Source organism: Arachis stenosperma, chromosome 5 (genome assembly GCF_014773155.1).
Source record: "Arachis stenosperma cultivar V10309 chromosome 5, arast.V10309.gnm1.PFL2, whole genome shotgun sequence".
Taxonomy (NCBI): Eukaryota; Viridiplantae; Streptophyta; class Magnoliopsida; order Fabales; family Fabaceae; genus Arachis; species Arachis stenosperma.
The window spans coordinates 75,943,975-76,016,063 of NC_080381.1; the positions used below are offsets into that span (position 1 = coordinate 75,943,975).

Below are 72,089 nucleotides of genomic sequence, written 5' to 3' on the forward strand. Positions count from 1 at the left end.
TTTTTGTGCGTCATTTAAAACATGGCTGGCATAGTAAATGACGTGCAGAAGCTTGTCGTGCCTTTGTCCCAACACTGCACCAATAGAATGGTCACTGGCATCACACATTAATTCAAATGGTAATGTCCAGTCTGGTGCAGAGATGATTGGTGCTGTAACCAATTTAGCTTTCAGAGTCTCAAATGCTTGCAGACACTCTTTATCAAAGATAAATGGCGTGTCAGCAGCTAGCAGGTTGCTCAGAGGTTTGGCGATTTTCGAAAAATCCTTTATAAACCTCCTGTAGAATCCTGCATGCCCCAGAAAGCTTCTGATTGCCTTAACATTGGCAGGTGGTGGTAATTTTTCAATTACCTCTACCTTAGCTTGATCCACCTCTATCCCCTTGTTCGAGATTTTGTGCCCAAGGACAATTCCTTCAGTCACCATAAAGTGACACTTCTCCCAGTTTAAAACCAGGTTAATCTCTTGGCATCTCTTTAGAGCAAGTGCTAAATGGTTAAGGCAGGAGCTGAATGAGTCTCCAAACACTGAAAAGTCATCCATGAAGACTTCCAAAAATTTTTCCACCATATCAGAGAAAATTGAGAGCATGCACCTCTGAAAGGTTGCAGGTGCATTGCACAGGCCAAATGGCATCCTTCTGTATGCAAATACTCCAGATGGACATGTGAATGCCGTTTTCTCTTGATCTTTTGGATCTACTGCAATTTGATTATAACCTGAATATCTATCCAGGAAGCAGTAGTATTCATGACCTGCCAGTCTTTCCAGCATCTGGTCTATGAATGGTAAAGGAAAATGATCCTTTCTGGTAGCTGTATTGAGCCTTCTGTAATCAATACACATACGCCACCCAGTAACTGTTCTTGTAGGAACCAGTTCATTTTTTTCATTATGAACCACTGTCATGCCACCTTTTTTATGGACAACTTGGACAGGGCTCACCCAGGGGCTATCAGAAATAGGATAAATAATCCCAGCCTCTAGTAGCTTAGTGACCTCTTTCTGTACTACTTCCTTCATGGCTGGGTTCAGCCGCCTTTGTGGTTGGACCACAGGCTTGGCGTCACCCTCCAATAGGATCTTGTGCATGCATCTGGCTGGGCTAATGCCCTTAAGATCACTGATGGACCACCCAAGAGCTGTCTTATGTGTCCTTAGCACTTGAATTAGTGCTTCCTCTTCCTGTGGCTCTAAGGTAGAGCTTATAATTATAGGAAAGGTATCACCTTCTCCCAAAAATGCATATTTTAGGGATGGTGGTAATGGTTTGGGCTCGGGTTTTGGGGGTTTCTCCTCTTCCTGAGGGACTTTCAGAGGTTCTACTATTCTCTCTGATTCCTCCAAGTCAGGCTGAACATCTTTAAAGATGTCCTCTAGCTCTGATTCGAGACTCTCAGCCATATTGACCTCTCTTACCAGAGAGTCAATAATATCAACACTCATGCAGTCATTTGGGGTGTCTGGATGTTGCATGGCTTTGACAACATTCAACTTGAACTCCTCCTCATTGACTCTCAAGGTTACTTCCCCTTTTTGGACGTCAATGAGGGTTCGGCCAGTAGCTAGGAAAGGTCTTCCTAGAATGAGAGTTGCACTCTTGTGCTCCTCCATTTCCAGCACCACAAAGTCAGTAGGAAAGGCAAATGGCCCAACCTTGACAATCATGTCCTCAGTCACGCCTGATGGGTATTTAATGGAGCCATCAGCAAGTTGAAGACATATCCTGGTTGGTTTGATTTCTTCAGTTAAACCAAGCTTTCTGATAGTAGATGCAGGTATTAGGTTGATACTTGCCCCAAGATCACATAAAGCTTGCTTGGTGCTAGTGCCCTCTAATGTGCATGGTATCATAAAGCTCCCAGGATCTTTAAGCTTCTCAGGTAAGCTTTTCAGAATGACTGTACTGCATTCTTCAGTGAGGTAAACTTTTTCAGTTTCCCTCTAATCCTTCTTATGACTTAAGATCTCTTTCATGAACTTAGCATAAGATGGTATTTGCTCAAGTGCTTCTGCAAACGGAATCTTTATTTCAAGAGTCCTGAGATAGTCTACAAAGCGGGCAAATTGCTTATCCTGTTCCGCTTGGCGGAGTTTTTGAGGATAAGGCATTTTGGCTTTGTATTCCTCAACCTTAGTTGCTGCAGGTTTATTACCTACAGAAGTGGGTTGGGAAGCCTTTTCGGAAGGGTTGTCATCAGCACTTGTATGTGACTGATCCCCCACTGGCATTTGAATGCCAGGGGTGGAAGCTGGAGTGGCGTTAGACGCCACCTCCTTGTTTGTTACTGGCGTTTGAACGCCAGAACCATGCTCCCTTTGGGCGTTCAACGCCGGATTCATGCTTGTTTCTGGCGTTGAACGCCAGGAATGAGCATGGTCTGGGCGTTCAGCGCCAGCTTTATTCCTCTCTGGGCTCTGACTGTCTTCAAAGGGATTTTGAGTAACCAATTGTTCATTTCTTGGTTTCCTGCTGCTTTGAAGTGAGGTATTTAATGTTTTCCCACTTCTTAATTGAACTGCTTGGCATTCTTCTGCTATTTGTTTTGACAGTTGCTTTTCTGTCTGCTTTAATTGCACTTCCATATTCCTGTTAGCCATTCTTGTTTCCTGTAATATTTCCTTGAATTTGGCTAGCTGCTGAGTTAGAAAGTCTAATTGCTGATTGAATTCATTAGCCTGATCCACCGGACTGAGTTCAGCAGTTACTGTTTTAGCTTCTTCTTTCATGGAAGATTCACTGCTTAGGTACAAATGTTGATTTCTGGCAACTGTATCAATAAGCTCTTGAGCTTCTTCAATTGTTTTTCTCATATGTATAGATCCACCAGCTGAGTAGTCTAGAGAAATCTGAGCTTTTTTTGTAAGCCCATAGTAGAAGATGTCTAATTGCACCCATTCTGAAAACATTTCAGAGGGGCATTTTCTTAGCATCTCTCTGTATCTCTCCCAAGCATCATAAAGAGATTCATTATCTCCTTGTTTGAAGCCTTGGATGCTTAGCCTTAGCTGTGTCATCCATTTTGGAGGGAAATAGTGATTCAGGAATTTTTCTGACAGCTGCTTCCATATTTTTATGCTGTTCTTAGGCTGGTTATTTAACCACCTCTTAGCTTGATCTTTTACAGCAAATGGAAACAGTAATAATCTGTAGACATCCTGATCCACTTCCTTATCATGTACTGTGTCAGCAATTTGCAAAAATTGTGCCAGAAACTCTGTAGGTTCTTCATGTGGAAGACCAGAATACTGACAGTTTTGCTGCACCATGATAATGAGCTGAGGATTCAACTCAAAGCTACTAACTCCAATGGAGGGTATACAAATACTACTCCCATATGAAGCAGTAGTGGGGTTAGCATATGACCCCAAAGTCCTCCTGGACTGTTCATTCCCACTTAGTTCCATGATGGAATAAAAGAGATGGTATATATGTTGATATTATTTTATTTTATAAAAATTAATGTTTATAAAATAAAATAAAAACGAAATAAATAAAAGAAATTGGAAATATTTTGAAATTGAAAATTGAATTTTTATATAGAATTTTCGAGAAATGTAGTTCAAAATTAGTTAGAAAGTATATATTTTTTTTTACTTTTGAATTTTATGATGAAAGAGAAAAATATGCCAAAGACGCAAGATTTAAAATTTTTAGATCCAGTGTTCCTTATTTTCGAAAATTTTGGAGGGAAAACACCAAGGAACACCAAACTTAAAAATTTTAAGATCAAAACACAAGAAAAACTCAAGAACACCTTGAAGATTCACAAGAACACCAAGAACAAAAGGAAGAACACCAAACTTAAAATTTTTAGAAAACTTTAATAAAATTTTCGAAAATTTTGAAAAGATTAACAAGAAAACACCAAACTTAAAGTTTGGCACAAGATTAAATCAAGAAAAATTATTTTTGAAAAAGGATTTTAAAAAGAAAGTGCCCAATTGTTAAGAACATAAACCCCCGCTATAACCAACTGAGCTAAAAATGCAACGTATTTTAAAGATGTGTTATTTTTATGGATAAAAGTATAATTTTTGAAAGTTAATGTTTTGAAAAAGCACAAGAAAAACAAGAAAAGACACAAAACAAGAAAAACTCAAGATCAAACAAGAAAAATAAACAAGAACAACTTGAAGATCAATGAAGAACAAAGAACACAAGTTCGAAAATTTAAAGAAAATTGTAAAATATGCAATTAACACCAAACTTAGAATAAGACACTAAAACTCACGAAAATTAGCAATCAATTAAGAAGAATAATAAATTTTGAAAAGAAATTTTTGAAAAGAAATTTTTGAAAAGAAACTATCCTATCAAGATTTAATGACTCTATAACAATAAAAATAAATTATTCCTAATCTAAGAAATAAAATAAACCTTTAGTTGTTCAAACTCGAATAATCCCCAGCAACGGCGCCAAAAACTTGGTGCACGAATTTGTGATCCGCACAACTTACCAGCAAGTGCACTGGGTCGTCCAAGTAATACCTTACGTGAGTAAGGGTCGATCCCACGGAGATTATTGGTTTGAAGCAAGCTATATTTATTTTATTAATCTTAGTCAGGAGGCCAATAAGATTATTTGGATTTAATTGTAAGAAGTCAAAGTGTTTAAAATTATTAGAAAAATAAAAGAGAATCAAATTGTTACTTGGTGTGCAGTAATGAGAAACATGTTGGAGTTTTGGAGATGCTTTGTCCTTGGAATTTCTACTTTTCCTTGAAATCCTTTTCCCACACGCAAAGTCCCTTCCATGGCAAGCTCTATGTAGGGTGTCACCATTGTCAATGGCTACCTCCCATCCTCTCAGTGAAAACGTTCCTATGCTCTGTCACAGCACGGCTAATCATCTGTCGGTCCTCAATCAGGTTGGAATAGAATCCATTGATTCTTTTGCGTCTGTCACTAACGCCCAGCCTTCAGGAGTTTGAAGCTCGTCACAGTCATTCAATCCCAGAATCCTACTCGGAATACCACAGACAAGGTTTAGACTTTCCGGATTCTCATGAATGCCGCCATCAATCCGGCTTATACCACGAAGATTCTGATTAAGGAATCTAAGAGATACTCATTCAATCTGATGTAGAACGGAGGTGGTTGTCAGACACACGTTCATGGATTGAGGAAGGTGATGAGTGTCACGGATCGTCACCTTCTTCATAATTAAGCGCGAATGAACATCTTAGATAAGAACAAGCGTGTTTGAATGGAAAATAAAGGAATTGTATTAATTCATCGAGACACTGCAGAGCTCCTCACCCCCAACAATGGAGTTTAGAGACTCATGCCGTCAAAAAGTATGTAATTCAGATCTAAAAATGTCATGAGATACAAAATAATTCTCTAAAAGTTGTTTAAATAGTAAACTAGTAACCTAGGTTTACAGAATATGAGTAAACTAAGATAATTGGTGCAGAAATCCACTTCTGGGGCCCACTTGGTGTGTGCTTGGGCTGAGACTAAAGCTATCCACGAGTAGAGGTTTTTCTTGGAGTTGAACTCCAAGTTATGACGTGTTTTGGGCGTTCAACTCCGGATCATGACGTTTTTCTGGCGTTTAACTCCAGACAGCAGCGTGTACTTTGTGTTCAACGCCAAGTTACGTCGTCTATCTTCGCGCAAAGTATGAACTATTATATATTGCTGGAAAGCCCTGGATGTCTACTTTCCAACGCCGTTGAGAGCGCGCCAATTGGACTCCTGTAGCTCTAGAAAATCCATTTCGAGTGCAGGGAGGTCAGGATCCAACAGCATCAGTAGTCCTTTTTCAGCCTAAGTCAGATTTTTGCTCAGCTCCCTTAATTTCAGCCAGAAAATACCTGAAATCACAGAAAGATACACACACTCATAGTAAAGTCAAGAAATATGATTTTTGCCTAAAAACTAATAATATTTAACTAAAAACTAATTAAAACATGCTAAAATCTACATGAAATTACCCCCAAAAAGCGTATAAAATATCCGCTCATCAGTAAACATTTTCCTTCTTGGCCCTGGACATCTAGCTATTTCTTGGTTGTGCCTCTCATCCTAAAAAGTCCACATTCATGCCCTGTGAATGGTGTTATTTAGCAATTAGCAGGGAAACAAAATAAAAAGTGTCATAGGAAAATCTGTAATAATTTTCAGTGTCTATGGAATATTTTTGCAAGAAAAAATTTAGTAACTAATAAATAATTAATTAAAACCTGTAGTGCAGACTTCCCTTGAAGATCCTCACTTGCTATTAACTCATGTGAAAGCAAATCTTCCTCATCGACTAGATCAAAATCAAGGTCCGAAAAGAAATTGTAATCCTCATCAATTTCCTGTTAAAGTTTAACAAATTAAATCAGATATATACCACTATGAGTAATTGTTAAATTATATATATATATATATATATATATATATATATATATATATATATATATATATATATATATATTTGTTAAACTTCAAAGAAATTGTAATCCTTTACTATCTGTCCAAATTCGCTAACTTTTGAGTAATTGTTAAAGTGTTTTAGTTTTTGGACTACTATTAATTAATATATATAAACTGAGTATGAGTTTCTAAGGGTATATTATTATCAATAATGTAGCTAGTATCACATCAATGGTTTTGTAAACATAAAATAAAGAAAATAAAAAATGTTTACTAAAACTTGAATCATCACAAACTAATCATTCAGTGCATGTTAGTCAATTTTTAGTGTACTTGTATATATATGTTATTTCAATTGACCACTTTTTCTTAACATTTAAAAATTAATATACAAATTATAGTTAAACACATGTTGATGCTGATTTTACATTGATTCTTGCAGTAAACCCCCAATTGAAGAGCTACACCAGATTTTAGAATTTCAGTTGCCAAAGCTATATGTGAACCCATTAGGTAAACATTTTTCTTCTTGGCCCTGGACATCTAGCTATTTCTTTGGTTGTTGTTATCTGCTTAATCCATGCGAAGATTTTCAGTAAGAATTGAATTCATGCACTTTAACTTGTCAATACTTTATAGTAGCATTTAATGATGCATTATTAAGCAAAGTTGCTCTTAGTCTCTATGAATTTGATTGTTTTCCTCCACCTTAAATTGAGAAAGGAGAAAACACTGAATAATAATAATTTTTTTATCATGCTGAAAGTTAAAACATATTGCCTTTTTAACATCTCTATTCATAGTGTTCCTTTTCTACCTAATATTTCTGCGAACCTGCAGTTTTTTTGCGAGCCTGCAATTTATCATGGTCTTCCTTTTAACCTGCATCTTGCCTTTTCAAACTAATATTTCTGCGAGTCTACAATTTTTTTCTATCTATATTCATGGTTATCCTTTTGAAATAAACTTTTTTATAGTCAATAGAACGACTTATGTCACTCTTTTTTCAGTGATCAAAGCCCTGTAAGTACTTAATTTTGCTTAGAAATCTATGTCTTCACAAAAAAAGATTAATTTTCGTAAACAGATGAGTTAACTAGTTCATATAGAATTGATTATTATTTTTCAATTGATTATTCTATTTGCCACTTTGATTGAGTTAAATTGTTTATAAAAAATACTGTAAATTTGATACTTTACTTTGTTATAGAGAAAGATTGCTTCAAAGGACTTTAAGAAACATTGGTGGACATTCGAGAACTTGAAGATTGTAATACGTTGAGCCATGACTCCGTAAGTCATTTTTCTCTTGCATATACTGATGCCAGGGCATTTTGGCCTGTTTCACTGACCTTTTCTTCACTGTTTTTAAGGTAGTTTCATGCATTTTCTTAGGAAATAAGCTAGTTTTGGGTAGAATTTCACTTACTTCTTGATTCAAGTATACATTGTGCACTTTACATGATTTCATGAGGATTTTGCATGAATTATATGATAAATTGGATGATGCATGATCCCATGATTAAGAGCAAGACATTGATGCACTCTGTTTGTTTGATTTCAGGCAAAAAGAAGCAGAGAAGAGACACGTTAGTGGCTACGTTAGTTACACTAACGTGGGCACTAACGTGGAAGGAAAGAAAGTTGGAACGTTAGTGGCATTAACTTTGAAGAAAGGAAATGGAGCCAACGTTAGTGACACTTAACATTATCACTAACGTTGGACCAAGCTCATAAGTGGCCATGTTAGAGTCCGCGTTAGCTTAGTTAACGTGGCCTCTAACGTTAAAAGGGGGAAGGAAGCCAACGTTAGTGACATTCATCATTGTCACTAACGTTGGCCTAAGTGCAAAATGCAATGTTAACTCCCACGTTAACTTGGTTAACGTGGGAGCTAACGTAAGAGGCAAGGGTGGTCGACAACGTTAGTGACACCCAACATTTTCACTAACTTTGAAAGCAACCACACAACCCCCAAGGAAGCGACGTTAACTTCCACGTTAACTTTGTTAACGTGGAAGCTAACGTGGATGAAAGAAGGTGATGGCCAATGTTAGTGACACTCAACATTGTCACTAACATTGGAAGGAGCCACACAAGCCACAATGAGCCACGTTAACTCCCACGTTAACTCAGTTAACGTGGAAGTTAACGTGGGCAAAAGTCCCACCTGGCAGTCTGACCATGCCTTCTTCAAACATGCATAACTTGAGCCACAAAGCTCCAAATGAGGTAATTCCAGTGGCATTGGAAAGTAGGATTCCAGAGCTTTCCAAGCATATATGGCACTACATGGTTGACACTAAAGTTGAGGGAGAAAACCTGCCTCGAAAGTGCAATGATGAACATGGTATCAACCTATATTAAGGCCTACTGACCTCTTCACCTTCCAAGAAGTATAACTCGAGTTGTAGACCTCCAAATGATGCGCTTCCAAAAGCATTGGAAAGTAGACATCCAGGGCTTTCCAACAATATATAATAGTATGGAGTGGACACTAAGTTTGAGCTTTAAAAACGGGAAATTGCTGGCATTATTGAGACTCAACATTTTCAGTAACGTTGGCATATATGCCAGCGACCATGTCTACGTCAAAGGAGCATAACTTGAGCTACAGAGGTCCAATTGAGGTGATTCCAGTTGCGTTAGAAAGCTGACATTCAGAGCTTTCCAACGATGTATAATACTTTATAGTGGGCATGAAATTGAAGCACAAACAAGAGGCATCTTTTAAGCCCCAAAAACACCAACTGGGCAGCAAGTGCAACGTTAGCCACAATAACTTTAGCACTAACGCCACACTTGTAGCGTTAGAGTGGCTAACTTTAGCACTAACTTTAGCACCTGGACCTCAACTTGACTCGCTTCTCTCTCAAGTTCACTTCAAAGCCCAAGCAAGCAAGCCCACAATTGTCAACCAATCAAGACCACAAGAAGCATCTAGAATAGGAATTTTCATTTAATTGTAATTTGCTTTTAATTTCATTTTGTAATTTAGGAGAGCCTATATAAAGGCCTTAGTCTTTACATTGAAGGCATCCTGGAATGGAGGGGTCTTCGGACTCCCTCCCCTCACACACTTTTCTTTCTTTTCTTGTACTTTTCATTTTATGAATTTTGAAGTTTCAATTTCAGTTTTAATCTTCATATCTACTTTTATGCACTTTCTTTCTTTTCTATTTTGTTAGAGCAATGACCAACTAACTATTTTCATTGGGTTACAGAGCTCTATTGTGATTTAATGGATTAAGTGTAGTTCTTCTTCTTCTTCTTCTTCTTTCTTTTCTCTTGATGTTACTAGAGAGCTTTCGATCTTCATCCAATTGGGTAGTTATCTTGGAAAAGAAACTATTCATACTTGGATCTCTTCTGAACCTTGAAAGAGGAATGAAGAGATCATGCTAGCAATGCTTTCTCATGCTGGACCAAATTGGGTGTGGATGGATATGTGACTATAATCCTTCCAACACTTGATTTGGGAAATGCATGTGGTATAATCAGTGACCATGCTTCATCTTTTCTCATGAGCAATTGACCAAGGAATTGGCTATTGATCAAGATTTGAGAGATTGAATTACAAGTAATTGTAATTCGATCACTTAAGATTGCCAATGAGATCAATGAATGATTGAGGAAGAGATGAGAATGAACTTGATCCGGAGGATTGCAATATCTCTTGATCCCAATGTTCATTTTATTTTTAGTTCTTACATTTACTTTTCTTGCCATTTTACTTTTCTGCACTTTATTGCTTTCTTTACTTTTCTGTCAATTTACAATTCCTGCTGCTCCTCATCCAAATCTGAATCGTCTAACTAGGATAATCAATTAACCAGTGATTGCTTAATCCGTTAATCTCTGTGGGATTCGACCTCACTCTATTGTGAGTTTTTACTTGACGACAAATTCGGTACACTTGCCGAATGGGAATTTGTTGAGAGACAAGTTTTACCCCGATCATATACTTGTAGGTTTTCATATGTATATTATGACCTTTGTGCAGTTTTTTGTTTTTCATGTTGAATGTCTTTTGATATTTAGTTTACTTTTAGATAAGAAATATAATTGTTTCTTAATTTTAATTATAATATTGTTGTGTGCCTTTTTGATGGATTTATGTACTCAATATGCATGAACATTATTATTTGCATGCTTGGTTAAATAGTAATAACAATATATTAATAATTAGGTTTTTCCAAGACTTAGAAAAAGATTGGATGAGTTTATCGAGAGATAAAGTTGAGTTTAGTAACGGTGTCAATGACTTCTTAGACTTTGCTTACTCTATCGGAAGCCCGCAAGGAGAGGAAATCTTATGCCCTTGTGCAAAGTGTTGTAATTTCTTGTGGCACAAAAGACAAACAATTTATATCCATTTGATTAGCTTTGGATTTGTTAATGGTTATACGAGATGCATTCATCATGGGGAAAGTGTAGTCGGCATGGATGTTGATAGCGATAGTGATAGTGATATTGATAGTGAGAGTGAGACTAACTCGTATGACAACATGGACGCCTTGTTGAATGATAGATTTAGGCATGTGGCACAAGCGGAAGGGATAAAAGAAGGTATGAATGAAGATGCAAAGAAATTCTATGATTTGGTTGAAGAGGCTAGCAAAGAACTGTATCCCGGTTGCAAGGGATTTTCTACGTTGTCTTTCACCATCCGACTATACTTGTTAAAGTGTCAACATGGGTGGAGTAATGCCTCTTTTACTTCTCTCTTGGAGTTGCTAAAAGAGGTTGTTCCTAACGTAAATATTCCTACTTCTTTCAATAAAGCCAAGACTATGGTGAGAGACTTAGGTCTTGACTATAAGAAGATTGACGCATGCCCGAACGATTGCATGCTATATTGGAAAGAGTACGAGAAGGACACATCTTGTCATAAATGTGGCGCTTCTCGTTGGATTGTACATCCTGTAGTTGAAGCAGATGTTTTGCCTTCAAACAAATCTCACAATATTCCTGTGAAGACATTGCGACACTTTCCCCTAATTCCCAGGCTTCAAAGACTATTCATGTGCTCAGCAACAGCTAAAAGCATGAGGTGGCATGATGAGGAACGCAGAAAAGATGACAAGTTAAGGCATCCCGTTGACGGCCAGCCATGGAAGGACTTTGACAATCGTCATAAGAATTTTGCTCTCGATACCTGTAATGTGAGACTTGGCTTGTCAAGTGACGGATTCAATCCATATCGAACCATGAGCATATCTCATAGCACGTGGCCTGTTGTTTTAATGTCTTATAAATTGCCGCCATGGATGTCTGATGAGCGGATAATTTATACGCTTTTTGGCATTATTTTTAGTATGTTTTTAGTATATTTTAGTTAGTTTTTGTTACATTTTTATTAGTTTGTAGTTAAAATTCACTTTTCTGGGCTTTACTATGAGTTTGTGTGTTTTTCTGTGATTTCAGGTATTTTCTGGCTGAAATTGAGGGACCTGAGCAAAAATCTGATTCAGAGGCTGAAAAGGACTGCAGATGCTGTTGGATTCTGACCTTCCTGCACTCGAAGTGGATTTTCTGGAGCTACAGAAGCCCAATTGGTGCGTTCTTAATTGTGTTGGAAAGTAGACATCCTGGGCTTTCCAGAAATGTATAATAGTCCATACTTTGCCTGAGATTTGATGGCCCAAACCGGCGTTACAAATCATCTTCAGAATTCCCGGCGTTTAACGCCGGAACTGGTACAAAAATTGGAGTTAAACGCCCAAACTGGCATAAAAGCTGGCATTTAACTCCAGAAACAGTCTCTACACATGAAAGCTTCAATGCTCAGCCCAAGCACACACCAAGTGGACCCCGGAAGTGGATTTTTACGTCATTTACTCATTTCTGTATACCCTAGGTTACTAGTTCACTATTAATAGGACCTTTTGACATTGTATCTCTACCTCATGACACTTTACACATTTCTCATTGTATCTTCTACGACATGAGTCTCTAAACCCCATGGTTGGGAGTGAGGAGCTCTGCTGTGTCTTGATGGATTAATGCAATTACTACTGTTTTTTTTATTCAATCATGCTTGCTTTCATTCTAAGATATCACTTGTTCCTAAACCTGATGAATGTGATGATCCGTGACACTCATCATCATTCTCAACTATGAACGTGTGCCTGACAACCACCTCCGTTCTACCTTAGATTGAGTAGATATCTCTTGGATTCCTTAATCAGAAACTTCGTGGTATAAGCTAGAATTGATGGCGGCATTCAAGAGAATCCGGAAGGTCTAAACCTTGTCTGTGGTATTCTGAGTAGGATTCAAGGATTGAATGACTGTGACGAGCTTCAAACTCCTAAGAGCTAGGCGTTAGTGACAGACGCAAAAGAATCACTAGATTCTATTCCAACTCGATTAAGAACCGACAGATGATTAGCCGTGCTGTGACAGAGCGCGTTGAACATTTTCACTGAGAGGATGGGAGGTAGCCATTGACAATGGTGAAACCCTACATACAGCCTGCCATGGAAGGAGCTTTGCGTGCTTAAAGAAGAAGATAGTAGGAAAGCAGAGGTTCAGAAGATAGAGCATCTCCAAAACCTCAACCTGTTCCCCATTACTGCAAAACAAGTACTTATTTCATGTTCTTTTGCTTTTTACAATCAACCCTGATAATTATTGGTATCCTGACTAAGAGTTACAAGATAACCATAGCTTGCTTCAAGCCGACAATCTCCGTGGGATCGACTCTTACTCACGTAAAGTATTACTTGGACGACCCAGTGCACTTGCTGGTTAGTTGTGCGGGATTGCAAAAGTGTGATTGCAATTTCGTGCACCAAGTTTTTGGCGCCGTTACCGGGGATTGTTCGAGTTTGGACAACTGACGGTTTATCTTGTTGCTTAGATTAGGATTGTTTTATTTTTGTTGGTTTAGAGTCTTTTATTTGAGTCTAGTTTCATATTTTAAGTTTGGTGTCAATTGCATGCCTTTGTTTTCTTTCAATTTTTAGAATTTGCATGTCCTTAGCTCTTTCTTGATTTTTAAAAAAAAAATTCTAAGTTTCGTGTCCTCTTTGTGTTTTCCTTTAAAATTTTCGAAAATTTGTGTTTGATTTTCTAAAAATTTCAAGTTTGGTGTCATTTTGTTGTTTTTCTCTTTCCTCATTTCAAAAAAATCAAATCTTTTTCAAAATAATTTTCAATCATATCTTTTCAATTGATAATTCCAAAATCTTTTTAATTAACTAATTGATTTAGTTTTCAATTTGCTTTGATATTATTTTCTTTTAGTTTTTGAAATTTTATTTTATTTTCCATTTGTTTTATTTTTTTTTTCGGTCAACTTTAAAAAAAAAAATTTTACTTTACTTGTGAATCCATATCATATTCCCTTTCTCCATCATGGACCTAAGTGGAATTGAGCAGTTCAGAAGGACTCTAGGGTCATATGGGAGTAGCATCTGTATACCTCCCATTAAAGCAAGCAGCTTTGAGCTAAATCCTCAACTCATTATCATGGTGCAGCAAAATTGCCAGTATTCTGGTCTTCCACAAGAAGAACCTACTAAGTTTCTGGCACAATTCTTACAAATTGCTGACACAGTACATGATAAAGAGGTGAATCAGGATGTCTACAGATTATTACTGTTTCCATTTGCTATAAAAGATCAAGCTAAGAGGTGGTTGAATAACCAACCCACAGCAAGCATAAAAATATGGAGACAGTTATCAGACAAATTCCTGAATCAATTTTACCCTCCAAAAAGGATGACACAGCTAAGGCTGGACATCCAAGGCTTTAAACAAGAGGATAATGAATCCCTTTATAATGCCTGGGAGAGGTATAGAGGTATGCTAAGAAAATGCCCCTCTGAAATGTTTTCAGAGTGGGTACAGTTAGACATCTTCTACTATGGGCTTACAGAAAAAGCTCAGATGTCTCTAGACCACTCAGCTGGTGGATCTATACATATGAGGAAGACGATTGAGGAGGCTCAAGAGCTTATAGATACTGTTGCTAGAAATCAACATTTGTACTCTAGCAATGAGTCCTCTACAAAAGAAGAAGTTATGGCAATAGCCACTGATCCTAATCCTCAAGAACAGATGGTTGAGCTTAATCAGCAATTACACCTGATGACAAAACAGTTAGCAAAATTTAAAGAGATGCTCCAAAAAACTAAGATTGCTAACAAGAACATAGAATCACAGGTGAATCAGGCAAAACAGCAGTTATCTAAACAGATAACAGAAGAATGCCAAGCAGTTCAACTAAGGAGTGGGAAGACATTGAATAACACTGCTCAAAGTAGCAAAAAGCCAATAAAGGAACAATTGACAGAGGATAACCAAACCACTGTCCAAAATCCCTCTGAGGACAGTAAGAGCCCAGAGAGGAATACTCTTGGCGTCCAAACGCCAGAAAAGGGGGGGAAAGCTGGCGTTAAACGCCCATTCCCTGCCCAGTTCTGGCATTCAAACGCCAGAAAAGCGGGAAAAGTTGGCGTTAAATGCCCATTCTTCATCCAATCCTGGCGTTCAAACGCCAATGGGGAATCAGACACCTAAGAGTGCTGGTAGTAAGCCCTCTAAAAATGCTTCTCCAACCACCTCTGTAAGGAATAAACCTACAGCAACTAAGGTTGAAGAATAAAGCCAAGATGCCTTATCCTCAGAAACTCCGCCAAGCGGAACAGGATAAGCAATTTTCCCGCTTTGCAGACTATCTAAGGACTCTTGAAATAAAGATTCCGTTTGCAGAGGCACTTGAGCAAATACCTTCTTATGCTAAGTTCATGAAAGAGATCTTAAGTCATAAGAAGGATTGGAGAGAAACTGAAAAAGTGTTTCTCACTGAAAAATGCAGTGCAATCATTCTGAAAAGCTTACCAGAAAAGCTTCAAGATCCAAGAAGCTTTATGATACCATGCACATTAGAAGGTGCTTGCACCAAGACAGCCCTGTGTGACCTTGGAGCAAGTATCAATCTAATACCTGCATCCACTATCAGAAAGCTTGGGTTGACTGAAGAAGTCAAACCAATCCGGATATACCTCCAACTTGCTGATGGCTCCATTAAATATCCATCAGGCATAATTGAGGACATGATTGTCAAGGTTGGGCCATTCGCCTTTCCAACTGACTTTGTAGTGCTGGAAATGGAGGAGCACAAGAGTGCAACTCTCATTCTAGGAATACCTTTCCTAGCAACTGGACAAACTCTCATTGATGTACAAAAAGGGAAAGTAACCCTGAGAGTCAATGAGGATGAGTTCAAGTTGAATGCTGTAAAAGCTATGCAGCATCCAGACACACCAAATGACTGCATGGGCGCTGACATTATTGACTCTTTGGTGGAAGAGATCAATATGACTGAAAGTCTAGAATCAGAGCTAGAGGACATCTTCATGGATGTTCAACCTGATCAGGAAGAACCAGAAGAAACAAAAAAAATTTTGAAAATTCCTCAAGAAGAGGATAAGCCTCCCAAACCTGAGCTCAAACCACTACCACCATCCCTGAAGTATGTATTTCTGGGAGAGGGTGACACTTTTCCAGTGATTATAAGCTCTGCTTTAAATCCACACGAAGAGGAAGCACTGATTCAAGTGCTAAGAACACACAAGACAGCTCTTGGGTGGTCCATAAGTGATCTTAAGGGCATTAGCCCAGCAAGATGCATGCACAAGATCCTATTGGAGGATAATGTCAAACCAGTGGTTCAACCACAAAGGCGGCTAAATCCAGCCATGAAGGAGGTGGTGCAGAAAGAGGTCACTAAATTATTGGAGGCTAGGATTATTTATCCCATTTCTGATAGCCCCTGGGTGAGCCCTGTCCAAGTTGTCCCCAAGAAGGGAGACATGACAGTAGTTCATAATGAAAAAAATGAACTGGTTCCTACAAGAACAGTTACAGGGTGGCGTATGTGTATTGACTACAGAAGGCTCAATACAGCCATCAGAAAGGATCATTTTCCTTTACCATTCATAGACAAAATGCTAGAAAGACTAACTGGTCATGATTATTACTGCTTTTTGGATGGCTATTCAGGTTACACCCAAATTGCAGTAGATCCTCAAGACCAAGAGAAAACAGCATTCACTTGTCCTTCTGGTGTGTTTGCCTACAGGAGAATGCCTTTTGGTCTGTGTAATGCTCCTGCAACTTTTCAGAGATGCATGCTATCCATCTTCTCTGATATGATGGAGAAATTCCTGGAAGTCTTCATGGATGACTTCTCAGTATATGGAGACTCATTCAGCTCCTGTCTTAACCACCTAGCACTTGTCCTGAAAAGGTGCCAAGAGACTAACCTGGTTTTAAACTGGGAGAAATGTCACTTTATGGTGACTGAAGGAATTGTCCTTGGGCACAAAATTTCAAGTAAGGGAATAGAGGTGGATAAGGCAAAGGTAGAGGTAATTGAAAAATTACCACCACCTGCCAATGTTAAGGCAATTAGAAGCTTTCTGGGGCATGCAGGATTCTACAGAAGGTTTATAAAGGATTTTTCAAAAATTGCAAAACCTCTGAGCAACCTGCTAGCTGCTGACACACCATTTGTGTTTGACACACAGTGTTTGCAAGCATTTGAGACCCTGAAAGCCAAGCTGGTCACAACACCAGTCATCTCTGCACCAGACTGGACATTACCATTCGAATTAATGTGTGATGCCAGTGACCATGCCATTGGTGTAGTGTTGGGACAGAGGCATAACAAGCTTCTGCACGTCATTTATTATGCCAGCCGTGTTCTAAATGACGCACAGAAGAATTACACAACCACAGAAAAAGAGTTACTTGCGGTGGTCTATGCCATTGACAAATTTAGATCCTATCTAGTAGGATCAAAGGTGATTGTGTACACTGACCATGCTGCTCTTAAGTACTTACTCACAAAGCAGGATTCAAAACCCAGGCTCATAAGATGGGTGTTGCTTCTGCAAGAGTTTGATATAGAAATAAGAGACAGAAAAGGGACAGAGAACCAAGAAGCTGATCATCTATCCCGAATAGAACCAGTAGCTGGGGCGTCCCTCCCTTCTACTGAGATCTCTGAGACCTTCCCAGATGAGCAACTTTTTGCCATTCAGGAAGCTCCATGGTTTGCAGATATTGCAAATTACAAAGCTGTGAGGTTCATACCCTAGGAGTACAGCAGGGTGCAAAGAAAGAAATTAATTTCAGATGCCAAGTACTACCCATGGGATGAGCCATATCTCTTTAAGAGATGTGTAGACGGAATGATCCACAGATGTGTACCCAGAGAGGAAGCACAAAGGATCCTGTGGCATTGCCATGGATCACAGTATGGGGGACATTTCGGAAGTGAGCGAACAGCCACTAAGGTCCTCCAATGTGGCTTCTACTAGCCTACTCTCTATAGAGATGCCCGAGAGTTTGTGCGTAACTGTGACAGTTGCCAAAGAGCTGGTAACTTACCTCATGGATACGCCATGCCTCGACAAGGGATCTTAGAGATTGAATTATTTGATGTATGGGGGATTGACTTCATGGGTCGGTTCCCACCATCATACTCAAATACTTACATTCTGGTGGCAGTAGACTATGTATCTAAGTGGGTAGAAGTAATTGCTACACCCACTAATGATACTAAGACCGTGCTGAAATTCCTCTAGAAACACATCTTCATCAGATTTGGTGTTCCCAAAGTCCTAATCAGTGATGGAGGCACTCATTTCTGCAATAAACAGCTCTACTCTGCTATGGTCCGATATGGAATTAGCCACAAAGTGGCAACCCCGTATCATCCACAGACAAATGGGCAAGCTGAAGTCTCTAACAGAGAGCTAAAAAGAATCCTAGAACGGACTGTAATTGCCCGTAGAAAGGATTGGGAAAAGAGCTTGGATGATGCTCTGTGGGCATACAGAACAGCATTCAAGACTCCAATAGGAACCTCTCCATACCAACTTGTGTATGGCAAGGCCTGTCATCTGCCCGTGGAACTGGAACATAAAGCCTACTGGGCAACCAGATTCCTAAACCTGGATGCTAAGTTAGCTGGTGAAAAAAGATTGCTCCAGCTAAATGAGCTAGATGAATTTAGACTCAGTGCCTTTGAAAATGCAGAAATTTATAAGGAAAAGGCAAAGAAGTGGCATGACAAGAAGTTGTCATCTAGAGTCTTTGAGCCAGTACAAAAAGTTCTGCTCTTCAACTCTAGGCTCAAACTGTTCCCAGGAAAACTTAAATCCCGGTGGAGGGGCCCGTATGTGATTACAGGAGTGTCACCATATGGATATGTTAAGCTTCAGGATACTGATTCTGACAAAAAGTTCATTGTTAATGGACAGAGGATCAAGCATTATCTTGAAAGCAATTTTGAGCAAGAATGCTCAAAACTGAGGCTTGAATGATTCTCAGTGAAGGTCCAGCTAAAGACAATAAAGAAGCGCTTGCTGGGAGGAATTCACAAAGGGCAATTATCAAAATTGAAGGAATTCACAGAGTTACAGAAGGATTCAGTGCAAAAAGCAGAGAAAAGGGGCTTGCTGGCAAAAAAACGCCAGTAAGGGGTACTTTGGGCGTTAAACGCCAGAATGGGCACCATTCTGGGCGTTTAACGCCAGTAAAGGTGCCATTTTGGGCGTTAAATGCCAGAATGGGCACCATTCTGGGTGTTTAACACCAGGTGTGCAGCATCTTGGGCGTTTAGCAAAACGCCCAGTGATGAAGGGGTTTCTGGCGTTTAACGCCAGCCAAGGTACTTGGCTGGGAGTTAAACGCCCAAATTGGCCAACATTTGGGCGTTAAACGCCGGAATGGATACCATTCTGGGCGTTTAACGCCAGAAAGGTGGGAGACAGAGATTTTGCTTTCCACTTCAAATTTTTTCAAACTTTCCTGTTTTGATCCATAATTTTCTACATAAACACATTTCAAACTCTCATCATTCATCTTCCAATTTTCAAAATTAAAATCATTCTTCAATCTCTTTCAAATCCTTTCCAAATCTTCTAAAAAAAAAAGCTCAAATATCTCTCAAATTCTTTCCATATCTTCTCAAATCTCCTTCAAAATTTTCGAAATCTCTCCCCCTTCCTTATAAATATATGTTCGGCCACACTCCCCTTCCCCACCATTCGAATTTGCTCTCCTCTCCTCTCTCCTCTTTCCTTTCTTTTGCTTGAGGACAAGCAAACCTCTAAGTTTGGTGTGTTTTTCTGTGATCACTAAGTTAAGGCTCATCAAGATCATGGCCCCCAAAGGAAAACAAACCAATTCAAGAGGCAAGAAAGAGAATGCTCCAAAAGACCTTTGGAGTCAAGAGAAGTTCTTAACCAAAGAACATGCAGACCATTACCAAAAAATAATGGGTCTAAGGTCAGTATTCCCGGAAGTTAAATTTGATCTGAAAGAAGATGAATATCCGGAGATCCAATAGCAAATTCAAAATAGAGGATGGGAAGTTCTAACCAGCCCAGAGACAAAGGTTGGGAGAAATATAGTTCAGGAATTCTACTCAAATCTGTGGCTGACAGATAAGTAGAGATTGACTGGAACCGCTTTTCATACCTACAGAACCATGGTCAGAGGGAGAATTATTTACTTCCATCTGGACAAAATAAGAGAGGTCTTCAAATTACCTCAACTACAAGATGATCCTGAATCCTTTAATAGGAGAATGGTGAGAGTAGATAAGGGGTTGGATCAAGTTCTAGAGGACATATGCCTCCCTGGAACCAAGTGGATGACCAATTCAAAAGGTGTCCCAAACCAACTCAAGAGGGGAGATCTCAAACCAGTTGCAAGAGGCTGGTTGGACTTCATAGGGCGTTCTATCTTGCCCACTAGTAACCGTTCTGAGGTTACTATCAAGAGAGCAGTAATGAATCATTGTATTATGCTGGGAAAAGAAGTGGAGATCCATCATCTAATTGCTTGTGAGATTTACACAATTGCAAACAAGAACTCCACTGAAGCCAAACTGGCTTACCCAAGCTTAATCTCTTTGTTATGTAAAGATGCTGGGGTGAGGATGGGAGTAGATGAATTCATCCCTATTGAGCACCCAATCACCAAGAGGTCAATGGAAGGACAAATGCAAGATAACTCTATCAAAAGGAGGGCGCAGGAGTTCCTCCCTGAACTTCCTGAAATTGACTACTGGACTCGTCTAGAAGCATCTGTTGCCAAGCTGCAAGATGGTATGGAACAAATTAAGAAAGAACAGTAGAATCAAAACTGCATTCTCTGCAAATTGCTGAAGGAACAAGAGAAGCAGGGGCGTGAGCTACAGGAGTTGAAGCGCCAAAAGCTCTCCCTTGAAGGGTCAAATACCCCACAAGTTGAGGGAGCATCCACTTTTCAAAATCAAGGTTGTTGAGTCCTAACTCTGTGATAACCTCTATCATTAGGAGTCTATTTAAATTTTTGTTTTCTATTACTATTAGTCTTATCTTATATCTATTTTTGAGTCTTATTCTTAATTCATGATTAATAAAATTTAAGGTTCATGTCTTAAAGCTATGAATGTCCTATGAAACCATCACCTCTCTTAAATGAAAAATGCTTTAATCACAAAAGAAGAAGAAGTACAAGATTTCGAATTCATCTTTAAAACTAGTTGAATTAGTTTGATGTGGTGACAATACTTTTTGTTTTCTGAATGAATACTTGAACAGTGCATATGTCTTTTGAATTTGTTATTTTAAGAATGTTAAAATTGTTGGCTCTTGAAAGAATGATGGAAAAGGAGAAATGTTATTGAGGATCTGAAAAATCATCAAATTGATTCTTGATGCAAGAAAAAGCAGTGAATAAAAAAAAATGAAAAAAAATTAAATAGATAAAGTTGTGATCCAAGGCAAAAATAGTGTGCTTAAGAACCCTGGACACCTCTAATTGGGGACTCTAGCAAAGCTGAGTCACAATCTGAAAAGGTTCACCCAAGTATGCGTCTGTGGCATGTATGTATCCGGTGGTAATATTGGAAGACAGAGTGCTTTGGGCCACAGCCAAGACTCATAAAGTAGCTATGTTCAAGAATCATCATACTTAACTAGGAGAATTAATAACACTATCTGAGTTCTGAGTTCCTATAGATGCCAATCATTCTGAACATTAAAGGATAAAGTGAGATGCCAAAACTGTTCAGAAGCAAAAAGCTACTAGTTCCGCTCATCTAATTGGAGCTAAGTTTCTTTGATATTTTGGAGTCTATAGTATATTCTCTACTTTTTATTCTATTTTGATTTTCAGTTGCTTGGCGACAAGCAACAATTTAAGTTTGGTGTTGTGATGAGCGAATAATTTATACGCTTTTTGGCATTATTTTTAGTATGTTTTTAGTATATTTTAGTTAGTTTTTATTACATTTTTATTAGTTTGTAGTTAAAATTCACTTTTCTGGGCTTTACTATGAGTTTGTGTGTTTTTCTATGATTTCAGGTATTTTCTGGCTGAAATTGAGGGACCTGAGCAAAAATCTGATTCAGAGGCTGAAAAGGACTGCAGATGTTGTTAGATTCTGACCTCCCTACACTCGAAGTGGATTTTCTGGAGCAACAGAAGCCCAATTGGTGTGTTCTCAATTGCGTTGGAAAGTAGACATCCTGGGCTTTCCAGAAATGTATAATAGTTTATACTTTGCCCGAGATTTGATGGCCCAAATCGGCGTTACAAATCAGCTTCAGAATTCTCGGCGTTTAACGCCGGAACTGGCACAAAAATTGGAGTTAAACGCCCAAACTGGCATAAAAGCTGGCGTTTAACTCCAGAAAGAGTCTCTACACATGAAAGCTTCAATGCTCAGCCCAAGCACACACCAAGTGGACCCCGGATGTGGATTTTTACGTCATCTACTCATTTCTGTATACCCTAGGTTACTAGTTCACTATTAATAGGACCTTTTGACATTGTATCTCTACCTCGTGACACTTTACATGTTTCTCATTGTATCTTCTACGGCATGACTCTCTAAACCCCATGGTTGGGGGTGAGGAGCTCTGTTGTGTCTTGATGGATTAATGCAATTACTACTGTTTTTTTTATTCAATCATGCTTGCTTCCATTCTAAGATATCACTTGTTCCTAAACCTGATGAATGTGATGATCCGTGACACTCATCATCACTCTCAACTATGAACATGTGCCTGACAACCACCTCCGTTCTACCTTAAATTAAGTAGATATTTCTTGGATTCCTTAATCAGAATTTTCGTGGTATAAGCTAGAATTGATGGCGGCATTCAAGAGAATTCGGAAGGTCTAAACCTTATCTGTGGTATTCTGAGTAGGATTCAAGGTTTGAATGACTGTGACGAGCTTCAAACTCCTGAGGGCTGGGCATTAGTGACAGACGCAAAAGAATCACTGGATTCTATTCCAACCCGATTGAGAACCGACAGATGATTAGCCGTGCTGTGACAGAGCGCGTTGAACATTTTCACTGAGAGGATGGGAGGTAGCCATTGACAACGGTGAAACCCTACATACAGCCTACCATGGAAGGAGCTTTGCATGCTTGAAGAAAAAGACAGTAGGAAAGCAGAGGTTCAGAAGATAGAGCATCTCTAAAACCTCAACCTGTTCCCCATTACTGCAAAACAAGTACTTATTTCATGTTCTTTTGCTTTTTACAATCAACCCTGATAATTATTGATATCCTGACTAAGAGTTACAAGATAACCATAGCTTGCTTCAAGCCGACAATCTCCGTGGGATCGACCCTTACTCACGTAAGGTATTACTTGGACGACCCAGTGCACTTGCTGGTTAGTTGTGCGGGATTGCAAAAGTGTGATTGCAATTTCGTGCACCAATGTCTATGAAACAGGAATACTTTATGTTGTCGTCGCTAATCCCTGGACCAAAGTCACCGGGAAATGATATAGACATTTACTTGCAACCTTTGATCGAGGAGTTGAAGGAGTTGTGGGAGGTCGGGGTGGAAACATATGATGCATCCAAAAATGAAACCTTCCAAATGTATGCAGCTCTCATGTGGACAATAAGTGATTTTCCGGCTTACGCAATGCTATCTGGTTGGAGTACAAAAGGGAAGCTAGCTTGCCCTTGTTGTAACCATGGGACTTGTTCTAACTATCTTAAATATAGTCACAAGACATGCTACACGGGTCATCGTGCCTTTTTGCCTGAGGATCATCGATGGAGCGCTAACAAGAGATCTTTCAATGGAAAAGTAGAACATAGGCAAGCTCCACCATTATTGTCGGGTACTGAAGCTTTAAGTCAGTTGGAGTATGTGGATAATTCGTTTGGGAAACTAAAACCAAAGAAAGATGGTCCATGGAAGAAGAGGTCAATATTCTTTGATTTACCTTATTAGCAGTATAACACATCACGACACAATTTAGATGTGATGCACATAGAAAAAAACATAGTTGATAGTATTCTTGGAACTCTCTTGGATATTTCTGGCAAGACAAAAGATCACACAAATGCTCGATATGACTTGCAAGAAATGGGCATTCGAAAGAACCTTCACCCCAAGAAAACAAATGGTAGGAAAAAGGTGAAGCTGGCAAAGGCATGCTACTCAATGACCAACGCTGAAAAGTCGATTTTTTGTGACGTCTTGAAGATAGCAAAGTTGCCAGATGGCTCTGCTTCAAATATTTCTCGGTGTGTGAACCTTTTGGAGAGAAGAATATCAAGTTATAAGACTCATGATGCTCATTTCATTCTTCACTATTTGTTACAAATTTCTATGAAAGGAATACTTCCAGATCAAGTTGTAGTTCCTTTGATTCGACTTGGCTCATTTTTCCGTCAATTGTGTCAAAAGTCTATCACATTACAAGAGATAGATCAATTAGAAGAGGATATTGTCACAACATTATGCCAATTAGAGAGGATCTTTCCTCCTTCTTTCTTTGACATAATGATTCATTTGCCTATTCATTTGGCTAATGAAGTGAGATTGGGAGGCCCAGTTCAATTTCGGTGGATGTATCCTCCAGAAAGATACATGTGTACTTTGAAGTCCTATGTTCGAAACAGAAGTCGTCCTGAAGGATCTATTGCAGAGGCATATTTGGCTGAATAATGTTTGACATTTTGCTCGCTGATAAACCCTATTTGTAGGGCTTATCTTATGCTTGATTTAGGGGATTTTATTACCTTTTACCCACATTTATTCAATGAAATAGCATGGTTTTATAACTTCTCCCTTAATTGTACTTAAGAGTGAAAACATGCTTTTTAGGACTCAAAATAGCTAAATTTAATTCACCTTGATTCTAGTAGATGCCTTGATATGTTTGTTAAGTGATTTAAGGTTTAGGAGGCAAAGATTGGATCAAGGGAATGAGGAAAGAAAGCATGAAAAGTTGGAGAATTCATGAAGAAATGAAAGAACCAAAAAGCTGTCAAGCCGACCTCTTCGCACTTAAACGACCATAACTTGGCTACAGAGGTCCAAATGATATGGTTCTAGTTAGGTTGGAAAGCTAACATCCGGGGCTTCGAAATGATATAAGATTTTCTATGGTTAAACCGCGCATGGTGACGCGTACGCGCATAGTACGCGCACGCGCCGTTGCTGCCACCTGGTTCACTTAAAGCAAAACGTGGCCAGCGAATTCTAAAGCCTTGTGGGCCCAATCCAACTCATTTCTGATGCTATTTAAGCCAAGGATTGAAGGGGGAATGAAGATACTTTACATACTTTTAATCATTAGGTATAGTTTAGTTTTAGAAGTAGTTTCTAGAGAGAGAAGCTCTCACTTCTCTCTAGGATTAGGATTAGGATTATGATTAGTTCTTAGATCTAGGTTTTAATCTTTGCTTTCTTCTACTTCTACCTTTCAATTCTTTGTTGTTATATTCATTCTTCTTCCATTCTTTTGTTGTCATTTCCTTTATGTTGTTCTTATGTTTTGTTGTAGATCTACTATTGTTCCTTTCATTTTCTTTCAATTCAATAAGAGGTAATTCATAATAATTGTGCTCATTTGATTTGTTGTTGTTTAAAGTTTGCGCCAACGTCAGCCTCTAACTTTTGGGCTAACGTTGGCACATGAAAAACACATAGAGGGGAGCAAAAGTTTGCGCCAACGTTAGCCTCTAACTTTTGGGCTACGGTTGGCGCCATAAGTGCACATAAGGAGGCCAACGTTGGAGCAAAAGTTAGACCCCTAACTTTTGCACCAACGTTGGTATCAGCAAAAACATCGAGGCTGATATGAAAAGTTGGAGTAAAAGTTTGCCTCAAACTTTTACTCAAACTTTTACTCAAACTTTTGCAAAACTCCAACCCGGTTCAATTGGTTCACTTTGATTCCTCTCCAAACTCCAAGAGCAATCAACCAAGGCCTCTTTCAACCCAATTCCACCAAGAGCAAAGGCCCAACTCAAGGATTGAAGATTATTTGAAGAAAGTGTATAAATAGGAGAGAATTCAAGTAGTTCGGGGGGCGAGCTCCACTAGGGAGCATTAGGATTAGAAAACTCTCTCTTTAATTTCATTTCTGTTTTGAATCTTGGGTTGAGAATTGAAGGAATTCTGTTTCAATCTCACCTTGAGAATTCTCTCTATTTTCTTCTTCTGCAAATTTTCAAAGGAATTGTGATTTGGATCTAAATTGTCTTTACTGCTTTCTTCTCTATTTTCTTCTGCAATTATTCTCTGTTGGATCAAGGAAGGAATTGAGATCTAGACTTGTTCTCTAGTCTCATCCAACCCCTGAGATCTTCAACTTTCCTTTAGCTATTGTAATTGAGCTGCATTTTACTTTCTGTTTGGTTCCTCAATTCAATTTACATTAAGCTTGCTGCAAATCTCATTTACATTTCCTGCAAAATTTTAATTCCTCTGCAATTGCTCTAAGTTCTAATTCACTGCAATTTTGCTTCTCTGTTTACATTGCTCCCAATTTACTTTCCTGCAATTTAAGCTTGTTGCAAGAGTTTTGAATTCTGATATATTGCTCTATTTAATTTCCATCACCCCAGCCCCTTTACTTTTCATGCAATTTGCATTTCTTGTCATTTAAGTTTTTGCAATTTACATTGCATGTTCTTTAAGTTTCAGTTCCATTTACTTTCTGCAATTTAAATTCATTGCAATTTTACATTCTGTTGATCAATTTCACCCAACCACTCAATGTTAGCTTGACTAAACTAATCACCCACTAAAATTGCTTGATCCATCAATCCCTGTGGGATCGACCTCACTCCCGTGAGTTATTATTACTTGATGCAACCCGGTGCAGTTGCCGGTGAGTTTTGTCTCGGATCGTTTTCCGCACATCAAGTTTTTGGCGCCGTTGCCGGGGATTGAATAGATTGACAATGATTAAGTGAGGTGGTGGTCTAGATCAACCATTTTATTTATTTTTGTTCTCTGTTTTAGATTGAAACCAAGGTGTTTGAGTTTATGCCTCACTAAGAAATTCTCATCTCTGATATGAGTAATTTCAATTTTCAATGGTGTTGTGTTTTCCAAAGTTCTAATGGAGTTCAACTCATCTTATGATCAAACAATTTTTAGGGGATATTACCGACCATCACCAATCTCTAATGGTGGCTGGGAATATCACCAAGAAAATACAAATTATAAGTACTCCAATCCATGGAGATTTACTTCAGAGACACAAGATGAGCAGGAGAATCATATGGGATACCAACCACCACTACAAAATAATTCATATTATTATCCTCATGGTAGATGGGAGTATCACCACAGAATGAAAGAGCATCCACCCTCACGTCCCAGTTTCTCATTTAAAAGTTCTTCATCACTTGATTATGCCTCAACACAAAGTTTCCTCCAAAATCCATACCAGTCATCCCATCAATCACACAACTCATTTCACACCCCTCAACACAACTCCACCACAACACATTCATGTCACCAAAATTACTCTCAACCTTCATCTCTTGAATTAGCAGTTGAGGATTACCTTCAATGGTCCAAAGAACCCTTAGAACGCCAACGCGAAGCCATTGAAATACATAGAAAAGTCGTGGAAAGATTCACACAACCCCAATCTTGGGAAGAAACCATCCTCAAGAAAATGAATGGGCCCTTAGAGCAAACAAAGAGGAACTTAGAACCATCAAACAGTAAGGATGAAGACAAAGTTGTGGGTGAAGAAGTGGAAAAGCACGATGAGGAAGCCTCTGTGTCAAGAGAAATTTCAATGAAAAATGAGGTAGAGGAAACATTTGAACCTGACCTTGCATATTCACAGAAGCCACTTGAGATGACAAGGGAACATGAAAACTCACAACTCTCTCAAACCTCCTTGAAACAAAATGGCTCAACAATTGAATCCATGATTGAAAGATATGAAGAGGAGATGAAGAAATGTTGGGAAGATCAACAAACCTCCTTCATGAAAGAGCTATTAAAACAAATGTTGAGTGTAAAAGAGGAAGTGGAAGAACAAGAAAGTGAGAAAGACAACCAAAGAATTCCAAACTCAATTGAAGCAGAGAAGTACACAGAGGAACAGCTTACAGAACCACCATTGCAAGAGGCTCTTGATGAAAAGAAGACTCTAATAATCACACAACCACCAAGACTTGGATTCAAGAAAGTGAAGGCAATTAACAAAAGCACCGAGAAGAGGATTGTGACCAAGCTACAAAGGACAACATTCAAGAGAAGGTCAACTGCAAACAATCCTTCCCCTGAACTAGCAAGCAAGCTCAATCAAGCTGTGTACAAAAGGAGGCTTGCTGAGAAAAGACTAAGAAAGGGGACAACAGCTGAAACTTTTCCCCCCTTGAGGTCATTCCTCTTAACCAACTGGAAGAAGAGGAAGAAAGTGAAGAACAACATGTCAAGCTAGTGACAATAAAGAAGCGCTTGTTGGGAGGCAATCCAACCAGAGGTAGTTCTCTTTTCATATCTAATTCAATAAAACGGTTAATTAGTTTTATCTAGATTGCAAGAAGCTAAGTTTGGTGTTGCACACCAAAACAATCTAGGGGAGAATGAAGAATTCTAAGTTTGGTGTTCCACCAAAATCCCATTATAACACACATTCTCACCTTATGCATAATATGGGCTTCAAGCATACTGGATGAATTAGTTAACTATTTTGCTGTTTTCTAGTTTTCAGCCTTATTACTTTTGAAAAAAAAAAAAAGAATTTCATTCAAGGTTAATGAAAACCTTTGGCAAGGTACTAAGTTTGGTGTTCCCACACCAAAGTAAGTTCAAAAAGCCCACAAATAAATCATGCAGACTAACCACTGTTTCTAAGTGCTTGGAGAACAAGCAACTTCCAATATCACTGCAGAATATCATACAAACTTTTGGAGATTTTTAGCATCATCAACCAAAGAGGTGAAAGATGAACATGAAAGTCAGCATTGATGATGATGAGAAGAAGGAAAGCAAGTGAACTCCAATAGGTTGTATTGTTAAGTGATTGTTTTACATCAAATATTGCTGTAATTGAAAGTTGGAGTGTATCCTTATTTGTCCTGCCTGTCTGCATAGTATAGTTTACTTTATATACCCCTGCCTGCCTGCATAGCATAGTCTTTCTTTATAATTCAATAAGCAAGATGCTTGATTATTCACAACATTCTTATCTTCAAAACTTGTTTGCACTTAATTTTCAAGAATGCATCACATGAACGTTCTTTGAAACGAAGGATTGAGGAATTAAACAATTTTGAGGTAAGCAAAGGATTAGGAGAAGTGGTGGTTCTAGTTGTATGATTATGTATTGAGGTTGCATGCTTGTGAAAACTTGCATGGGAGCTCATAGGCAGGATATGAAGTTCAAAGAAGTATTGTGGAGATTCTCAAAAATCAATTGATCCGAGAAGCAGCAAACAAAACAAAAAGAAAAGTAAAGAAAATACAAAAACAAAAAGAACATGGCCCAAGGCTCTGAGCATCAATTACTAGGCAGAAAAAGAAAGAAAGAAACAAAAACTCAAAGAGTTGTTATCCTAGTAAATGCTTGTGGTTGAAGTGTGTCAAGGAAAGAGGCTTGAGCAAGTAAATCCTTAGGGGTGCTTTAACACCTAATACCTTAAAACCAACTGGTTTAGGAGTATTGATTGAAAACTTATTTAAAGAGCCGCTTTGAGACATGACACTTAGAGTCGAGGCCAAAGCACAGAAACTATAAGCTGCTTCAAGGTGATTACATATAAAGAGATCTCTATGATACCATTCGGATGAAAATCCTAAGACCTACGACTCCCAATATGTAAGGACTAGTGAGCACTGAAGCCCTTGCATGAGCATATAACTTAGAGTTCACCCCACTGTTACTTAATCACTTCACTCACTGTACTTTACAAGTGTTCTTTGGTGCACGAAATTGCAGTCACACTTTTTGCAATCCCGCACAACTAACCAGCAAGTGCACTGGGTCGTCCAAGTAATACCTTGCGTGAGCAAGGGTCGATCCCACGGAGATTGTCGGCTTGAAGCAAGCTATGGTTATCTTGTAAATCTTAGTCACGATATCAGAAATTATCAGGATTGATTGTAAAAAGCAAAAGAACATGAAATGGTTACTTGTATTGCAGTAATGAAGAATAGGCTGGGGTTTTAGAGATGCTCCATCTTCTGAATCTCTGCTTTCCTACTGTCTTCTTCATCAAACACATAAGGCTCCTTCCATGGCAAGCTGTATGTAGGGTTTCACCATTGTCAGTGGCTACCTCCCATCCTCTCAGTGAAAATGTTCCTATGCTCTGTCACAGCATGGCTAATCATCTGTCGGTTCTCGGTCAGGCCGGAATAGAATCCATTGATTCTTTTGCGTCTGTCACTAACGCCCCGCCTGCTAGGAGTTTGAAGCACGTCACAGTCATTCAATCATTGAATCCTACTCAGAATACCACAGACAAGGTTTAGACCTTCCGGATTCTCTTGAATGCCGCCATCAGTTCTAGCTTATACCACGAAGATTCCGATTAAAGAATCCAAGAGATAACTACTCAATCTAAGATAGAACGGAGGTGGTTGTCAGGCACACGTTCATAGTTGAGAATGATGATGATTGTCACGGATCACCACATTCATCCGGATTAAGAACAAGTGTTATCTTAGAACGGAAGCAAGCATGATTGAATAAGAAACAGTAGTAATTGCATTAATCCATCAAGACACAGCAGAGCTCCTCACCCCCAACCATGGGGTTTAGAGACTCATGCTGTGGAAGGTACACAAAGAAACGTGTAGAGTGTCATGAGGTACAGATACAATGTCAAAAGATCCTATTAATAGTAAACTAGTAACCTAAGGTTTACAGAAATGAGTAAATGACAGAAAAATCCACTTCCGGGCCCACTTGGTGTGTGCTTGGGCTGAGCATTGAAGCTTTTAAGTGTAGAGACCTTTTCTGGAGTTAAACGCCAGCTTTCATGCCAGTTTGGGCGTTTAACTCCAAGTTTTATGCCAGTTCCAGCGTTTAACGCTGGAATTTCTGACACCGAATTGCTACGCCGGTTTGGGCCATCAAATCTTGGGCAAAGTATGGACTATCATATATTGCTGGAAAGCCCAAGATGTCTACTTTCGAATGCCGTTGAGAGCGCGCCAATTGGGCTTCTGTAGCTCCAGAAAATCCACTTCGAGTGCAGGGAGGTCAGAATCCAACAGCATCTGCAGTCCTTTTCAGTCTCTGGATCAGATTTTTGCTCAGGACCCTCAATTTCAGCCAGAAAATACCTGAAATCACAGAAAAACACACAAACTCATAGTAAAGTCCAGAAAAGTGAATTTTAGCTAAAAACTAATAAAAATATACTAAAAACTAACTAAATCATACTAAAAACATACTAAAAACAATGCCAAAAAGTGTATAAATTATCCGCTCATCACAACACCAAACTTAAATTGTTGCTTGTCCCCAAGCAACTGAAAATCAAAGTAGGATAAAAAGAAGAGAATATACTATAGACTCCAAAATATCAAGGAAACATAGCTCCAATTAGATGAGCAGGACTAGTTATTGATAGTGTTATTGATTCTCCTAGTTAAGTATGATGATTCTTGAACACAGCTACTTATTGAGTCTTGGCTGTGGCCCAAAGCACTCTGTCTTCCAGTATTACCACCGGATACATACATGCCACAGACACATAATTGGGTGAACCTTTTTAGATTGTGACTCAGCTTTGCTAAAGTCCCCAATTAGAGGTGTCCAGGGTTCTTAAGCACACTCCTTTTGCCTTGGTTCACAACTTTATTTTTCTTTTCTTTTTCTTCTCTTTTTTTTTTCGAAATTTTTTTTTTTTTGTATTCACTGCTTTTTCTTGCTTCAAGAATCACTTTGATGATTTTTCAGATCCTCAATAACAGTTCTCCTTTTCCATCATTCTTTCAAGAGCCAACAATTTTAACATTCTTAAAACAACAAATTCAAAAGACATATGCACTGTTCAAGCATGCATTCAGAAAGCAAAAAGTATTGTCACCACATCAAACTAATTCAACTAGTTTCAAGGATAAATTTCGAAATCCTGTACTTCTTGTTCTTTTTGTGATTAAAGCACTTTTCATTTAAGAGGGGTGATGGATTCATAGGATATTCATAACTTTAAGGCATAAATTTTAATTTTATTAATTATAAATTAAGAACAAGACTAAAAAATAGATATAAAATAAAACTAAACGGAAAAATTAGAAAACAAAAATTTAAACTAGGCTCCTAATGATAGAGGTTTTCACAGAGTTAGGACTCAACAACCTTGATTTTGAGAAGTGGATGCTCCCTCAGCTTGAGAGGAGAGCTTTTGGCGTTTCATCTCTTGGAGTTCACGCCCCTGCTTCTCTTGTTCCTTCAGCAATTTGCAGAGCATGCAGTTCTGATTCTGCTGTTCTTCCTTCAGTTGCTCCATAGTTTCTTGCAACTTGGTGATAGATGCTTCTAGGCTGGCCCAGTAGCCAATTTCAGGGAATTCAGGGAGGAACTCCTGCGCCCTCCTTTTGATAGAGTTGTCTTGCATTTGTCCTTCCATTGACTTCTTGGTGATTGGGTGTTCAATGGGTATGAACTCATCTACTCCCATCTTCACCCCAGCCTCTTTACAGAGCAAGGAGATCAAGCTTGGGTAAGCCAGTTTGGCTTCAGTAGAATTCTTATTTGCAATTGTGTAAATCTCACAAGCAATCACATGATGGACCTCCACTTCTTTTCCAAGCATAATGCAATGAATCATCACTGCCCTCTTGATGGTGACCTCAGAACGGTTGCTAGTGGGCAATATGGAACGCCCAATAAAGTCTAGCCAACCTCTTGCAATTGGCTTGAGGTCTCCCCTCTTGAGTTGGTTTGGGACACCTTTTGAATTGGTTATCCATTTAGTCCCAGGGAGGCATATGTCCTCTAGAACTTGATCCAACCCTTTATCTGCTCTCACCATCCTCCTATTGAAGGAATCAGGATCATCTTGCAGTTGAGGTAGTTTGAAGATTTCTCTTATTTTGTCCAGATGGAAGTACATAACTTTCCCTCTGACCATGGTTCTGTAGGTATGGTAAGCGGTTCCAGTCATTCTCTGCTTATCTGTCAGCCACAGATTTGAGTAGAATTCCTGAACCATGTTCCTCCCAACCTTTGTCTCAGGATTGGTTAGAACTTCCCATCCTCTGTTTTGAATTTGCTCTTGGATCCCCGGATATTCATCTTCTTTTAGATCAAATTTTACTTCCGGGATCACTGACCTCAGACCCATTATTTTGTGATAATGGTCTTCATGTTCTTTGGTTAAGAACTTCTCTTGATTCCAAAGATTCTTTGGATTATTCTCTTTCTTGCCTCTTAAATTGGTTTGTTTTCCTTTAGGAGCCATGATATTGATGAATCTTGGCTTAGTGATCACGGAAAAGCACACCAAACTTAGAGGTTTGCTTGTCCTCAAGCAAAAGAAAAGAGAGAATAGAGGGGGAGGAAGAGGAAATTCGAATGGTGTGATGGAATGAGGGAGCCAAACGTGAATTTATAAGGTGGGGAGGGGAGTTTTCGAAAAAAAAGAGTGATTTGAAAGGAGATTTGAGAAGATATGGAAAGAAATTGAGAAAAGGGTGAGTTTTTTGAATAATATTTGGAATTGATTTGAAATAGATTTGAAGAATGGTTTTGATTTTTGAAGATTTGAAAGTGAATGATGAATGGTTGAAGTGTGATTTTGTAGAAAAGTATGGGTAAGAAAAGGAAAGTTTGAAAAAATTTGGTTCGAAAACAAAATTGTGGTCCCCCCACCTTTTTGGCGTTAAACGCCCAGAATGGCACCCATTCTGGCGTTTAACGCCCAGCCAGGTGCCCTGGCTGGCGTTAAACGCCAGAAATCCTTTATCACTGGGCATTTTTCCAAAACGCCCAGGATGCTGCACACCTGGCGTTAAACGCCCAGAATGGTGCCCATTCTGGCGTTTAACGCCCAAAATTGCACCATTCCTGGCGTTAAACGCCCAGAATGGTACCCATTCTGGCGTTTAACGCCCAAAATGCCCTTTAATGGCGTTTTTTCGCCAGTAAGCTCATTTTCTCTGCTTTTTGAGCTGAATCCTTCTGTAACTCTGTGAATTCCATCATTTTTGATACTTGCCTCGGTAAGAACAATTCATACAACCTCCTAATGGCTGGGTTGCCTCCCAGCAAGCGCTTCTTTACTGTCTTTAGCTGGACTTCCACTGAGAATTACTCAAGTCTCAGTTTTGAGCATTCCTGCTCAAAATTTCCTTCAAGATAATGCTTGATTCTCTGTCCATTAACAATGAACTTTTTGTCAGAATCAGTATCCTGAAGCTCAACATATCCATATGGTGACACTCCTGTAATCACATACGGACCCCTCCACCGGGATTTGAGTTTTCCTGGGAACAGTTTGAGCCTAGAGTTAAAGAGCAGAACTTTTTGTCCTGACTCAAAGACTCTGGTTGACAACTTCTTGTCATGCCATTTCTTTGTCTTTTCCTTATAAATTTTTGCATTTTCAAAGGCATTGAGTCTAAACTCCTCTAGCTCATTTAGCTGGAGCAATCTTTTTTCACCAGCTAACTGTGCATCCATGTTTAGGAACCTGGTTGCCCAGTAGGCTTTATGTTCCAGTTCCACGGGCAGATGACAGGCCTTCCCATACACCAATTGGTATGGAGAGGTTCCTATAGGAGTCTTGAATGCTGTTCTGTATGCCCACAGAGCATCATCCAAGCTCTTTGCCCAATCCTTTCTCCGGGCTATCACAGTCCGTTCAAGGATTCTTTTTAGCTCTCTGTTGGAGACTTCAGCTTGCCCATTTGTCTGTGGATGATACGGAGTTGCCACATTATGGCTGATCCCATATCTAACCATAGCAGGGTATAGCTGTTTATTGCAGAAATGAGTGCCCCCATCACTGATTAGCACTCTGGGGACGCCAAACCTGCTGAAAATATTTTTCTGGAGGAATTTCAGTACAGTCTTGGTATCATTAGTGGGTGTAGCAATTGCTTCTACCCACTTAGATACATAGTCCACTGCCACCAGAATGTAAGTGTTTGAGTATGATGGTGGGAATGGCCCCATGAAATCAATTCCCCATACATCAAACAATTCTATCTCTAATATCCCTTGTTGAGGCATGGCATATCCATGAGGCAGGTTACCAGCTCTTTGGCAACTGTCACAGTTACGCACAAACTCTCGGGAATCTTTATAGAGAGTAGGCCAGTAGAAGCCACATTGGAGGATTTAGTGGCTGTTCGCTCACTTCCAAAATGTCCTCCATACTGTGATCCATGGCAGTGCCATAGGATCCTTTGTGCTTCTTCTCTGGGTACACATCTGCGGATCACTCCGTCAGCACATCTCTTAAAGAGATATGGTTCATCCCAGAGGTAGTACTTGGCATCTAAAATTAATTTCTTTCTTTGCACATGATACGTAAAAATTTAGATTTCACGTATAACCGGCAAGTATACCGGGTCGCATCAAGTAATAAGACTCACTAGGAGTGAGGTCGATCCCACGAGGATTGGAAGATTAAGCAACTTTAGTTAAATGGTAGATTTAGTCAAGCGAACTTAGTTTTGATTTCATGAGCATTTTGATTTTTGAACATAATTGCAAGAATTTAAATGGCAAAGAATGTAAAGAACTAGAAGATAGAAATAAAATGAAAGTAAATAACGGAAACTTAAAGTGCAAGAAACTTAAATGACATCAAAGATAAATTGCAAGGAATTAAAGGTTGCAGAAATTTAAAGAGCATAAGAGCAAGAGCAAGAAATAAAGAGACAGAATGTAGATGACAAGAAAAATAAATTGCAAGAATGTAAAGGGAGATGGGGTGATGGGTGTTCAAACAACTAATAAGCAAAAGAAATAAGAATTGATGGTAGAGAAGATCATTAGGGATCAGAGATGCAAGTGTTCATGAATTGATGTTAGTCAAATCCTTCTCAATCATGGGCATAGATCCATGGCAAGTGGGTAATTGAATCCCAATCTCTTGGTGATTCAATTTCTCTCCACATAACCAAATGCCACTCTCGTGATCTATTTGTTCATGAGAAGAGATGAAGCTCAAATCTAATCCAGCCACACAATTCCCATAATCTCAACCAAGGAGAGTTACATCTCACATACTAACCAAGGTGTATTGATAAAGGAAATCATGAAAGGATGAACTCTAAACTGAATTATGTGACTCATTCCTCAAATTTACCACATAATTCATATAGATTAACCCCTCTCTCGATGGTGGTTGAATCTTTGAAGAACAAGAGTTCCCTCTTTAGATCAACCACTAAAATTGAGGAGGACAAGATGAATTCACCAATTCATTCCAACAAGCAGAGCTCCTCCCCCTAATGAAAGTGGGGTTTAGTGAGTCATTGCTCCAATTTCAACAATAATTTCCATCAACAAAAATTAAACTAAGTGTAAAAGAAAGATGAAGAAGAATAATGAAATGCTTAAAGCTTAAGAAATGAAGAAGAGAAGTTCCAAGAAGAACCCAGAAATGCTCCCCGGGTATCCTCCCGGAAGTGCTAACAAGTAAAAGTGCTCAAAGTATGAAAAAGTTCTAAGTGTCAAAAAGTGTTCAAAAGTTGCCTACAAGTACATCAATCTCTTCTATTTATACTACTCCTAAAGCTCTTTCAAATATCTTGAATTGGGTTAACAATATGGGCTTCCTCTTTGTTGAATTCTTGGCTCAATTGGAAGAAGTGTTGCTAGACTTGGAAAGGAAGAGTTCATCATGCTTCTGGCCCATTGGCTTGGCGTTTTTGTCAATAACGCAGGCCTTAATGCACGTTGGCAACGTGCATCATCATTTCCTGGAAGTGAGTTTGAGACTTGGGCGTTGCTAGCCCAAGTTGTTGCTAACAACTTGCTTCTCCTCTTCTTGGCTCTACTTTCATGCTAAATGTAGCTCAGAATTTGAGTGTCAACCTTCTACTTCAATATGGACTACTATACATCATTGGAAAGCTCTTGATGTCTATTTTCTAATGCCACTGGAATCACCTCAATTGGACTTTCCTAGCTCAAGTTATGGTTCCTCAAAGAAGGTAAGGTTAAGCTGCCAAGTTGTTGCCAAAAACGCACCTTCACTCCCAAGTTGGCAACGTGCCCGTGCCTTAACCTCCCAAGGCAGGGACTTGGGGCTGGCGTTGTTGCAAAACACGCACCCTTATATGCACGTTGGCAACGTGCTCGTGCCACACTCCAAGGCTAATCTCTAGCCTTCTTGAATTTCACTTCATGTTCTTGTTTTTAGGGCCTAAAGATGACTCTGGTTTGGCTTCAATTTTGTGCTCCACCATAGACTATTATATATGGTTGGAAAGCTCTGAATGTCAGCTTTCCAATGCAACTAGAAGCACTCGATTTGGATCTCTGTAGCTCAAGATATCTTCCATTGAAGTGGACATGGTCAGGCTGCCTTGTTGGAGTTGTTGTGGATAACCCCCCTACATTCCAAGTTAGCAACGTGCATCACAATTTCCTCACCATCCTGGCGTTGTTGCCAAACACTCCTTCTCTTCAGCACGTTGGCAACGTGCTCGAGCCTTTCTCAAGGCTCCATGTTTGCTTCCTGGCGTTGGCAACGTGCATGGCAAGGCTTATGGGCGTTAGCAACGTGCATGGCATGGCTTATGGGCGTTGGCAACTTGATTGGTGCCCTTCCTGGCGTTGGCAACGTGCATGGCAAGGCTTGTGGGCGTTGGCAACTTGGTTGGTGCTCCTCTCTTCATTTTGGGCGTTGGCAACTTGGTTGGGCGTTGCCAACTTGGTGAGCAATCCAGAAACAATACTTTCCATGTTTGAGGCTCTAAATGAAGCCAACATTTGAACCTTCAAATGAACTCCAATTTCATATTGTGATATATGGTTGAAAAGCTCTTGATGTCTACTTTCCAATGCCACTGATTTCACCTCAATTGGAGTTTTCTAGCTCAAGATACACGTTCTTGAAGAGAGCATCCTCAAGCTGCCTGGGCGTTGTTGCCCAAGTTGTTGGCAAACACGCCAGCAACAACGCCAGGCTCTTCTTCAACTTGGCTTGGGCGTTGCCAACTTGGTGTTGGCGTTGGCAACGTGCTACTCTTCCCCTGGTGGCTTCCCCTGATGGCTCCTGGCGTTGCCAACTTGCTGCTCAAGTTGGCAACTTGCAATGCTTCATTTCCTTGCTCTTGGGGCTTGAGTTTCCCTCTGATTTGAGCTTCCATTCCTCGCCACATTATGGACTATTATATATCGTTGGAAAGCTCTTGATGTCAGCTTCTCAACGCAATTGGAATCATGCCAATTGGATCCTTGTGGTTCATGATATTCATCCTTGAAGAGGGGGAGGTCAAGCTGCCAACTCTGCTGGACACACACTAGCAAGTTGCCAACTTGATTTCCAAGTTGCCAACTTGCTTGTTCTTCCTTTCTCCAATATTTTCTTGCTCCATTGTCTTCTTGCTTCATCACCTAACATAAACCAAAGAACTTTCCTCAAAGTTTTGCCATCTTATGCAATAATTTTCAAGGGAATCATTCACATCAACTTGTATATAAACTCCTTGATTTATTTGCATGAATTATGCCAAATTTCACTTAATTCTTGGTTCATGGATGCATGGAGGAAAACTCACAAAATTGCTCATTTATTTCAAAGAAAGTGAATGAACCTAAGCTAAAACTAACTAAACTAACTAGTTAAAATGGCAAATATGCGAATGCATCACAACACCAAACTTAAACCTTGCTTGTCCTCAAGCAAGAAAAGAATCATGCAATAGAGATTGACAATCCAAGGTTAGAAGAATAGCAAGTTAATGTTCATGGCAAGCTAGTTTTCTATGCATGCTACAATCACAAAAGAAATGTAAATGATTGATGCTTCTATCTAGCTCACTTTATGAAATCTTTTTCTTATAATTCTTCCTTGAAACAAGCTTTTGATTTTTCTTATTAGCTTCTCCTTTTGGGTGCTTTGCCCCATGAGTTAATAACAAAGCTACGATTCTAAATGCTTTGTTTTCAAGTATTACCACTTGATACATAAGCACCACAAGCATTTAATTAGAGGACTTCATTAGGCTCATTTTTTCTTTTCTTTTCTTGACTCTCTAATCATTGATGCTCAGAACCTTGAGCTTTGAGGGAGTGCTTTTGCACTTGAGCCTAGCCTTGACTTCTAAGTGTTTTGTTTTCAAGCATTTTACTTGATACATAAACACCACAAGTACATAACCATGAAATTGTCATTGGTACTCAGAGCCTTCAGCTTTCTCATTCTTTCCCTTTTTCTTTTCTTGCCTTAATTGCATTTGCTTCTTCAAGGTTTTCATGATTTTCAAAAGATTTCACAAAATGTCCTAGATGAAAACTTTAATTAAATAAAATCTAATGTACTTGAGCAACAATCAATCATACTAGCTTTCCAATATTTGTATGCACATGCTAAGTTCTTCTTTCATGCCTTGTTTGTTTATGATCATGATGCTTTATTGCTTTTGAATTCACAAAACTCAAGTTGGTAGTCATAATGCCACAGCAGCATATTGCAATTTAGAAATCAAACTATGCCCATTCATATCTCACATGTATGCAGAGAAGGTAATAAGACAATCATGCAATTTAAAGTGCTGGAAACAAATGAGAGAAAAAAGAACTTTACAACCTTGTAATTTATCTTCTCTATTGTTGTCCTTTTCCTCCTTTTCCTTCCCTTCCCACACCAAACTTATAATGATTGCTTGTCCTCAAGCAACAATTAGAACCGTGGCTATGGGGCTAAGATAGATCATGAATGTCTTACACAATGAAACATTAGTAGCACATGTGTTTCAAGTAAGCAAAATTAAAGATAACAATTAAGGCACAAGAGACAGAGACATTTTGATTGCAAACTTAAGAAGGTGAGCACAATACATTGCATAAAAGATAAGTGGCACACCAAACTTAGTGTGACACTTTCATTTGGAATTAATGCAAGTATCCAGTAAAGATTGGAAACAAATTTTGTTGCATAACAACACCAAACTTAGAATGCAATCATATGTCAATTTATTTGAATTAAAACTAAGCAAATGAAATTGTTGTATGTAAAATACAATCACCAAGCTAAGAATCTATCATGAATAAGGATCTCTTGGTAATGTATTAACAAAAACAGTTAATAAGCAAACTAAATGAAAGCATTTAAAGATAGAAAAATAACTAAAGCAAGTAGAATGCAAAATTGTCAAATCAAAAGAGAAAACTAAAACTGCAGAGGCATTATGATTATGCAGACAAGTAGTGTTGCTTGAATAAATTGCATAGAAAATAAATGGCACACCAAACTTAGAATCTTGGTGTGTCACTCTCATTTTTAATTTGATGCAATCATCCAAAAAGATTGAAAACTATTTGTTGCAAGGCAACACCAAACTTAGAATGTAACCATATGCCAATTTATTGAATTTAAATAAAACAAAGAACGAAAACAAAGCAGAGAAGAGAAATTATACCTATGGTTGACATACTGTTCACTTTCTTCCTCTTCTTCCAGTTTGTTAACAGGAATGACTTTAAGGGGGGAGAAGATTCAGCTAGTGTCCCCTGTCTTGGCCTCTCCTCAGCAAACTTTCTTTTGTTAATGGCTTGATTGAGCTTGCTTGCTGGATCATGGGGAGGATTGCTTGTGGTTGACCCTTTTTTCTTCATGAATGTTGTCCTTGGTAGCTTGGTCATAATCCTCTTCTTGGTGCTTTTGTTAATTGCCTTCACTTCCTTGAATCCAAGTCTTGGTGGTTGTGTGATTGTTGGAGTCTTCTTTTCATCAAAAGCCTTTGTATTGGTGGTTCCATGAGCCCTTCCTTCATGTGATTTTCTGCTTCACTTGAGTGTGAATTCTCTGGAATGACTTCCTCACGTTCATGCTCCTCCACTCCTTTCTTTGCACCCAACATTTGCTTTAATAGCTCTATCATGGAGGAGGTTTGTTGATCTTCCCAATATTTCTTCATCTCCTCTTCATACCTTTCAATCATGGTTTCAAGTGTTGAGGCGTTTTGGTCCAGGGAAGTTTGTGAGAGTTGTGAGTCTTCATGTTCTCTTGTCATCTCAAGTGCAATTTCAGGTTCAACCACCTCTACCTCATTTTTCATTGAAATTTCTCTTGACACAGAGGCTTCCTCATCTTGCTTTTCCACTTCCTCACCCACAAATTTGTCTTCATCCGTACTGTTTGATGGTTCTAAGTTCCTCTTTGTTTGCTCTAAGGACCCATTTATCTGTTCGAGGATGGTTTCTTCCCAAGATGGGGATTTTGTGTAAAATTCTACTAGTTTTCTCTGTATTTCAATGCCTTCAAGGTATTCCTCATCTGTTAATTCAAGAGATGAAGGTTGAGAGTAATTTTGGTGACGTGAATGTGTTGTGGTGAAGTTGTGTTGAGGGTTGTGGAATAAGTTGTGTGATTGATGGGATGACTGGTATGGATTTTGGAGGAAACTTTGTGTTGAGGCATAATCAAGTGGTGAAGAATTTTGATATGAAAATTTTGGAGGTGAGGTTGGATAATTAAGAGGTGCTGGCTCATGATGGATGGGATAAGAAACATTGAATTCTCCTTGGTTTTGTCCTTCCCAATCACAATTTGGATAGTTGTCCCATTCATAGGAGTATGAATCATTTTGTGTTCTTGTGAAGCATCCCATTTGGTTTGATTGCTTAAACCCCATCATTCCTTGGTCTTGATTTTTCCAACCACAATTAGTATGGTAACTTGAATCATTTTGTGGTGGTGGAAAATACCCCATATAACTTTCTTGATCATTATGTGACCTTGGGGCATATCCCATTTGGGTTGATTGCTCATGATCCATCATTTCTTGTTGATATTCCCATCCACCATAAGGATAATGATATGAATCATTTTGTGGTGGTGGTTGGTATCCCATATGATTCTCTTGCTCATCTTATGTCTCTGAAGCAAATCTCCATGGATTGGAGTGCTCAGAATTTGTATTTTCTTGGTGATATTCCCAGCCACCATTAGAGATTGGTGGTGGTGGGTGATATCCCAGAAAGTTTGTTTGATCAAAAGATGAGGTAAACTCCATTTAAGTTTTGTAAAACACAATCACCAAAGCAATTGAAATTCATATCTCAGATGAGAATCTCTTAGTGAGGCAATAACACAAACACTTAGTGTCAAAAAGAAAACAAAAAGATTAAAAGAACTGTACAAAGCAAAAACAAAGAAAATGCTTAATCTAAACTACCATTCACTTAATCATTGTCAATCTTTTCCAATCCCCGGCAACGGCGCCAAAAACTTGATACGTAAAAATTTAGATTTCACGTATAACCGGCAAGTATACCGGGTCGCATCAAGTAATAAGACTCACTAGGAGTGAGGTCGATCCCACGAGGATTGGAAGATTAAGCAACTTTAGTTAAATGGTAGATTTAGTCAAGCGAACTTAGTTTTGATTTCATGAGCATTTTGATTTTTGAACATAATTGCAAGAATTTAAATGGCAAAGAATGTAATGAACTAGAAGATAGAAATAAAATGAAAGTAAATAACGGAAACTTAAAGTGCAAGAAACTTAAATGACATCAAAGATAAATTGCAAGGAATTAAAGGTTGCAGAAATTTAAAGAGCATAAGAGCAAGAGCAAGAAATAAAGAGACAGAATGTAGATGACAAGAAAAATAAATTGCAAGAATGTAAAGGGAGATGGGGTGATGGGTGTTCAAACAACTAATAAGCAAAAGAAATAAGAATTGATGGTAGAGAAGATCATTAGGGATCAGAGATGCAAGTGTTCATGAATTGATGTTAGTCAAATCCTTCTCAATCATGGGCATAGATCCATGGCAAGTGGGTAATTGAATCCCAATCTCTTGGTGATTCAATTTCTCTCCACATAACCAAATGCCACTCTCGTGATCTATTTGTTCATGAGAAGAGATGAAGCTCAAATCTAATCCAGCCACACAATTCCCATAATCTCAACCAAGGAGAGTTACATCTCACATACTAACCAAGGTGTATTGATTAAGGAAATCATGAAAGGATGAACTCTAAACTGAATTATGTGACTCATTCCTCAAATTCACCACATAATTCATATAGATTAACCCCTCTCTCGATGGTGGTTGAATCTTTGAAGAACAAGAGTTCCCTCTTTAGATCAACCACTAAAATTGAGGAGGACAAGATGAATTCACCAATTCATTCCAACAAGCAGAGCTCCTCCCCCTAATGAAAGTGGGGTTTAGTGAGTCATTGCTCCAATTTCAACAACAATTTCCATCAACAAAAATTAAACTAAGTGTAAAAGAAAGATGAAGAAGAATAATGAAATGCTTAAAGCTTAAGAAATGAAGAAGAGAAGTTCCAAGAAGAACCCAGAAATGCTCCCCGGGTATCCTCCCGGAAGTGCTAACAAGTAAAAGTGCTCAAAGTATGAAAAAGTTCTAAGTGTCAAAAAGTGTTCAAAAGTTGCCTACAAGTACATCAATCTCTTCTATTTATACTACTCCTAAAGCTCTTTCAAATATCTTGAATTGGGTTAACAATATGGGCTTCCTCTTTGTTGAATTCTTGGCTCAATTGGAAGAAGTGTTGCTAGACTTGGAAAGGAAGAGTTCATCATGCTTCTGGCCCATTGGCTTGGCGTTTTTGTCAATAACGCAGGCCTTAATGCACGTTGGCAACGTGCATCATCATTTCCTGGAAGTGAGTTTGAGACTTGGGCGTTGCTAGCCCAAGTTGTTGCTAACAACTTGCTTCTCCTCTTCTTGGCTCTACTTTCATGCTAAATGTAGCTCAGAATTTGAGTGTCAACCTTCTACTTCAATATGGACTACTATACATCATTGGAAAGCTATTGATGTCTATTTTCTAATGCCACTGGAATCACCTCAATTGGACTTTCCTAGCTCAAGTTATGGTTCCTCAAAGAAGGTAAGGTTAAGCTGCCAAGTTGTTGCCAAAAACGCACCTTCACTCCCAAGTTGGCAACGTGCCCGTGCCTTAACCTCCCAAGGCAGGGACTTGGGGCTGGCGTTGTTGCAAAACACGCACCCTTATATGCACGTTGGCAACGTGCTCGTGCCACACTCCAAGGCTAATCTCTAGCCTTCTTGAATTTCACTTCATGTTCTTGTTTTTAGGGCCTAAAGATGACTCTGGTTTGGCTTTAATTTTGTGCTCCACCATAGACTATTATATATGGTTGGAAAGCTCTGAATGTCAGCTTTCCAATGCAACTAGAAGCACTCGATTTGGATCTCTGTAGCTCAAGATATCTTCCATTGAAGTGGACATGGTCAGGCTGCCTTGTTGGAGTTGTTGTGGATAACGCCCCTACATTCCAAGTTAGCAACGTGCATCACAATTTCCTCACCATCCTGGCGTTGTTGCCAAACACTCCTTCTCTTCAGCACGTTGGCAACGTGCTCGAGCCTTTCTCAAGGCTCCATGTTTGCTTCCTGGCGTTGGCAACGTGCATGGCAAGGCTTATGGGCGTTAGCAACGTGCATGGCATGGCTTATGGGCGTTGGCAACTTGATTGGTGCCCTTCCTGGCGTTGGCAACGTGCATGGCAAGGCTTGTGGGCGTTGGCAACTTGGTTGGTGCTCCTCTCTTCATTTTGGGCGTTGGCAACTTGGTTGGGCGTTGCCAACTTGGTGAGCAATCCAGAAACAATACTTTCCATGTTTGAGGCTCTAAATGAAGCCAACATTTGAACCTTCAAATGAACTCCAATTTCATATTGTGATATATGGTTGAAAAGCTCTTGATGTCTACTTTCCAATGCCACTAATTTCACCTCAATTAGAGTTTTCTAGCTCAAGATACACGTTCTTGAAGAGAGCATCCTCAAGCTGCCTGGGCGTTGTTGCCTAAGTTGTTGGCAAACACGCCAGCAACAACGCCAGGCTCTTCTTCAACTTGGCTTGGGCGTTGCCAACTTGGTGTTGGCGTTGGCAACGTGCTACTCTTCCCCTGGTGGCTTCCCCTGATGGCTCCTGGCGTTGCCAACTTGCTGCTCAAGTTGGCAACTTGCAATGCTTCATTTCCTTGCTCTTGGGGCTTGAGTTTCCCTCTGATTTGAGCTTCCATTCCTCGCCACATTATGGACTATTATATATCGTTGGAAAGCTCTTGATGTCAGCTTCTCAACGCAATTGGAATCATGCCAATTGGATCCTTGTGGTTCAAGATATTCATCCTTGAAGAGGGGGAGGTCAAGCTGCCAACTCTGCTGGACACACACTAGCAAGTTGCCAACTTGATTTCCAAGTTGCCAACTTGCTTGTTCTTCCTTTCTCCAATATTTTCTTGCTCCATTGTCTTCTTGCTTCATCACCTAACATAAACCAAAGAACTTTCCTCAAAGTTTTGCCATCTTATGCAATAATTTTCAAGGGAATCATTCACATCAACTTGTATATAAACTCCTTGATTTATTTGCATGAATTATGCCAAATTTCACTTAATTCTTGGTTCATGGATGCATGGAGGAAAACTCACAAAATTGCTCATTTATTTCAAAGAAAGTGAATGAACCTAAGCTAAAACTAACTAAACTAACTAGTTAAAATGGCAAATATGCGAATGCATCAGCACACTGCTGTACTCCTTGGGTATGAACCTCACAGCTTTAAAATTTGCAATATTTGCAAACCATGGGGCTTCCTGAATGGCAAAGAGTTGCTCATCTGGGAAAGTCTCAGAGATCTCAGTAGAAGGGAGGGACGCCCCAGCTACTGGTTCTATCCGGGACAGATGATCAGCTACTTGGTTCTCTGTCCCTTTTCTGTCTCTTATTTCTATATCAAACTCTTGCAGAAGCAACACCCATCTTATAAGCCTGGGTTTTGAATCCTGCTTTGTGAGTAAGTATTTAAGAGCAGCATGGTCAGTGTACACAATCACCTTTGATCCCACTAGGTAGGATCTAAACTTGTCAATGGCATAGACCACTGCAAGTAACTCTTTTTCTGTGGTTGTGTAGTTCTTCTGTGCGTCATTTAGAATACGACTGGCATAGTAAATGACGTGCAGAAGCTTGTTATGCCTCTGTCCCAATACTGCACCAATGGCATGGTCACTGGCATCACACATTAGTTCAAATGGCAATGTCCAATCTGGTGCAGAGATAACTGGTGCTGTGACCAACTTAGCTTTCAGGGTCTCAAATGCCTGCAGACACTGTGTGTCAAACATAAATGGTGTGTCAGCAGCTAACAGGTTACTCAAAGGTTTTGCAATTTTCGAAAAATCCTTTATAAACCTTCTGTAGAATCCTGCATCCCCCAGAAAGCTTCTGATTGCCTTAACATTGGCAGGTGGTGGTAGTTTTTCAATTACCTCTACCTTTGCCTTATCTACCTCTATTCCCTTGCTTGAAATTTTGTGCCCAAGGACAATTCCTTCAGTCACCATAAAGTGACATTTCTCCCAGTTTAAAACCAGATTAGTCTCTTGGCACCTTTTCAAGACAAGTGCTAGGTGATTAAGACAGGAGCTAAATGAGTCTCCATATACTGAAAAGTCATCCATGAAGACTTCCAGAAATTTCTCCACCATATCTGAGAAGATAGAGAGCATGCACCTTTGAAAGGTTGCAGGTGCATTGCACAGACCAAAAGGCATCCTCCTATAGGCAAACACGCCAGAAGGGCAAGTGAATGCTGTTTTCTCTTGGTCCTGATGATCTACTGCAATTTGGTTGTAGCCTGAATAGCCATCCAAAAAGCAGTAATAATCATGCCCAGCTAGTCTTTCTAGCATTTGGTCTATGAATGGTAAAGGAAAGTGATCCTTTCTGGTGGCTGTATTGAGTCTTCTGTAATCAATACACATGCGCCACCCTGTGACTGTCCTTGTAGGAACCAGTTCATTTTTTTCATTATGGACCACTGTCATGCCTCCCTTTTTGGGAACAACTTGGACAGGGCTCACCCAGGGGCTATCAGAAATAGGATAAATAATCCCAGCCTCTAGTAATTTAGTGACCTCTTTCTGCACCACCTCCTTCATGGCTGGATTTAGCCTCCTTTGTGGTTGGACCACTGGTTTGGCATTATCCTCCAATAGGATCTTGTGCATGCATCTAGCTGGGCTAATGCCCTTAAGATCACTTATGGACCACCCAAGAGCTGTCTTGTGTGTCCTTAGCACTTGAATCAGTGCTTCCTCTTCCTGTGACTTTAAAGCAGAGCTTATAATCACTGGAAAAGTGTCACCCTCACCCAGAAATGCATATTTCAGGGATGGTGGTAGTGGTTTGAGTTCAGGCTTAGGAGACTTATCCTCCTCCTGAGGAATTTTCGAAAATTCCTTTGCCTCCTCTGGTTCTTCTTGATCAGGTTGAGCATCTTTGAAGATGTCCTCAAGCTCTGATTCTAGGCCTTCAGCCATATTGATCTCTTCTACCAGAGAGTCAATAATGTCAGCGCCCATGCAGTCATTTGGTGTGTCTGGATGCTGCATAGCTTTTACAGCATTTAACTTGAACTCATCCTCATTGACTCTCAAGGTTACTTCCCCCTTTTGTACATCAATGAGAGTTCGTCCAGTTGCTAGGAAAGGTCTTCCTAGAATGAGAGTTGCACTCTTGTGCTCCTCCATTTCCAGCACCACAAAGTCAGTTGGAAAGGCAAATGGCCCAACCTTGACAATCATATCCTCTATTATGCCTGATGGATGTTTAATGGACCCATCAGCAAGTTGGAGGCATATCCTGGTTGGTTTGACTTCTCCAGTCAACCCAAGCTTTCTGATAGTGGATGCAGGTATTAAATTGATGCTTGCTCCAAGATCACATAGGGCTGTCTTGGTGCAAGTGCCTTCTAATGTGCATGGTATCAGAAAGCTTCCAGGATCTTGAAGCTTTTCTGGTAAGCTTTTTAGAATGACTGCACTGCATTCTTCAGTGAGAAACACTTTTCAGTTTCTCTCCAATCCTTCTTATGACTTAAGATTTCCTTCATGAACTTAGCATAAGAAGGTATTTGCTCAAGTGCCTCTGCAAACGGAATCTTTATTTCAAGAGTCCTTAAATAGTCTGCAAAGCGGGCAAATTGCTTATCCTGTTCCGCTTTGCGGAGTTTCTGAGGATAAGGCATCTTGGCTTGATATTCTTCAACCTTAGATGCTGCAGGTTTATTCCTTACAGAAGTGGTTGAAGAAGCCTTGTTAGAGGGATTACTGTCAGCACTCTCAGGTGTCTGATCCTCCCTGGGCGTTTGAACGCCAGGAATGGGTGGAAAATGGGCGTTTAACGCCAGCTTTTCCCCCTTTTCTAGTGTTTGAACGCCAGAACTGGGCAAGGAATGGGCGTTTAATGCCAGCTTTCCTTCCCTTTCTGGCGTTTGAACGCCAATGACATTCCTCTCTGGGCTCTTACTGTCCTCAGAGGGATTTTGAACAGTGGTTTGGCTGTCCTCTGTCAATTGTTCCTTGTTTGGCTTTTTACTCTTTTGAGCAGTGTTATTCAGGGTCTTCCCACTCCTCAGTTGAACTGCTTGACATTCCTCTGTTATCTGTTTAGATATTTGCTGCTTTGCCTGATTCAACTGTAGTTCTATGCTCTTATTAGCAACTTTAGTTTCATAGAGCATCTCTTTAAATTCTGCTAACTGTTCTGTCATCAGGAGTAATTGTTGATTAAGCTCAATTATCTGTTCTTGAGGATTAGAGTCAGTGACTAACGTCATGACTTCCTCTTCTGGAGATAACTCATTGCTAGAGTACAAATATTGGTTTCTAGCAACAGTGTCTATAAGCTCTTGAGCTTCTTCAATTGTCTTCCTCATGTGTATAGATCCACCAGCTGAGTGGTCTAAAGACATCTGAGCTTTTTATGTAAGCCCATAGTAGAAAATGTCTAACTGTACCCACTCTGAAAACATTTCAGAGGGACATTTCCTTAGCATACCTCTATACGTCTCCCAGGCATTGTAAACGGATTCATTATCCTCTTGTTTAAAGCCTTGGATGTCCAGCCTTAGCTGTGTCATCCTCTTTGGAGGGTAAAAATGATTCAGGAATTTGTCTGATAACTGTTTCCATGTCTTTATGCTTGCTGTAGGTTGGTTATTTAACCACCTTTTAGCTTGATCTTTTACAGCAAATGGAAACAGTAATAGTCTGTAGACATCCTGATCCACCTCTTTATCATGTACTGTGTCAGCAATTTGTAAGAACTGTGCCAGAAACTCAGTAGGTTCTTCCTGTGGAAGACCAGAATACTGGCAATTTTGCTGCACTATGATAATGAGTTGAGGGTTTAGCTCAAAGCTGCTTGCTTTGATGGGAGGTGTACAGATGCTACTCCCATATGTAGCTGTAATGGGGTTAGCATATGACCCCAGAGTCCTTTTGGACTGATCAATCCCACTTATGTCCATAATGGACAAAAGGGAAATGATAATGATTGCAAACAGATAAATTTTGTTGTTTTTTTTTTTTTGAATTAACCGAAGATAGAATAAAATAAAATAAAACAAAAGAAAACTAAAATAAAATTTCGAAAATTAAGAATAAAATAAGATCAAAGCAAATTGAGAACTGAATCAATTAGTTAATTAAAAAGATTTTGAAAACAGCAATTAAAAAGATATGATTGAAAAATTTTTTTGAAAAAGATTTGATTTTTGAAAAGAGGAAAGAGAAAAACAACAAAAAGACACCAAACTTAAAATTTTTAGAAAATCAAACACTAATTTTCGAAAATTTTAAAAGAAAACACAAAGAGGACACCAAACTTAGAATTTTTATGAATCAAAAAGGGACTAAGAACATGCAAAATCGAAAATTTTAAAAGAAAAACAAAAGCATGCAATTGACACCAAACTTAAAATATGAGACTAGACTCAACTAAAAGACTCTAAACCAATAAAAATAAAACAGTCCTAATCTAAGCAACAAGATAAGCCGTCAGTTGTCCAAACTCGAACAATCCCCGGCAACAGCGCCAAAAACTTGGTGCACGAAATTGCAGTCACACTTTTTGCAATCCCGCACAACTAACCAGCAAGTGCACTGGGTCGTCCAAGTAATACCTTGCGTGAGCAAGGGTCGATCCCACGGAGATTGTCGGCTTGAAGCAAGCTATGGTTATCTTGTAAATCTTAGTCAGGATATCAGAAATTATCAGGATTGATTGTAAAAAGCAAAAGAACATGAAATGGTTACTTGTATTGCAGTAATGAAGAATAGGCTGGGGTTTTGGAGATGCTCCATCTTCTGAATCTCTGCTTTCCTACTGTCTTCTTCATCAAACACGCAAGGCTCCTTCCATGGCAAGCTGTATGTAGGGTTTCACCGTTGTCAGTGGCTACCTCCCATCCTCTCAGTGAAAATGTTCCTATGCTCTGTCACAGCATGGTAATCATCTGTCGGTTCTCGGTCAGGCCGGAATAGAATCCATTGATTCTTTGCGTCTGTCACTAACGCCCCACCTGCTAGGAGTTTGAAGCACGTCACAGTCATTCAATCATTGAATCCTACTCAGAATACCACAGACAAGGTTTAGACCTTCCGGATTCTCTTGAATGCCGCCATCAGTTCTAGCTTATACCACGGAGATTCCGATTAAAGAATCCAAGAGATAACTACTCAATCTAAGATAGAACGGAGGTGGTTGTCAGGCACACGTTCATAGTTGAGAATGATGATGATTGTCACGGATCACCACATTCATCCGGATTAAGAACAAGTGTTATCTTAGAACGGAAGCAAGCATGATTGAATAAGAAACAGTAGTAATTGCATTAATCCATCAAGACACAGCAGAGCTCCTCACCCCCAACCATGGGGTTTAGAGACTCATGCTGTGGAAGGTACACAAAGAAACGTGTAGAGTGTCATGAGGTACAGATACAATGTCAAAAGATCCTATTAATAGTAAACTAGTAACCTAAGGTTTACAGAAATGAGTAAATGACAGAAAAATCCACTTCCGGGCCCACTTGGTGTGTGCTTGGGCTGAGCATTGAAGCTTTTAAGTGTAGAGACCTTTTCTGGAGTTAAACGCCAGCTTTCATGCCAGTTTTGGCGTTTAACTCCAAGTTTTATGCCAGTTCCAGCGTTTAACGCTGGAATTTCTGAGACCGAATTGCTACGCCGGTTTGGGCCATCAAATCTTGGGCAAAGTATGGACTATCATATATTGCTGGAAAGCCCAGGATGTCTACTTTCCAATGCCGTTAAGAGCGCGCCAATTGGGCTTCTGTAGCTCCAGAAAATCTACTTCGAGTGCAGGGAGGTCAGAATCCAACAGCATCTGCAATCCTTTTCAGTCTCTGGATCAGATTTTTGCTCAGGACCCTCAATTTCAGCCAGAAAATACCTGAAATCACAGAAAAACACACAAACTCATAGTAAAGTCCAGAAAAGTGAATTTTAGCTAAAAACTAATAAAAATATACTAAAAACTAACTAAATCATACTAAAAACATACTAAAAACAATGCCAAAAAGTGTATAAATTATCCGCTCATCATTCTTCAATCCATCTTAATTGAAAGAACCTCTGAGCATAATTCATTTCTTGCTTGGGGACAAGCAAGCTTTAAGTTTGGTGTTGTGATGACAAGTCATCTTAGCCTAGTTTCACTAGTCTTTTTCTTTTGTTTTCACTTGAATTATGCACTTTCTTGAGGTCTAAGCAAGCCAATTTGGGTAGATTTTCATGCTTCCTTTGATTGAATCAACCATAGATGAATTAATGCAATTTCATGAGGTTTTATGCTATATTTGTTACATATTGTGAAAGAATGAATATCTCATGATTTTGAGCATAGCTTTGATGTGTTTGGTTGATTAATGATAGGTGAAGAAAGCTTGGAGAAAGGTTGAAGCAAGAAGGAATGGCTAGGAGGAAGAGAGGACAAAAAGTTTGAGCAAAAGTTTGCCTCAAACTTTAGCTCAAACTTTTGGAATAAGTGAAAATGAACCAGGAAGCAAAAAGCTGGACCAAAAGTTAGCCTCAAACTTTTGCACAAACTTTTGGGTGAAAAGTTTGCCCCAACGTTAGCCCCTAACTTTTGGGCTAACGTTGGCACATGCAAAACTCTCCCTGGGCACCAAAAGTTTGCGCCAACGTTAGCCCCTAACTTTTTGGCTAACATTGGCGCATGAAAATCACTCCCTAGGCACCAAAAGTTTGCGCCAACGTTAGCCTCTAACTTTTGGGCTAACGTTGGCGCATGAAAAACACATAGGGGGGAGCAAAAGTTTGCGCCAACGTTAGCCTCTAACTTTTGGGCTAACGTTGCCGCCATAAGTGCACATGAGGAGGCCAACGTTGGAGCAAAAGTTAGACCCCTAACTTTTGCACCAACGTTGGTATCAGCAAAAACATGGAGGCTGATATGAAAAGTTGGAGTAAAAGTTTGCCTCAAACTTTTACTCAAACTTTTACTCAAACTTTTGCAAAACTCCAACCCGGTTCAATTGGTTCACTTTGATTCCTCTCCAAACTCCAAGAGCAATCAACCAAGGCCTCTTTCAACCCAATTTCACCAAGAGCAAAGGCCCAACTCAAGGCTTGAAGATCATTTGAAGAAAGTGTATAAATAGGAGAGAATTCAAGTAGTTCGGGGGGCGAGCTCCACTAGGGAGCATTAGATTAGAAAATTCTCTCTTTAATTTCATTTCTGTTTTGAATCTTGGGTTGAGAATTGAAGGAATTCTGTTTCAATCTCACCTTGAGAATTCTCTCTGTTTTCTTCTTCTGCAAATTTTCAAAGGAATTGTGATTTGGATCTAAATTGTCTTTACTGCTTTCTTCTCTATTTTCTTCTGCAATTATTCTCTGTTGGATCAAGGAAGGAATTGAGATCTAGACTTGTTCTCTAGTCTCATCCAACCCCTGAGATCTTCAACTTTCCTTTAGCTATTGTAATTGAGCTGCATTTTACTTTCTGTTTGGTTCCTCAATTCAATTTACATTAAGCTTGCTGCAAATCTCATTTACATTTCCTGCAAAATTTTAATTCCTCTGCAATTGCTCTAAGTTCTAATTCACTGCAATTTTGCTTCTCTGTTTACATTGCTCCCAATTTACTTTCCTGCAATTTAAGCTTGTTGCAAGAGTTTTGAATTCTGATATATTGCTCTATTTAATTTCCATCACCCCAGCCCCTTTACTTTTCATGCAATTTACATTTCTTGTCATTTAAGTTTTTGCAATTTACATTGCTTGTTCTTTAAGTTTCAGTTCCATTTACTTTCTGTAATTTAAATTCATTGCAATTTTACATTCTGTTGATCAATTTCACCCAACCACTCAATGTTAGCTTGACTAAACTAATCACCCACTAAAATTGCTTGATCCATCAATCCATGTGGGATCGACCTCACTCCCGTGAGTTATTATTACTTGATGCGACCCGGTGCACTTGCCGGTGAGTTTTGTGTCGGATCGTTTTCCGCACATCAATGATTTCTTTCCCAAGAAACCATTTTTGGGCAACCTTCCAATTTGAAAAATTTTTGTTGAACTTGCTTGAAAGAACGTATTTTGGAACATGGTTTTTGAGCTAAGAACACAAGCTTGTGAGATTTGAGCCTAATTGTGTGGTTACATCTTATAACCACTTATCGTCCTTTTTGTGTGCATTATTCTCTTTCTATGATTGTAATCTTTGATTTGTTTGATTCTTTATGTCCATTATTTTGTGTATTCATACATTTATATGATTGAGGCCATCATTTCATTAGCTCACTTACCCAAATAGCCTACTGATGAGCGGATAATTTGTACGCTTTTTGGCATTGTTTTTAGTATGTTTTTAGTATGATCTAGTTAGTTTTTAGTATATTTTTATTAGTTTTTAGTTAAAATTCACTTTTCTAGACTTTACTATGAGTTTGTGTGTTTTTCTGTGATTTCAGGTATTTTCTGGCTGAAATTGAGGGACCTGAGCAAAAATCTGATTCATAGACTGAAAGGGACTGCAGATGCTGTTGGATTCTGACCTCCCTGTACTCGAAGTAGATTTTCTGGAGCTACAGAAGCCCAATTGGCGCGCTGTCAACGGCGTTGGAAAGTAGACATCCTGGGCTTTCCAGCAATATATGATAGTTCATACTTTGCCCAAGATTTGATGGCCCAAACCGGCGTTCAAAGTCACCTTCAGATTTCCCAGCGTTAAACGCCGGAACTGGCACCAAAATGGGAGTTAAACGCCCAAACTGGCACAAAAGCTGGCGTTTAACTCCAAGAAGAGTCTCTACACGAAAAATGCTTCATTGCTCAGCCCAAGCACACACCAAGTGGGCCCGGAAGAGGATTTTTATGTCATTTACTCATCTTTGTAATCCTTAGGCTACTAGTTTCCTATAAATAGGACCTTTCACTATTGTATTTTTCATCTTCTGATCTTTGGAATCTTTTTTTCTTGAGATCTTTTGATCACTTTGGGAGGCTGGCCATTCGGCCATGCCTAGACCTTGTTCTTATGTATTTTCAACGGTGGAGTTTCTACACACCATAGATTAAGGTGTGGAGCTCTGCTGTACCTCGAGTATTAATGCAATTACTATTGTTCTTCTATTCAATTCCGCTTGTTCTTTGTCCAAGATATCACTTGTTCTTCAACTTGATGAATGTGATGATCCGTGAGACTCATCATCATTCTCACCTATGAACGTGTGACTGACAACCACCTCCGTTCTACCTTAGATTGGGTGAATATCTCTTGGATTCCTGATACACGATGCATGGTTGATCGCCTGACAACCGAGTGCTCGCCTGACAAACGAGCCAGCCATTCCGTGAGATCAGAGTCTTCGTGGTATAGGCAAGAACTGATGGCGGCATTCAAGAGAATCCGGAAGGTCTAACCTTGTCTGTGGTATTCTGAGTAGGATTCAATGATTGAATGACTGTGACGTGCTTCAAACTCCTGAAGGCGGGGCGTTAGTGACAGACGCAAAAGAATCACTGGATTCTATTCCGGCCTGATCGAGAACCGACAGATGGATAGCCGTGCCGTGACAAGGTGCGTTGAACATTTCCACTGAGAGGATGGGAGGTAGCCACTGACAACGGTGAAACCCTTGCATAAGCTTGCCATGGAAAGGAGTAAGAAGGATTGGATGAAGACAGTAGGAAAGCAGAGAGACGGAAGGGACCAAGCATCTTCATACGCTTATCTGAAATTCCTACCAATGAATTACATAAGTACCTTTATCTTTATCTTTATGTTTTATTCGTATATCACTATACCCATTTGAGTTTGCCTGACTAAGATTTACAAGGTGACCATAGCTTGCTTCATACCAACAATCTCCGTGGGATCGACCCTTACTCGTGTAAGGTTTATTACTTGGACGACCCAGTGCACTTGCTGGTTAGTTGTGCGAAGTTGTGTTTATGCCATGGTATTGAACACCAAGTTTTTGGATTCATTACCGGGGATTATTTGAGTTGTGAAAAGTATTGATCACAATTTCGCATACCAAGTTTTTGGCGCCGTTGCCGGGGATTGTTTTGTGTATGGACAACTGACGGTTCATCTTGTTGCTTAGATTAGGTATTTTTCTCCAGAGTTCTTAAGAATGAATTCTAGTGTTTCATGATGATCTGCTGAAATCTGGCTGGCTGAGAAGCCATGTCTAATCTTATTGGACCGAGGTTTCAACTGATCATCACAAGAGCTTGTTGATTTCTATCAATCTTGCTATTGGAGCAATGATCTGCTGAGGCTTGGCTGGCCATTGGCCATGTCTAGTGTTTTGGACCGAAGTTTTCTTTGAAAGCTTGGCTGGCTGTGAAGCCATGTCTAATTCCTGGACCGGAGTCTTAGACTAGCATTGCAATGATTCCTGGAATTCAAATTAAGAATTCTGAAACCTTTATTTTCTATTTTCATATAATTTTCGAAAAAGCACAAAAAAATTATAAAACCATAAAAACCAAAAAAAAAGATTTTATGTTTCTTGTTTGAGTCTAGTGTCTAAATTTAAGTTTGGTGTCTTGCATGCATTGTTTATTTGATCTTGGTTCTATTTTCAAGTCTATAGTACAGGGAACTGAAGATTCAGAACATGCAGCAGAGGAATTACACAGAAAAAGCTGGGCGTTCAAAACGCCCAGTGAAGAAGGACAGACTGGCGTTTAAACGCCAGCCAGGGTACCTGGTTGGGCGTTTAACGCCCAAAAAGGTAGTGCAATGGGCGTTAAACGCAAGAATGTGCACCATTCTGGTCGTTTAACGCCAGGATGGCACAAGGGGGAGGATATTGTTTTCAAATCAATTTTTTTTCAAGTTTTCAAAGTTTTTCAAAATCAAATCTTTTTCAAATCATATCTTTTCAATCAAATGTTTTCAAAATCAATTTCTTTCCTTTTTCAAAGATACTTGCTAACAATTAATGATTTAATTGAACAATTCAAGTATGCTGCCTTTTCTGTTGAGAAAGGTTTAATGTTTGAATCATATCTTTTCTTGTTAGGCAAGTCATTAATTTTTAAAATCAAATCTTTTTTTTAATTTTTTTCAAATCATATCTTTTCAATCATATCTTTTTAAAACCATAAATTTTTTTATCATATCTTTTTAATCACATCTTTTTCAAAACAGTTTTTAATCATATCTTTTTGATTTCTAATTTCAAAATCTTTTTCAAAAATTACTTGATTTCTTTTTCACTCTTGGTTTTCGAAAATCAATTAAAGTTTTTCAAAATGTTTTTAAAATCTTTTTAATTTAATTTTCGAAATTTCTTCCTCTCTTCTCACATCCTTCTATTTATGGAGTACCACTCCTCCTCAATGCACAATTCGAACTCTGTCTGACTATGTTCGAATTCTTCTCCTTCTTCCTTCTATCTTTCTTTTCCTCTGACACCTCGAGGAATCTCTATACTGTAACATAGAGGATTCCACATTTTCTTGTTCTCTTCTTTTTCATATGAGCAGGAACAAAGACAAAAGCATTCTTGTTGAAGCTGACCTTGAACCTGAAAGGACCTTGAAGCGAAAGCTAAGAGAAGCTAAGGCACAACTCTCCGTAGAGGACCTAACAAAAATCTTCAAAGAAGAAGAACCCATGGCAGCCGAAAACAACAACAATGCAAACAATGCAAGGAAGGTGCTGGGTGACTTTACTGCACCTACTCCCGACTTCTATGGGAGAAGCATCTCTATCCCTGCCATTGGAGCAAACAACTTTGAGCTTAAGCCTCAATTAGTTTCTCTAATGCAACAGAATTGCAAGTTCCATGGACTTCCATTGGAAGATCCTCATCAGTTTTTAGCTGAATTCTTGCAAATCTGTGACACTGTCAAGACTAATGGGGTTGACCCTGAGGTCTACAGACTTATGCTATTCCCTTTTGCTGTAAGAGACAGAGCTAGAATATGGTTGGACTCACAACCTAAAGAAAGCCTGGACTCATGGGAAAAGCTAGTCAATGCCTTCTTGGCAAAGTTCTTTCCACCTCAAAAATTGAGTAAGCTTAGAGTGGAAGTCCAAACCTTCAGACAGAAGGATGGAGAATCCCTCTATGAAGCTTGGGAAAGATACAAACAATTGATCAGAAAGTGTCCATTGATATACTTCTGAATGGAGCATCATAGGTATTTCTATGATGGTCTCTCTGAACTATCAAGATGTCTTTGGATAGCTCTGCTGGAGGATCTCTTCATCTGAAGAAGACGCCTACAGAAGCACAAGAGCTAATTGAAATGGTTGCAAATAACCAATTCATGTATACTTCTGAAAGGAATCCTGTGAACAATGGGACAAATCAGAAGAAAGGAGTTCTTGAGATTGATACTCTGAATGCCATTCTGGCTCAGAAACAAGATATTGACTCAACAAGTCAATTTGATCTCTCAAGTCTGTCTGGAATGCAAAATGCACCAAGCAGTACTAAGGATGCTTCATCTGAAGAAGAAGCTTATGATCCTGAGAACCTTCAATGGAAGAGGTGAATTACCTAGGAGAACCCTATGGAAACACCTATAATTCTTCATGGAGAAATCACCCAAATTTCTCATGGAAGAATCAAGAGAGACCTCAACAAGGTTTCAAAACAATAATGGTGGAAGAAATAGGTTTAGCAATGGCAAGCCTTTTCCTCATTCTCAGCACAGATAGAGAATTCTAGGCAGAACCCCTCTAACTTAGCAACCATGGACTCTGATCTGATCAAGACCACTCAAAGTTCATGACTGAAACAAGGTCCTCCATTAGGAATTTGGAGGCACAAGTGGGACAGCTGAGCAAGAAAGTTACTGAACCCCCAAGTACTCTTCCAAGCAATACAGAAAAAAATCCAAAAGGAGAGTGCAAGGCCATCAACATGGCCGAATTTGGAGAGGAAGGAGAGGAAGTGAACGCCTGAGGAAGACCTCCATGGGCGTGCACTGACCTCCACTGAGTTCCTAAATGAGGAACCAGGGAATCCTCAAAATGAGACCATAGAGATTCCATTGGACTTACTTCTGCCCTTCATGAGCTCTGATGAGTATTCTTCCTCTGAAGAGGATGAGTATGTCACTGAAGAGCAAGTTGCTAAATACCTTGGAGCAATCATGAAGCTAAATGACAAGTTATTCGGAAATGAGACTTGGGAGAATGAACCTCCTTTGCTCACCAAAGAACTGGATGACTTGTCTAGGCAAAAATTACCTCAAAAGAGACAAGATCCTGGGAAGTTTTCAATACCTTGTACCATAGGCACCATGACCTTCAAGAAGGCTCTGTGTGACTTAGGGTCAAGTGTAAACCTCATGCCTCTCTCTGTAATGGAGAAGCTAGGGATCTTTGAGGTACAAGCTGCAAGAATCTCATTAGAGATGGCAGACAACTCAAGAAAACAAGCTCATGGACTTGTAGAGGATGTTTTGGTGAAGATTGAAGACCATTACATCCCTGCTGATTTCATAGTCCTGGAGACTGGGAAGTGCATGGATGAAACGATCATCCTTGGCAGACCCTTCCTAGCCACAGCAAAGGCTGTGATTGACGTTGATGGAGGTGAACTGATCATTCAAGTGAATGAAGAATCCTTTGTGTTTAAGGCTCAAGGATATCCCTCTGTCACCATGGAGAGGAAGCATGAAGAGCTTCTCTCAAATCAGAGTCTAACAGAGCCCCCACAGTCAAACTCTAAGTTTGGTGTTGGGAGGCCACAACCAAACTCTAAGTTTGGTGTTGAACCCCCACATTCAAACTCTAAGTTTGGTGTTGGAAGGTTCCAACATTGCTCTGAGAAAATGTGAGGCTCCATGAGAGCCCTCTGTCAAGCTACTGACATTAAAGAAGCACTTGTTGGGAGGCAACCCAATGTTATATTTTATTTATTTTCTTTTGTTATTTTATATTTTTTGTAGGTTGATGATCATGAGAAGTCACAAAATCAATTGAAAAAGCAAAAACAGAATGAAAAACAGGAAGAAAAACAGCACACCCTGGAGGAAGATCCTACTGGCGTTTAAACGCCAGTAAGGCTAGCAGGTGGGCGTTTAACGCCCAGTCTGGCACCATTCTGGGCGTTTAACGCCAGAAAGGGGCACCAGACTGGCGTTAAACGCCAGAAAAGGGCAAGAACCTGGCGTTAAACGCCAGAAATGGGCACCAGCCCGGCGTTTAACGCCAGAATTGGCTCAAAACGTGTTTTTGCATGCCATTTGGTGCAGGGATGACTTTTCCTTGACACCTCAGGATCTGTGGACCCCACAGGATCCCCACCAACCCCACCACTCTCTCTCTTCTTCTTCACCCATTCACCAATCACCTCAACACCTCTTCCCCAAAAACCCTTCACCTATCAAATCCCATCTTTCTCTTCACCACTCACATCCATCCTTCATAAAACCCCACCTACCTCACCCTTCAAATTCAAACCACTTTCCCTCCCAAACCCACCCATACATGACCGAACCATGAGCCCCCCTATCCTATATAAACCCTTCTTCACCCCTTCATTTTCACACACCCTAAATACTACTTCTTTCCCTTTTTGGCCAAAACATAAGCCTCCTCCATCTCCTCCATTTTCTTCTTCTTCTCTCTTCTTCTCTTCTTTGCTCGAGGACGAGCAAACCTTTTAAGTTTGGTGTGTTAAAAGCATTACTTTTTGTTTTTCCATAACCATTTATGGCATCCAAGGCGGAGAAACCTCTAGAAAGAGGAAAGGGAAGGCAAAAGCTTCCACCCGAGTCATGGGAGATGGAGAGATTCATCTCAAGGGTGCATCAAGACCACTTTATGAAGTTGTGGCCTTGAAGAAGGTGATCCCCGAGGTCCCCTTTTCACTCAAAAAGGGTGAATATCCGGAGATCCGACATGAGATCCGAAGAAGAGGTTGGGAAGTTCTTACCAACCCCATTCAATAAGTCGGAATCTTGATGGTTCAAGAGTTCTATGCCAATGCATGGATCACCAAGAACCATGATCAAAGTGTGAACCCGGATCCAAAGAATTGGCTTACTATGGTTCGGGGGAAATACTTGGATTTTAGTCCGGAAAATGTAAGGTTGGCATTCAACTTGCCTATGATGCAAGGAGATGAACATCCTTACACTAGAAGGGTCAACTTTAATCAAAGGTTGGACCAAGTCCTCACTGACATTTGTGAAGAGGGCGCCCAATGGAAGAGAGATTCAAGAGGAAAGCCGGTTCAATTGAGAAGGCATGACCTCAAGCCCGTGGCTAGAGGATGGTTGGAGTTTATCCAACGCTCAATCATTCCCACTAGCAACCGGTCCGAAGTTACTATAGACCGGGCCATCATGATTCATAGCATCATGATTGGAGAAGAAGTGGAAGTTCATGATGATATATCCCAAGAACTCTATAAGGTGGCGGACAAGTCCTCTACCTTGGCAAGGTTAGCCTTTCCTCATCTCATTTGTCACCTCTGTTATTCAGTTGGAGTTGACATAGAGGGAGACATCCCCATTGATGAGGATAAGCCCATCACTAAGAAAAGGATGGAGCAAAACAAGAGACCCCTCTCATCATGAGATCCCTGAGATTCCTCAAGGGATGCACTTTCCTCCACAAGACTATTGGGAGCAACTGAACACCTCCCTAGGAGAATTGAGTTCCAACATGGGACAACTAAGGGTGGAGCACCAAGAACATTCCATCCTCCTCCATGAAATTAGAGAAGATCAAAGAATCATGAGAGAGGAGCAACAAAGACAAGGAAGAGACATTAAGGAGCTCAAGCACTCCATAAGACCTTCAAGAGGAAGAACAAGCCGCCATCACTAAGGTGGACCCGTTCTTTAATCGCCTTGTTCTTTATTTTCCTGTTTTTCGAATTTTTCATGCTTATGTTTATCCATGTTTGTGTCTTATGATCATTAGTATCTTAAGTGTCTATGCCTTAAAGTTATGAATGTCCTATGAATCCATCACCTCTCTTGAATAAAAAATGTTCTTAATTGGAAAAAGAAAGAATTGCATGAATTTTGAATTTTATAACAGTTTAATTATTTTGATGTGGTGGCAACATTTTTTGTTTTCTGAATGTATGCTTAAACAGTGCATATGTCTTTTGAATTTGTGGTTCATGAATGTTGGCTCTTGAAAGAATGATGAAAAAAGAGACATGTTATTGAGGATCTGAAAAATCATAAAAATGATTCTTGAAGCAAGAAAAAGCAGTGAATACAAAAAAAAAACAAAAAAAACAAAAAAAAGGGGAGAAAAACGAAAAAAAAAGAAAAGAGACGAAAAAAAGAAAGAAAAAAGAAAGGAATAAAGTTGTGACCCAAGGCAAAAAGAGTGTGCTTAAGAACCCTGGACACCTCTAATTGGGGACTCTAGCAAAGCTGAGTCACAATCTGAAAAGGTTCACCCAATTATGTGTCTGTGGCATGTATGTATCCGGTGGTAATACTGGAAGACAGAGTGCTTTGGGCCACAGCCAAGACTCAATAAGTAGCTGTGTTCAAGAATCATCATACTTAACTAGGAGAATCAATAACACTATCTGGATTCTGAGTTCCTAAAGAAGCCAATCATTCTGAATTTCAAAGGATAAAGTGAGATGCCAAGACTATTCAGAGGCAAAAAGCTGAAAGCCCCGCTCATCTAATTAATACTGATCTTCATAGATGTTTTTGGAGTTCATTGCATATTCTCTTCTTTTTATCTTATTTGATTTTCAGTTGCTTGAGGACAAGCAACAATTTAAGTTTGGTGTTGTGATGAGCGGATAATTTGTACGCTTTTTGGCATTGTTTTTAGTATGTTTTTAGTATGATCTAGTTAGTTTTTAGTATATTTTTATTAGTTTTTAGTTAAAATACACTTTTCTAGACTTTACTATGAGTTTGTGTGTTTTTCTGTGATTTCAGGTATTTTCTGGCTGAAATTGAGGGACCTGAGCAAAAATCTGATTCAGAGACTGAAAAGGACTGCAGATGCTGTTGGATTCTGACCTCCCTGCACTCGAAGTGGATTTTCTGGAGCTACAGAAGCCCAATTGGCGCGCTGTCAACGGCGTTGGAAAGTAGACATCCTGGGCTTTCCAGCAATATATGATAGTCCATACTTTGCCCAAGATTTGATGGCCCAAACCGGCGTTCAAAGTCACCTTCAGATTTCCCAGCGTTAAACGCCGGAACTGGCACCAAAATGGGAGTTAAACGCCCAAACTGGCACAAAAGCTGGCGTTTAACTCCAAGAAGAGTCTCTACACGAAAAATGCTTCATTGCTCAGCCCAAGCACACACCAAGTGGGCCCGGAAGAGTATTTTTATGTCATTTACTCATCTTTGTAATCCTTAGGCTACTAGTTTCCTATAAATAGGACCTTTCACTATTGTATTTTTCATCTTCTGATCTTTGGAATCTTTTGTTCTTGAGATCTTTTGATCACTTTGGGAGGCTGGCCATTCGGCCATGCCTAGACCTTGTTCTTATGTATTTTCAACGGTGGAGTTTCTACACACCATAGATTAAGGTGTGGAGCTCTGCTGTACCTCGAGTATTAATGCAATTACTATTGTTCTTCTATTCAATTCCGCTTGTTCTTTGTCCAAGATATCACTTGTTCTTCAACTTGATGAATGTGATGATCCGTGACACTCATCATCATTCTCACCTATGAACGTGTGACTGACAACCACCTCCGTTCTACCTTAGATTGGGTGAATATCTCTTGGATTCCTGATACACGATGCATGGTTGATCGCCTGACAACCGAGTGCTCGCCTGACAAACGAGCCAGCCATTCCGTGAGATCAGAGTCTTCGTGGTATAGGCTAGAACTGATGGCGGCATTCAAGAGAATCCGGAAGGTCTAACCTTGTCTGTGGTATTCTGAGTAGGATTCAATGATTGAATGACTGTGACGTGCTTCAAACTCCTGAAGGTGGGGCGTTAGTGATAGACGCAAAAGAATCACTGGATTCTATTCCGGCCTGATCGAGAACCGACAGATGGATAGCCATGCCGTGACAAGGTGCGTTGAACATTTCCACTGAGAGGATGGGAGGTAGCCACTGACAACGGTGAAACCCTTGCATAAGCTTGCCATGGAAAGGAGTAAGAAGGATTGGATGAAGACAGTAGGAAAGCAGAGAGACGGAAGGGACCAAGCATCTTCATACGCTTTTCTGAAATTCCTACCAATGAATTACATAAGTACCTTTATCTTTATCTTTATGTTTTATTCGTATATCACTATACCCATTTGAGTCTGCCTGACTAAGATTTACAAGGTGACCATAGCTTGCTTCATACCAACAATCTCCGTGGGATCGACCCTTACTCGCGTAAGGTTTATTACTTGGACGACCCAGTGCACTTGCTGGTTAGTTGTGCGAAGTTGTGTTTATGCCATGGTATTGAACACCAAGTTTTTGGATTCATTACCGGGGATTATTTGAGTTGTGAAAAGTATTGATCACAATTTCGCATACCACCTACCTTTTACTCTCCATTGTAACCAATTTTGAGCCTACGATTAACCCACTTTGTTCTTAATTTAGCACATTACAAGCCTTAAAGCGAAAAACAATAAATGTCCTTAATTTGGATCTTTGATTGGCTTAGGCTAGTGTGTGTGAGAATCATTCTAGTGTGGGAACCTTGGGACATTGGGTGAATAAAAGGGTGGTTTTGTATTATTAGTGTAAATATTGGGAATTGGGTACATACTCATGTATTGATCAAATGTAAAACCTTATGCATTGATGCTCTTGTATATAAAAAAAATGAGAAAAAGAAAAGAAAAAAAAAGGAAAAAAAATATAGAAAAAAGAAAGAGAAAGAAGAAAAAGAAAGAAATAAAAAAGGGGACAAAATGCCCCAAAGTAAAGTCCAATAAAGATCAATGCATAAGTGTTGTGAAATGAAAAGGGATACATGAGTATGTGAAAAAGTGAGAAATGGGTAGTTAGGTTAGAACTTAATTGTATAGGATGTCATAAGGTTAGGTGGGAGGTCTAAGCCTATCAAAGATTCAAACTTCAAGCTCACTTGACCAAATATGCAGCCCTACCTTGACTCTAGCCCCATTACAACCTAAAGAAAAGACCTCATGATGATTGTATGCGTGCATTGAATAATTGTTGATTGTTAGATAAAAAACAAATCTTGGAAAGCATGATTAGGGGAGAATTGAGTGAATCAACCCCAGACACCGAGCGACTAGAGTGCAAACACTTCCGGTGAGGGTTCGATGCTCAATTCCTTGATTCCCAGCTTTCACGAGCGTTCTTCTTGCAAGTCTATGTGAACTTCATGTTTAAACTTCAATTGGTAGGACTCATGAATCGTTATATGATCTTAAGCCCTACTTATGTATGTCTTGGAGATTGATTTATTTTTAACCAAGTAGGTAGAATCATCTTGCATTTAGTTGCATGCATATAGTTACTTTGCCTTGAATAAGTGTCATATCCCTTATTCCATTCTTGGTTTAGCATGAGGACATGCTAAGGTTTAAGTGTGGGGAGGTTGATAAACCCCATTTGTAGGGCTTATCTTATGCTTGATTTAGGGGATTTTATCACCTTTTACCCACATTTATTCAATGAAATAGCATGGTTTTATAACTTCTCCCTTAATTGTGCTTAAGAGTGAAAATATGCTTTTTAGGACTCAAAATAGCTAAATTTAATTCACCTTGATTCTAGTAGATGCCATGATATGTTTGTTAAGTGATTTAAGGTTTAGGAGGCAAAGATTGGATCAAGGGAATGAGGAAAGAAAGCATGAAAAGTTGGAGAACTCATGAAGAAATGAAAGAACCGGAAAGCTGTCAAGCCGACCTCTTCGCACTTAAATGACCATAACTTGAGCTACAGAGATCCAAATGATGCAGTTTCAGTTGGGTTGGAAAGCTAACATCCGGGGCTTCGAAACGATATAAGATTTGCTATGGTTGAACTGCGCATGGTGACGCGTACGCGCATAGTACGCGCACGCGCCGTTGCTGCCACCTGGTTCACTTAAAGCAAAACGTGGCCAGCGAATTCTAAAGCCTTGTGGGCCCAAACCAACTCATTTCTGATGCTATTTAAGCCAATGATTGAAGGGGGAATGAAGATACTTTACATACTCTTAATCATTAGTCATAGTTTAGTTTTAGAAGTAGTTTCTAGAGAGAGAAGCTCTCACTTCTCTCCAGGATTAGGATTAGGATTAGGATTAGTTCTTAGATCTAGGTTTTAATCTTTGCTTTCTTCTACTTCTACCTTTCAATTCTTTGTTGTTACATTCATTCTTCTTCCATTCTTTTGTTGTCATTTCCTTTATGTTGTTCTTATGTTTTGTTGTAGATCTACTATTGTTCCTTCCATTTTCCTTCAATTCAATAAGAGGTAATTCATAATAATTGTGTTCATTTGATTTGTTGTTGTTTAATTCCTTGCAATTGAGTAGTGTAGATTTACTTTTCTTCCAATTTTACTATGCTTTTCTTTTGTGCCTTACAAGTGTTTGATGAAATGCTTGGTTGGATTTTAGAGTAGAGTTTTATGTTCTTGGCTTGGTGACATGCGAAATTGTGATCACTTCTTTTTCACAACTCAAATAATCCCTAGTAATGGCCCCAAAGACTTGGTGCTCAATACCATGGCATAAACACAACTTCGCACAACTAACCAGCAAGTGCACTGGGTCATCCAAGTAATAAACCTTACGCGAGTAAGGGTCGATCCCACGGAGATTGTTGGTATGAAGCAAGCTATGGTCACCTTGTAAATCTCAGTCAGGCAGACTCAAATGGTTATGGATGATATATGACTAAAACATAAAGATAAGGATAGAGATACTTATGTATTTCATTGGTGAGAGCTTCAGATAAGCGTATGAAGATGCTTTGTCCCTTCCGTCTCTCTGCTTTCCTACTGTCTTCATCCAATCCTTCTTACTCCTTTCCATGGCAAGCTGTATGCAAGGGCTTCACCGTTGTCAGTGGCTACCTCCCATCCTCTCAGTGGAAATGTTCAATGCACCCTGTCACGGCACGGCTATCCAGCTGTCGGTTCTCGATCATGTCGGAATAGAATCCAGTGATTCTTTTGCGTCTGTCACTAACGCCCCACAATCGCGAGTTTGAAGCTTGTCACAGTCATTCAGTCATTGAATCCTATTCAGAATACCACAGACAAAGTTTAGACCTTTCGGATTCTCTTGAATGCCGCCATCAATTCAAGCTTATACCACGAAGACTCTGATCTCATGGAATGGCTGGCTCGTTTGTCAGGCGAGCGCTCGGTTGTCAGGCGAGTAGCAACCATGCGTCATGTATCAGAAATCCAAGAGATATCCACCCAATATAAGGTAGAACGGAGGTGGTTGTCAGTCACACATTCATAGGTGAGAATGATGATGAGTGTCACGGATCATCACATTCATCAAGTTGAAGAACAAGTGATATCTTGGAATAAGAACAAGCTGAATTGAATAGAAGAACAATAGTAATTGCATTAATACTCGAGGTACAGTAGAGCTCCACACCTTAATCTATGGTGTGTAGAAACTCCACCGTTGAAAATACATAAGAACAAAAGTGATCATTGGCTTCGGCCCCAGAGAGGGAACCAGAAAAACCAAGATGAAAATACAATAGTAAAAGGTCCTATTTATAGGGAACTAGTAGCTTAAGAATTACAATGATGAGTAAATGACATAAAAATCCACTTCCGGGCCCACTTGGTGTGTGTTTGGGCTGAGCATTGAAGCATTTTCGTGTAGAGACTCTTCTTGGAGTTAAATGCCAGCTTTTGTGCCAGTTTGGGCGTTTAACTCCCACTTTGATGCCAGTTCCGGCGTTTAACGCTGGGAATCCTGAAGGTGAATTTGAACGCCGGTTTGGGCCATCAAATCTTGGGCAAAGTATAGACTATCATCTATTGCTGGAAAGCCCAGGATGTCTACTTTCCAACGCCGTTGAGAGCGCGCCAATTAGGCTTTTGTAGCTCCAGAAAATCCACTTCGAGTGCAGAGAGGTCAGAATCCAACAGCATCTGCAGTCCTTTTCAGTCTCTGAATCAGATTTTTGCTCAGGTCCCTCAATTTCAGCCAGAAAATACCTGAAATCACAGAAAAACACACAAACTCATAGTAAAGTCCAGAAAAGTGAATTTTAATTAAAAACTAATAAAAATGTACTAAAAACTAACTAAATCCTACTAAAAACATACTAAAAATAATGCCAAAAAGCGTATAAATTATCCGCTCCTTACAACACCAAACTTAAATTGTTGCTTGTCCCCAAGCAACTGAAAATCAAATAAGATAAAGAGAAGAGAATATGCAATGAATTCCAAAAACATCTATGAAGATCAGAATTAATTAGATGAGCGGGGCTTTTAGCTTTTTGCCTCTGAATAGTTTTGGCATCTCACTCTATCCTTTGAAATTCGGAATGATTGGCTTCTTTAGGAACTCAGAATCCATATAGTGTTATTGATTCTCCTAGTTAAGTATGATGATTCTTGAACACAGCTACTTATTGAGTCTTGGCCATGGCCCAAAGCACTCTGTCTTCCAGTGTTACCACCGGATACATACATGCCACAGACACATAATTGGGTGAACCTTTTCAGATTGTGACTCAGCTTTGCTAGAGTCCCCAATTAGAGGTGTCCAGGGTTCTTAAGCACACTCTTTTTGCCTTGGATAACAACTTTATTTCTTTCTTTTTCTTTCTTTTTCTTTCTCCCTTTTTTCTTTTTCGTTTTTCTCCTTCTTTTTTTTCTTTTTTCTTTTTTTTGTATTCACTGCTTTTTCTTGCTTCAAGAATCATTTTTATGATTTTTCAGATCCTCAGTAACATGTCTCCTTTTTCATCATTCTTTCAAGAGCCAACAATTTTAACATTCATGAACCACAAATTCAAAAGACATATGCACTGTTCAAGCATACATTCAGAAAACAAAAGTATTGCCACCACATCAGAATAATTAATCTGTTATAAAATTCAAAATTCATGCAATTCTTCTCTTTTTCAATTAAGAACATATCTTTTTATTTAAGAGAGGTGATGGATTCATAGGACATTCATAACTTTAAGGCATAGACACTAAGACACTAATGATCATAAGACACAAACATAGATAAACATAAGCATGAAAATTCGAAAAACAAGAAAATAAAGAACAAGGAGATTAAAGAACGGGTCCACCTCAGTGATGGCGGCTTGTTCTTCCTCTTGAAGGTCTTATGGAGTGCTTGAGCTCCTCAATGTCTCTTCCTTGTCTTTGTTGCTCCTCTCTCATGATTCTCTGATCTTCTCTAATTTCATGGAGGAGAATGGAATGTTCTTGGTGCTCCACCCTTAGTTGTCCCATGTTGGAACTCAGTTCTCCTAGGGAGGTGTTCAGTGGCTCCCAATAGTTTTGTGGAGGAAAGTGCATCCCTTGAGGTATCTCAGGGATTTCATGATGAGTGGGGTCTCTTGTTTGCTCCATCCTTTTCTTAGTGATGGGCTTGTCCTCATCAATGAGGATGTCTCCTTCTATGTCAACTCCAACTGAATAATAGAGGTGACAAATGAGATGAGGAAAGGCTAACCTTGCCAAGGTAGAGGACTTGTCCGCCACCTTATAGAGTTCTTGGGCTATAACCTCATGAACTTCTATTTCTTCTCCAATCATGATGCTATGAATCATGATGGCCCGGTCTATAGTAACTTCGGACCGGTTGCTAGTGGGAATGATTGAGCGTTGGATAAACTCCAACCATCCTCTAGCCACGGGCTTGAGGTCATGCCTTCTCAATTGAACCGGCTTCCCTCTTGAATCTCTCTTCCATTGGGTGCCCTCTTCACAAATGTCGGTGAGGACTTGGTCCAACCATTGATCAAAGTTGACCCTTCTAGTGTAAGGATGTTCATCTCCTTGCATCATGGGCAAGTTGAATGCCAACCTTACATTTTCCGGACTAAAATCTAAGTATTTCCCCCGAACCATTGTAAGCCAATTCTTTGGGTCCGGGTTCACACTTTGATCATGGTTCTTGGTGATCCATGCATTGGCATAGAACTCTTGAACCGTTAAGATTCCGACTTGTTGAATGGGGTTGGTAAGAACTTCCTAACCTCTTCTTCGGATCTCATGTCGGATCTTCGGATATTCACTCTTTTTGAGTTTGAAAGGGACCTCGGGGATCACCTTCTTCAAGGCCACAACTTCATAGAAGTGGTCTTGATGCACCCTTGAGATGAATCTCTCCATCTTCCATGACTCGGAGGTGAAAGCTTTTGCCTTCCCTTTCCTCTTTCTAGAGGTTTCTCCGGCCTTGGATGCCATAAATGGTTATGGAAAAACAAAAAGCAATGCTTTTACCACACCAAACTTAAAAGGTTTGCTCGTCCTCGAGCAAAAGAAGAAAGAATAGAGTAGAAGAAGAAGAAATAGAGGAGATGGAGATGGCTATGTGGGTTGGCCAAAGGGGGGAGAAGTAGTGTTTAGGGTGTGTGAAAATGAAGGAGTGAAGATGGGTTTATATAGGGGTGAAGAGAGGGCTAGGGTTCGACCATTATGGGTGGGTTTGGGTGGGAAAGTGGTTTGAATTTGAATGGTGAGGTAGGTGGGGTTTTATGAAGGATGGATGTGAGTGGTGAAGAGAAAGATGGGATTTGATAGGTGAGGGGTTTTTTGGGGAAGAGTGGTTGAGGTGATTGGTGAATGGGTGAAGAAGAAGAGAGAGGGTGGTGGGGTAGGTGGGGATCCTGTGGGGTCCACAGATCCTGAGGTGTCAAGGAAAATTCAACCCTGCACCAAGTGGCATGCAAAAATGCACCCTTTGCCAATTCTGGCGTTAAACGCCGGGCTGGTGCCCATTTCTGGCATTTAACGCCAGCTTCTTGCCCTTTCCTGGCGTTTAACGCCAGTCTGGTGCCCCCTTTCTGGCGTTAAACGCCCAGAATGGTGCCAGACTGGGCGTTAAACGCCCAACTGCTACCCTTACTGGCGTTTAAACGCCAGCAAGATCTTCCTCCAGGGTGTGCTATTTTTCTTCCTGTTTTTTCATTCTGTTTTTGCTTTTTCAAATGATTTTGTGACTTCTCATGATCATCAACCTAAAGAAAACATAAAATAACAAAGAAAAATAGATAAAATATAACATTGGGTTGCCTCCCAACAAGCGCTTCTTTAATGTCAGTAGCTTGACAAAGGGCTCTCATGGAGCCTCACAGATGCTCAGAGCAATGTTGGAACCTCCCAACACCAAACTTAGAGTTTGAATGTGGGGATTCAACACCAAACTTAGAGTTTGGTTGTGGCCTCCCAACACCAAACTTAGAGTTTAACTGTGGGGGCTCTGTTTGACTCTGATTTGAGAGAAGCTCTTCATGCTTCCTCTCCATGGTGATAGAGGGATATCCTTGAGCCTTAAACACAAGGGATTCTTCATTCATTTGAATGATCAGTTCACCTCTATCAACATCAATTACAGCCTTTGCTGAGGCTAGGAAGGGTCTGCCAAGGATGATGGATTCATCCATGCACTTCCCAATCTCTAGGACTATGAAATCAGCAGGGATGTAATGGTCTTCAATCTTTACCAGAACATCCTCTACAAGTCCATAAGCTTGTTTTCTTGAGTTGTCTGCCATCTCTAGTGAGATTCTTGCAGCTTGCACCTCAAAGATCCCTAGCTTCTCCATTACAGAGAGAGGCATGAGGTTTACACTTGACCCTAAGTCACACAGAGCCTTCTTGAAGGTCATGGTGCCTATGGTACAAGGTATTGAAAACTTCCCAGGATCTTGTCTCCTTTGAGGTAATTTTTGCCTAGACAAGTCATCCAGTTCCTTGGTGAGCAAAGGGGGTTCATCCTCCCAAGTCTCATTACCAAACAACTTGTCATTTAGCTTCATGATTGCTCCAAGGTATTTAGCAACTTGCTCTTCAGTGGCATACTCATCCTCTTCAGAGGAAGAATACTCATCAAAGCTCATGAATGGCACAAGTAGATTCATTGGAATCTCTATGGTCTCATTTTGAGTCTCAGATTCCCATGGTTCCTCATTAGGGAACTCATTGGAGGCTAGTGGACGTCCATTGAGGTCTTCCTCAGTGGCGTTCACTGCCTCTTCCTCCTCTCCAAATTCGGCCATGTTGATGACCTTGCACTCCCCTTTTGGATTTTCTTCTGTATTGCTTGGAAGAGTACTAGGAGGAAGTTCAGTAATTTTCTTGCTCAGCTGTCCCACTTGTGCCTCTAAATTCCTAATGGAGGACCTTGTTTCAGTCATGAAACTTTGAGTGGTTTTGATTAGATCAGAGACCATGGTTGCTAAGTCAGAGTGGTTCTGCTTAGAATTCTCTGTCTGTTGCTGAGAAGATGCTGGAAAAGGCTTGCTATTGCTAAACCTGTTTCTTCCACCATTGTTGTTGTTGAAACCTTGTTGAGGTCTCTGTTGATCCTCCCATGAAAAATTTGGATGATTTTTCCATGAAGAATTATAGGTGTTTCCATAGGGTTCTCCCATGTAATTCACCTTTTCCATTGAAGGGTTCTCAGGATCATAAGCTTCTTCTTCAGATGAAGCATCCTTAGTACTGCTTGGTGCATTTTGCATTCCAGACAGACTTTGAGAAATCAAATTGACTTGCTGAGTCAATATCTTGTTCTGAGCCAATATGGCATTCAGAGTATCAATCTCAAGAACTCCTTTCTTCTGATTTGTCCCATTGTTCACAGGATTCCTTTCAGAAGTGTACATGAATTGGTTATTTGCAACCATTTCAATTAGTTCTTGAGCTTCTGTAGGTGTCTTCTTCAGATGAAGAGATCCTCCAGCAGAGCTATCCAAAGACATATTGGACAGTTCAGACAGACCATCATAGAAAATACCTATGATGCTCCATTCAGAAAGCATGTCAGAGGGATACTTTTTGATCAATTG

The 72,089-nt window shown here is 39.7% G+C and overlaps 1 protein-coding gene across 1 annotated transcript; it reads left to right on the forward strand.

Annotated features, from left to right (window-relative positions):
- The first annotated feature begins 10,816 nt into the window (after window positions 1–10,816).
- LOC130980909 (uncharacterized) lies at window positions 10,817–23,652 on the forward strand. The gene is made up of 2 exons (XM_057904551.1): window positions 10,817–11,539; window positions 23,140–23,652. The coding sequence occupies exons 1-2, from the start codon at window positions 10,817–10,819 to the stop codon at window positions 23,650–23,652; spliced, it is 1,236 nt and encodes a 411-aa protein (XP_057760534.1).
- The last annotated feature ends 48,437 nt before the right edge of the window (window positions 23,653–72,089 follow it).

Excerpts from the sequence above, each read along its gene's own strand:
- LOC130980909 (XM_057904551.1), top strand. The coding sequence starts at position 10,817 with ATGGATGTTGATAGCGATAGTGATAGTGATATTGATAGTGAGAGTGAG. Across the intron at positions 11,540-23,139 it reads TTGCTCTCGATACCTGTAAT|GAATACTTTATGTTGTCGTC; the intron begins GTGAGACTTGGC and ends TCTATGAAACAG.